Raw genomic sequence first — 72,089 nt, forward strand, 5'->3', positions numbered from 1 at the left:
CCCCAGGCCTTCATACAGGCAGTTTATTCACTGGGTCATCCCCCATTTAAAGTATTTTTTGCCTTGAGTTAATTTTCCCAGGTATTTTGTCACAGTGACAGAAAAGAAAAATGATAGAATACTAGCTGACAAGATCAGTTTAATGCTAGCTGTCCTTTACTTTTAATCCTAGCTGTTCTTCTCTAACACTTGTGTTGAGCCTGCCCAGGAAGCTCACATCACAAGATAGGTCTGAGAATTTGCAGCCATCTCACAAGGTGTTTAGAGATTAAGTAGAAACTCTAAGCTCCTAATATTTGTTAAACCAAGATACTTAGGAGATGGAAATGAAGATATGTGATACAGTCACAAATATAAATGGAATCAATCCAAGATCTCCATAGTAGTTTGGAAAATGTCAACGCATGGCTTTTGTCTCTCTCTCTCTCTCTCTCTCTCTCTCTCTCTCTCTCTCTCTCTCTCTCTCTCTCTTTGTTAAAATAATGCTGATTTTAAACTTCCATCCAATTCCTGCTCTTATGAACCTGAACCTTACTATTATTGTACTGAAATTCGTGGAAGAACAAAACTGAGTAGATAATGATAATGCAGGCATGGACCAGGATCGATGCTACAGTGCTTACTTGAGATTCCATGACATTTATTGTAATTTCTCTGGAAGCTATAAGTGTTGTTCTGCATATGAATAAAACAAAAGTTGTAATGAAGAAAACATTTTAGGAGACCATGTTAATGTCTCACAGATGAAATGGTGGGGGCTGAAGATCAGATCCAAAGAGAACTAGCATATATAAGCAAGGTTGTAGAGATGTCCTTTATTGTTATGACAAGAAAGAAAAAGGTAAAGATAGAATCTGAAAGCTATCTCAGCCAAGGAGAGAGAGAGAGACTTGGTGGTAGCCAGGAAACATTCTTGCTTCATGAGTGGCATCCTAGAGGCCAAAGACAGCAGGAGTCATAGGTAATTTCAGGAGACTATTGGCAGTTTGAACAAGCATGGGGATGGAAGAGCCTGCAAGGACAAGAAAAGAGAGACAGAAAGAGGTTATTTGCTTCACATTACTCAATTATTACTCTCACCCCCTTCAACCCTTCTTTAGATTCCTGTTGTACCCTAGCCTTTCCCCCTTTCTTGCTCTGATTATCCTCTACTCTTTTCTGTCCACAGGAACCCAGAAATAACGATACAACAAATATCCAGGAGTACTAACTGTATGTCTAGGGTTAGTCTTACTCAGCTAAGCATCCACATCTATGTTCCTTCTCTCTGATAGGCTTGTCTTAACCACAAAGTACATATTTCATCTTAATCCTGAAGAGGAAGGATTAGCTGAAGGAACAGCCAATGCTGTGAGATGCCATGGTAGGGGGAATTGCAGGGACTTTCTTGTACTTACCCTCTGGTACACTTACAGGCATAGCTGTGATCCAAACCTGGAAAGGGGAGAGGGATGAAGGGGAAGCTATGCTCCTACCTGCATGGTCATGAAGCCAGGCCACTGCCTTCCTTTCCAGAAGCTCCCATTCACATTTCAAGCCCTTGCCATTAGCATGCAGCCAGAGCACAGCCAGCACTGTGGCCCAGGCTGAGAGGTCCCCATCCTGCAAAACAGACAGAAACTTCTGTGATGCTCCAGGCAGGGAAGGAACCTAATCAAGAGGAAACAGAGAGGTTTTCTAGCTGCTTGCTTGTCATTCTCTAATCTTCTGCTACATGGAATTTCCTGGCCCATCCTTACCATACAGACTGACAGAGCCACAAGACTGTGTTCCATCACCACTTAGAAAAGGATTAAAGTTGTAAATCCAATGTAATCATTATCACATTCTATAAAACACTCAGTGCGTGGATGATTAGAATGTACTCAGAGAAGAAATTGTATATTTGATTTCTTTTAAGGTACCAGGCTTATTAATTTTTCTTTGTACTCTCACATACCAAAAAATTAAAAAGACAAAACCAAAGAACTGTCATAGGAAGAATCAACAGCACATTTCAAAGTTAGCCATCTAGTAACGATGGATGCTAGAGTTAGGCCTGCTGTTAGACACTACTCACATTTATAAGACCTAAGTCACAGCACAGAAAATTGCCACTTGTGAGTTTCCATTGGTTTCCACTGACTGTCTCTTGAAGGGAAAATAGAAAATTCCATGACTTTGGTCTCTCTCTCTCTCTCTCTCTCTCTCTCTCTCTCTCTCTCTCTCTCTCTCTCTCTCTCTCTCTCTCTCTCTCTCTCTCTCTTTCTCTCTCTCTCTCTCTCTGACTCTCTCTCCCTCTCTTTCTGACTCTGTGTGTGTGTGTGTGTGTGTGTGTGTGTGTATGTGTGTGTGCGAGTATGTTGGAAGGAAGGTACCTCATTCTTCATGACATTTTAGAATTGTAATCACTTGTCATTTATAGTCTGCATAGTCTCATCACAGGTCACTTTTCCCAGTTCCTTTAATCTGGCTCATAAGAGGGACACTTAAGACAAGGGAGTAAGAATTCAAAAGAATGTTGCTCAGGATCAAATTGAAAAATAACTCTAATTTTTAAAATGTGCCCACTTTGAAATTCTACCATGTCTGCTCTCCCAAGTCCAACTTGTGTTGCCTATAAACTCACTGGAGCATGCTTCTCATCCCAGTGGCCACCCCTCAAAGAAAACTGAGTCCTTTCCTTCTCCTTCCCCTGCCAGAAGTCATCAATCCTGGAGCACTATACATCAGCCTCTGTATCACAAATTTCAAGAGTTCTCCTCAGTGGCCTCCTCTCAAAGCTGTTTCTTCTTGTTTGGATGTGGTGAGGAAGGAGACTTTATCACAGAAGCCTTCTATGGTTCTTGTTCTCAACTGTAAGTCTGCAGTCATCAATACCACTGTAAAAGGATCTCCCTTGCCATTTATGGTCAGCTGGAGCATGGATCATAGATTTCCACATGGATTCTGTTGACAGCAAGGACCACTGACATTTACATGGCCTCTGACTTTAGCAGGTGCCGCAGACTTCAACTTAGTCTATACTGAAGTCTCCACAAACTTCAGTACAGACTGCAGACATCAAGACAGCTTCAGAGTAACATGGGCTACAGACACAAATATGGTCTGGGAGGCAAGCCTGCCCTTGGACATCAGCATGGCTTTAGGCGCCAGCTCAGACTGTGGATATCCACATGGCCTTCTGTGGTAAAATGGGCCATGGATTTCAACAGGGAATTCTGCTGCAACAGAACCATGGATCCCCAACGTGGTCTTAAACCCTTTGAGACAGGAAACAACTTCCTGAACAGAATACTTATCACTCAGGCGCTAAGACTGACAGCTAATAAATGGGACCTCATGAAACTGAAAAAACTTCTGTAAGGCAAGGGACATCTTCAAATGGACAAAACAACAGCCCTGCAGAATGAGAAAAGTTCTTCACCAAGCCCCACATCTGTCATAGGAGGGCTGATTTCCAAAATATATAAAGAACTCAATATATAAAGAAATCAACAAACCAAATCATCTTATTAAAAATGGGTACAGATCTAAACAAAGAATTCTCAACAGAAGAATCTCAAATGACTGAGAAACACTTAAAGAAATGCTCAACTCCCTTTGCCACCAGGGAAATGCAAATCAAAACAACTCTGAGATTCCATCTTATACTGGTCAGACTAGCTGAGATAAAAAAAACACACTCATGATAAAGAGGATGTGGAGCAAGGGGAACACTCCCCCATTGTTGGTGGGGCTATGAACTTGTATAGCCACTTTGGAGGTATTTCTTTCAAAAAATTAGGCAATTAATCTACCTCAAGACCCAGCTCTACAACTCTTGGGCATATACCCAAAGGATGCTACATAGCACAAGGATTGTGTTAGAGCAGCTTTATTCATAATAACCAAAAACTGGAAACAAACTAGATATCCCTCAACAAAAGAATGGATAAAGAAAATGTAGTATATTTACACAACGGAGTATTACTCAGGCTGTTAAAAACAATCACATCAAGAAATTTGCAGGCAAATGGATGGAACTAGAAAAAAAAGCATCCTGAGTGGGTTAACCCAGACCCAGAAAGACAAACATGGTATGTACTCACTCTTAAATAGATATTAGCTATAAAGTAAAAGATAACCATGCTATAAACCAATGACCCACAAAAGCTAAGTAACAAGGAGGGATCAAGGTGGACACTTGGATATCCATGGGAAGAAGAAATAGAATAGATTTCATGGCTGGACTTGCAGCAGGTGGGATGGGAACAGGAGGGACAGGAGGACTCAGGTTGGGGGTGGAGAGAGAGATTACAGGAAGGGAGCAATTGGTGTCAGGTCAAAACCTGGTACAAGGGAAACTCCCAGGAAACTACAAGGGAGACCCCAATCAAGACTCCTAGCAATAGGGGACATGTAGCCTGAACTGGCAAGACTTCCAATAGAGGCATTGGGACATTAACCTAGCCACATAACCTTCAACCTAAAATTTGTTCTGCCTACAATATGTGCTAGGGAAAAGGTCGCACAGAAATCATGGGAGTGGCCAACTAATGACTGCTCCAGCTTGAGACCTATGCCATGAGAGTGAGCCCTCCCCTGACATTGCCTGGAGTACCAGAACTCAGAGTGAGGATAACCCAGAGACCTATGATAAAACCAAACATGACTGGAAAAAAATGCCAGTGTAATGATGCCTAATGATAGCCTGCGATGTCCACAGATTGGTGCCTAGCCCAATTGTCATCAGAGATGCTTCATCCAGTAACTGATGGAAACAGTTGCAGAGACTCATAGACAAACATTAGACAGAGCTTGGGGAAACCTGCTGAAGAGGGGAAGAGAAGATTTGAGGAGACAAAGGGGTCAAACCAACAGAATCAACTAACCTGGAATCATAGGCACTCACAGAGACTGAATCAACAACCACTTTTTGTGCCACTACTAACAGTGGGATTTAGGACCACATTTCTCTTATTGAGTTGCCTTACCCAGCCTTAATATGAGAAGTGCCTAAGTCTTATTGCAACTTGGTATACCATGTTTTATTGTTATCCATGGGAGGCCTAGCATTCTCTGAATAAAAACTGAGGAGGAGTGGATAGAGAAGTCAGAGGGGAAATGGGGGAAGGGATCTGGATGGGAGTAGAGAAGAAAAACTGTGGTCAAGATGTAAAATAGTAATACTAAAAATAAAAATCATTAAAAATTTCAAATTTTGAACTTCTGATAACAATATGTGACATTTATTCTCTTTACTATATGTTTGTACTGAATTGAGTTCATGGCCTTCTGTGTGCTAGAGTTGAGTTCTCTAGGTGATCTACTTCTCTAACTAGTAGCAGATCTTTTTAAATATTAAAACAGACTTATCATTTTGACAAGCAATGTGAATATTTTTACTCGAAATATTTAAGTCAGTTTGTATTTTACAGAATAGATAAAGATATTTATTTAAAAATACATTTTATTTGCATTAACTACATTTCATTGGTTCAATAGCCAGGAATGACTAGAAAATGGGGTAAAAGTAATATAACTATAGATAGGTGAAGTTCATTTAATTTTGTTTCACATTCTGATAACTCAGAATTGTATTTGCTCTTCATTGTTTGGCTATCTGTCTTTTGTCGAAGAGATTTTTTTCAAACAGTATTAGAATATCCAGCAGGTTGTCTTAAAATCCTGAAGAAGGCACCCTCTAGCCAGCCTATTTGAGAACACAAATATAGGAATATTGGGACAGTTTTTGCAGTCTCTTAAGATGGTGCATCCTTGGGCTGAATCTAATTTTGCACTTACTGGTGCAGAGAGAGTTCAGCTTCTTAGTGTTTGATTTCCTCATCTCTACATAACTATATAAATAGAACCTGCCTTAATTAACTGAAATGATGGAAAAATAAGTATATTAATATTAAATGCTTGAAAATCTCTCTGGTACAGTGTGAAGATAAAAATGTTTATTTCGGTAACTATGTCTTTGGGAATATGATTAGCACAGAAGAGCATTTACTTTCCCTTTGTTATCCATGACTCTGACCATGACTTCCTATAGCTAGGCCACTAATTCCATGTTCTTTAGGGTCCATCTGAAGTAGAAATAATTTCATCTTATATATATTACAAGCTTATTTCGCCTTTGCATCACCTATATTTTCATCTCTTAGATATGTCTTGGTTGATTTCAACTCTAATTATGTTCCTGTCACCATGAAGTACACTCTTTTTTTGTTCTACTTTGCATCTCACCTTGGCAGGGTTTGCAACCATGATGTCTTCCAAATTAATTCCCAGGATCTTGGCCAGATCCTCATGTATCTCCCAGGAGCCATTTGCCTTTTGGAGGGAAACCAGCTGCACAAAAACTCTCTCTCCAAGACCTTTGTAGAAGAAAATGAAAGAGAGATGACATGGGGAATTATGGAGTCCCTTGTTTCACAGCCCACCTGAGACAGTCTCCTGAAATAGGAGGCTGTAGTGAGGGTTCTGCAGGATCTCCACTGATTTTCTAATCTGTGATGGGTGACCAATTGCTCTGGGTTCTGAACCCAACAGTAGCAGAGTCTGTTGTGGTCAAGCCCTGATGACAGTTGGACTGTGTAGACAGAGCTTGACAAGGGGACTCAAAGAACTAAAGGCCACTCAATTACAGTAGGTTAGGAGGTATGAAGTGCTGTATTGTAGATTGGTGAAGCTAGACACACTAATACAAAGTGATGTCAAACCTCACCTTCTGCCTGCTGCCTCAAGTAAGTCACCCCATAGGTAGTGAAAGGTCTAAGATAAAGAGCATGAAAGGTTATTTTATGGCTACCATATGTCAGACACACATTCTAAGGTACATTTCACCTTTGTGATTGTTTTCCGAGTTTGGTTTCTTGGTGGAAGAATGTGACTTTTTCATCTTTCTGATGGATGCTACATTTCCCCTTGAAGATTCGAATTCAAAAAATTCAACATCTGTGATGAACAAACATTGTTGAGAGAACTTTTACTAGAAGGAAACCCCCTTAGACTGTAGAGTATGTCTTCATAGACCTCTAATGATGCTCACCATCTTGTGAGGGGAAGCTTGGCTTGTGACCTGCAAAACATAAATGTACGATGGATACTGAAGCATCCTTCACGCACTGCAACCAGCAAAGATTAACAATTGTGAGGATTGAAGACATCAACTCTCACACCCATATCAGCTTCCCTCACTAACCACACTGTGCCATTATCCAGTGTGGGCCCCTTGAATGCAGACACTCACCCTCTGAACCCCCTTTCTACTTTCTATTGAGACTTCTAGAACCCCTGACATGGGTTGAGAAAGCACAGATGCCTCTCATCTTCAACACACAAGATTCTTCCAGATATGCCTTAATTAAAAAGATCTTTTTCTGTCTCACGAAGCTATTTTACATCTGTCTCATTCAAAAGAAACTCAACTGCACCCTAAGCATCCAGGTTCAGAAGGTTAGGTTAGCAATTGTCTAAGCCCAAGAATATTACCTTCTCTCTCACCTGGGTTATTTTCCATATGTCCTAACTACTATCAACTGTCAACTACTTAAGTCACCTCCTAATAGTACCCAAAGTGCCCAAAAGCCACATCACAGGCTCACAGTGCACTCCAAGCTCTTCCACAAATTTGAGAATTTGAGAGTTTTCACCATCCATATAAAGAAACCATGTAACATCTTAATGCAAAGGTCTTACCTTCTTCAGATCCAGTGACTATGGCTCTAACACATCTCCCCCATGCCCTCAAGTCATTAGTATCATCAAAAAGATTGTTTGATTTGGCACAAATCTCTTACCTTTAAAAATACAATACCCATATTTCTAATGTTTTAACTTTTTAGTTCTAGTGTTTTAGTTTCTTAAAAAAATGGCCTTTGCACAGAAATCACTGGGGCTTTGGGTAGTAGATCAGTGTTCACCATGGCTTATGAATGAGCTTTGGGAGCCCATTCCAAATAGAGCGATGCTCTCTCAGCCTGGACACATGGGGAAGGGCCTAGGTACTGCCCAGGATGAAATGACAGACTTTAGAGATCCCCCCTCCAAGGAGGGTCTCACCCTCCCTGGGGAATGATGTGGGGATTGGGTAGGGGGCTGAGGGCCTGGTGGAGGGTCAAGGGAGGATGGGTGGTAGAGGGAGCTGGGACTGGCATGTGAAGCATTCACATTTCTAATTTAAATAAAAACATATATTGAGAAAAAATGGCCTTTGACATGACTTGTAACTTCTAAGTCTCCAAATCTTCTATTTCATTCAACGCAAATTTCAGTCAAACAAATTAACACCCTTATCAGTACCTTCAATACCATAGCAATAATTTCTAACCATCAACATGGCAATATAATCAATTTATCACTACATCCACTTCATTCTTAAGTTAATGTTCCTGACCCATGACACAAATGATTCATAAAACTCAGGACTCTAATGGGTACTTACTGAAAAAAGGCACCAAATGCAACTGAACCCTCAGCCATCCCACAAAAATGATGCTGTTTTTATTTTCATTTTCCAAAATTCCTCTATGAATCTTTCAGCTATCCATCATTTCCTTAAATACAACTTTTTACCACAAACATTATCAGATGCATTCTAGTCATTTGTTACCTATGCAGCCATTGACTAGTCATCAAGAACAGAAGTCAGATTCAAATTAAGCGCTTTAATTATTCAGTGTTTATGGATGCTTCTGCATTGTAATATGCCCTGGTGTTCTTTTGTACTTCTGTAATAAATCTCTCTCCCAGTTGGACACAATCTACTTCTCTATACTGTTTAAGGCAAGCCATAAATCCCAGGTGTGGAAAGAAGAGAAAAATTAAGAATTGAAATTTACAAAATTCTGAAACTTCTCATTGTTTAAATGATATGTTTGGATATCTGAGACTCATTATACATAAATTTGAATTGGGATAAAACTTACGAGTTTTAATTTTATATGCACAAAGTGATGTAACTGGCCTTGGAACCTCCCTACGAGACAATTGCCCCTGTACTGGCTGGTTGAGCTCCTTGTTTATGGCAATGAAAGCTGTGAAGGAGCTGAGGACTCCAGACTGAATGCTGATGTTCACCACATCTTCTTTTGCTCTTTTTGAAGTCTCATGGGAACCCAAGTCCTTAGTCTGAATCAACGACTTTGCAGCCAACCGATGAATGGTGAAGCTAAAAGAAAATACTGCAAAAATTAAAGAAAATTAACTGCAAAACAAGTACCCAAGACTCTTAATAGTTAGTGATTACAGAAATAAGGGAATGCAGAGAAAAGGGCTTCAAATGAGGTAATGAGAAAGAGAAGAGCTTAGAGGATTAGAGGACATAGTTGAGGTCAATAACAGGAATGACTGAACCATCCATATGGCAGAGGAAGAGATGTAAAGGAGATGGGGAGGGAGATGTGGGGAAGAGTGGAGATGGAGAAGCAAAGCTGAATTCTTACCTGGCATTTGTCTTGGGTTGTAGGGAAAATGTCACCCTGTTTTCAAGACTCCTACCTTGGAGAGTATACTTGAGGCACACTTCTCCTGAGCTCTCCACTTGCTACAAATAAGATGGGAGCATGAGTGACAAATAGACTCACAACCAAATAAATGGTGAGCGCTGGGGAAGCTCCTCAGCTCAGTGAATTGTCACACTAAGAATCAGGTAGCACGACATAAAGGAGAGGATAGGAGGCTGCCCGCCTGGCAAGTGACATACCTTGCTGAAATCCCAAGGAAACGTCAGTTATAAAACTGTTCATATGGTGTCTTACTGAGTAAAGGAATGAACAATAATTGGTACTTACAGGCATAGTCCCAGTGAGCTGGGCATAGATGATTAATCTCTGACCCCTAAAGATGACAGTCTGCTCTGGAGAAAGCATGCTAGCTGACAAACCAGGAGGCAAATCCCAACTCAGAGAGATGTCATCTGCTGAACAGTTTAGAGCAAACTTCAGAGACCCAAGAGCCTTTTGGAAGACAGAAGAGCCAGAGTTATACATAAGAAATATAATGACAGCTATTCATTCAGCACTTAACAGGACCAAGGATGTAATGCATGTCATGCCTAACAACTATTGCTAAGTGAGAAATGCAAATGTGTGTTTACACTTCAGAGATATAAAAATATAGACTTGAATGAGGGAAATATTTAAGAAAAGAGACCTCTGCAGAAGTGAATTAGAAAAGAAATGGTAACAACATGGAAAAATAAGTTTAAAAATATAATCTGAAAATGTTGTGCATTTTGTATAATAAAAGAATATGAACTTATCATGACTTTGAGTCTAACACACACACACACGCACACACAACTTTTCTTTTGTATCTTTTGCATGGAGGATAGATTTCTATCAGATCTATTGAGAGTAGAGACTACAATCTCAAGACACAGCAGCCAAAGTGTTCAACTTCTTTCTCTCAGATATTCGAAATAAAAATCACTGACTATTTAACTATCTCCTTTCTGGATTAGATTGGAATGATTCTTAATAAGGTCTGAAGTAGACTCATTTCAATAAGTATATGGCTCATGAAAGTGTGTCCTTTGAAGCAGGATTCCTATTGTCCCTCATAGTCACTGTGGACTTGCAACTCTGGTCCCTTGGCCAGATCTTACCTTAGTCTGCATCCTGTTCTTGCCTGTGATAAACTCTGCAGTGCCCCCGGATACCCGAGCGATGCCTTTGATTAAACTGGTGGAGGCTCCTTCTCCAATACCAAATGAGAAACATCTGCAACAGCGAAATGATCAAGGTTAGAGATGGGCTCTCCATAGCAGAATTATCTGTTCCCATGGGCTGCTCAAAAACTCATGAATGAGTTTGTATCTTTTTTAGCAATGCTATAATTTAGAAATCATACTTTATCTATGTAGGAGATAATAAATGCTTAAGTAAGTAATGCAATTTAATGCCGTGGTTGTCTATGGAGAAAGGTCCTGTTTAATTTTGCTGATGAAGATCTAGGACATAGGGAATTTGCAAATTATTTTCCCACTGCAGTGCAGAGGAGCAACAGCTACCTAACAGCATTTTATCTCTGAAATCCCTCTAATAACCTATGAAAATATAACACATCTTTGCTTTTACATTTACTATCCTTGGGCTTTTTGGTAATGTGAGTCATCAGCATCAAATCCTATGTCATTGGGTCATAGAATTCATGTTTTCCATATGTAAGCATGAGGACCAAAGTTTATATTGTTGTTTAATCCCTCTCACTAACCTATAAGGTAGTCACTATCAGTTTTAGCATTTTCAAGTTGATTGATAAAACAGAAAGATTAGTGGAGTTTCCAAATATGTCATGCAGAATATCTAGAGGTGAAATACATGACTCTTAAGATATTCTGATATTGAAGAACTCAAATACAAGGATCAATACAAAACACCATGAGTTCTATTCATAGAAATACTAGACCAGGTTATTCAAGCCAGAGAGACCTAGAGGCCTACAAACAGTAACTTCAATAATTTGTGTAAAAGCAGAAAACTACCAAGCAAATGGGCTCCAATGACTGCAGAGATAATGTGAACCTAGGAACTAAGACCTGGAAATGGAGAGAAGAGAAATGAGTCTGGATATGCTGTTCACATACCATTTGAAGCATGTGGCATGTGTGGATGGCTGCCCACCTAAGCAGTTTCTGAGTACCAAGAAATTGTGGAGTTTTGAGGTTTGTCAGTGGTAGATATCCATACAAATACTTGAGAAAGCATTTCATGGTCTTTTCTTCCTTCCTTTACCTCTTTCTGCTTTATCAATGTGTATTCTGAGATTCTTGCAATATTTTCTGATGTAGTTAGCTACTTAATTTGTTTCAACCTTTAAGACACTAATACTAGACAATTTAGGAAAAACAGAATGAAGAGTTGTTTTTTGGAAGTACTTAAGCCTTGAAGAACTGATTTTAGAAAACAGAGATTGTTCTCTGTAACTTGAGAGTTATTTTTCTAGAGGAGCATTGTAGCCTTTGCATGACTTTAGTCACAAGACATTCCTGGCAAGCCTGGAAGTCTTGCAACATTGAATAATGCAAACAGTGCACAAAACAGACTAAAATTGCAAGGATGACTTGTTCCTTCAAGTAATATGTAGATTAGGTCTGAGTTTGGTATGAGGAACATCAGAGACTGTTCCTTCCTCCCTGCTGCCTCAGAGCCTGATTACATCCTGGAGTGGTTCTTTCTTCAATCATTCCAAGTTACTCAGTTTACCAATACTATGGGTTACTAAACAAAAACCCAGTGTCAGTAATGGGATAACTGCTTATGATGTGTTGGTCAACGGGGCTCAGAAAACAACATAGTGCCTTGTTATTGCTCATGGTTGCCTACCAACAAGATATGTTATGACCCTAATGCAGAAGCCACCACAAACCTTGGTTATACGACATAGAGAAATCAAGAGATGCTATAAAGTCTGCGTGGAGAAAAAAGGCATCAATGATCTTAACCAGCTATGAGTCCTAAAAACTGTAATACCATCTTCCAGGCACAATATATTCACTGATACAATGGTTATATGACTATTACAGGAATAACAACCTATTGATAGATTCTGAGAAAATGGGAGTCATGGCCTTCAGTTGTATACCCACTGGGAATCACACCAAGATCCAACAGGGAGCCCCAGTGGAATAATCTTTAAGATGGCCTTGATTGCACAAAATAGGTCACAATATAAAACAAAAAGTGAGAAGCTTGTGAAAGGAACAGAGAAAGGAAGACTGAAGGAGATGGGAAGGAGATAGTAAAGGGCAAAAGGAGGGAGTAAGCAGAATCCATTACATACATACATACATACATACATACATACGTACATACATACATACATATAAATTTGTCAAAGAACCAGTACATATAGAGAGCAAAATCCCTTGAATGAAAAATGTAAACAACCTGCATAGCTTGAATAGAAAAATGCTCTAACAGAGCACACACACAAAGTAGTAATCTCAAAAAGAAACTTCAGAGATTACAAATTGAAGTGACAATTATTCAAATCATGTGACTATAATCCCACCACTCTAGAGGCAGAGGCAGTCAAACCTGCAACCATGAACACCAGCCTGGTCTAATAAAGGAGTTCCAGACCAGTCAGTACTTCATAGGGGAGCTTATCTTAAGAAACAAAGCAAAGGTAACAATTCTAATAGTGAAAATGTAAACTACAGTATAAGAAAATAGTCATCAAGATATTCATATTCAAAACATAAAATCAAATACACATCAGTAAAAAAATCTGCTAGATAAAAGAATATCCGTGGTAAAGAGACTTGAAGGACTACCAAACAAGGCCATTCTAATGGCAATTAAATGATAAAGTGTGTATCAATAAAGATACAAAGAAAATAAAAATTAAGAACATGAGACTCTAATGATGCACCTATGCTCAAAACTGACAAAGGCTGAAGAACAGAAATGATTGATTTGGTTAAAAAATGAGGCAACTGGAAACTATTTATAAAGTTGATCTGAGTTAAATTAACAAACCTTGTGAAACTGCCATTCCACAGATATTGGACAACACTATCTACTTAAAGAATTCTCCCTTTGGATAAGTTCATGTGCCTGAGCTTTGCTTTCTGTAGAGCTGAGTTCAAGGACTTTATGTAAATGCTAACAATTAAGATACTAAAGCCCTTTGTAAATACATTGCAACATTTGCATTTCAGATAGATATAGATAGATAGATAGATAGATAGATAGATAGATAGATGATTGATAGATGATAGATAGATATTAATTAAATCTACAATTGATTGCTTGTGATATATAATATAGTCACTTCAAAGTCCAAAGAAAGATCATCATTATGAGCATGAATATAAACTAAAACAATCTACTTCATGGGAAAACATACAGTAAAGCAACTTGACCATAGCTACATGCATAGTAGGTCTACATATTAGCAAGATGGTGAGATAAAGCTTAAACATGATGGACACAGTATGACACCAATGCAAAAGAAATTCTCATAATCTATAAGAATTACACTTGAGCCAGGTTTAAACTAGTGAATGGTGGAATGAAAGTGAGAGAACTGTCTAGCTCTAGACCTGTGTTGAATGTTCAGAGCACACACTGTGGCAGCTTATCTGCCCAGATAGCAATGATTTGAGTAACTTTCTGTCTTAAATTGTCAACACCTCTAAAATGAAAAGATAAGTCAATATGTTCTTCAGAGCATCAGTAAAATAAGGAATAAGTTTGTGGTATCAAAGTTAAGTAGAAAACTATGTCTAAATTTTACAGAAAATAAGTGGTTGGCTAATTAACTGAAAAATCTTTAAGTCACTGGTCCCTATGGAAGCATGGACACCCTTGATATCAAGTGGAAAAGTCATATGCAGTGCTATTTGGGGTCCACTCAGCACAATAGAAACCATAATACCTCATACCTGTGCTTCTTGCTGTTTAACCGAACTTCATTAATGACTGTAAAGGTGTCATTAACCTCTCCATCTGTGAAGACAAAGAGCTGGAAAGGAAAGAATGCATTCATTGAGCCTCTGTTGAGTTCATTCAAAGACAACAGCATTGGTCCTTGTGGACTACAATTGTTCGTAGGTTCTCATATGGGTCGGGACCCTTGTGCTCCATTTTTACTTGTTCCATGGTGGCAAAGAGACTCTTCAGACCCCTGGGAAGTTTCACACCTTTCCCATGCTGCTTTCATATGAAATTTTTGTGGTATCACAAAAACGGACTAACTGCCTCCCCCATGGAATAGAGGAAGACCACTGCCTCTGGACATTTTACTCTTCACTGAGCGGTAGGTACCTCAGCTTTCTACGTAGTTTACACAATTCTATAAGGAAGAACAGGGGATTGTTTTACTAGAGAATTTCACTCTTCATCCCTGTTAACTTGATTTGAATGCTCACTTGCAAAGGATGACCAGGAATGGATTGTGCCTTGTAAATCTTCCTCAGTGGTTTCAAGATTTCAGTGCCCCCTAGGTTTGCTTCCAGATCCTTCACTCTTTTCACTGCCTCATCCATTGTTTCCTGGGTGTACTTCACACTCTCCCTTGGGGAAACAATTACATCTAGTCACATGACAGTAGCACACACTGTCACTCTGATAATCCTATCACAAAATTTTTTCCCAACACTCCCAATGATCATGTCAACTTTGCAATAACCATTTTACCAGCAAGGACCTCCTTTAAAGTACATTCTCTCACAATTCATGGTCTTCCCAGAAACTTACGGAAAGAATTTTTCATAGGAAGATCCAAATCCATAGATGTTGAAATAACAACCCATAGGCAAACTCTTCAGCAACAGCAGCAGAGTTTCCTGAGGGTAAAACAACCATGAGACAGAATGAAAGAGGTTTCTACCAAACATAGAGACCTTAGTCTGGTTCCTAAGAATAAGGAAAGTCACCATCTTATGCCACCTTGTATTTCAAGGCTAAGATCAGAGAGGCCATGCTTTATAGATTTACAGGTCAGATAGAGAACAGACCTGCAGCTATAAATGGGCCATATCTGTGCATTTCCCAATCATCCTCACATTGCACTGCTGAACACTGAAGAATCTGGCTTTACCTTGGCAGCCTCTATACGTAGCTGAGAATTCTTCTGGTTATTCATGGGGGAGTCCATACTTCCAGAGCGGTCCATGAGAAAAACAAATTCTCCACAAGCCTTTGAGGCCTTCACTTCTGGGATATCTGGATAGAAGTTCACCATTGCAGAAGGAGCTCCCATCAAACTATCTGTACAGAAAGGGGAAGAGCTCTGTAAGGTACAAGGAAACCTGGTGTCCTGGAGTTCTCAAGACCCAATTATCATTTCAAAAGAAAAATGAATTGCTCAAATACACAACCTCTTGTTTTCCCTTTTTGTTTTGTGTGCACAGGAGTAAAATGTGAGTTGTAGGCATAAAAGAGAAAGAAGCAAAAAAGAGGAGAGAGAAAAAAACAGGGTAGGAGATAACAGACAATAACACAGGAGTGTCGTGTTCACTTTGGCAGCATATATACATCAGTGTCAGTGTGTGTAAATTCTAGGCATCTAAACAATTGAACATGAGATAAAGACACAACTAAGATTACTAACAGAAAAATCTCTCCAAATATTGTTAATGGGAAAATGATCACATGGGTCATTGATTACATCTTCAATTGGAACATCAGCGGAAAATGATGCTCAGATGGATAATGCTTAAAATGACATATTTCAAGTGCAGGCCACTCCAGAACATTGCCTTAGAAAACTGGGTGAAAATATTATAAATATGAACCAGATCACAATCTTTAGATATACAGCTTATGTAATAGTAGCATCGTTTTTAATGTATGAGGTAGATTTCTTCCACCCTGAGAGACAGATGGTTATCATGACATTAGCACTCTTCAGAGAAGCCAGAAGACGATGAGATTGGTGGGAATGTACATCCACACAGTTTAGAACAAGGCCCTGTAGGTAATGTTCAGTACTCCATGTATGGGGTCTACTATTTCTTTCAAACCAATTCAAGTGATTTCACTTTCATAAATCAGAGCTTCCTTGTTCATAAATGAGTACCTCTACTTCTTAGCCTCAGTTTCCCCTCCTCACTTATCAAGGTAGTAATTCCTATGATAAGGTTTTTGTAAGGTTAGGTGATCCAATATTCTTATGGAATTCAGGGTAGGGCTTAACTCACACTGAGCTGTTGATTATAATTTTATACATTTTTCTTTAAATGTTCTAAGATTAACATATCGTTTAGTTCATGCATTTCAGTGCATCATGATCATATTAAAGGATTTCAGTGAGCCAAGCTGCCTCTTCAGCTCCCCTTGTGCTTCTGAAGGATATTGAACAGGAAGTCATCTGGCAAAATATGTGTCCTAGGAAGCAGGAACTATGAATCACAGATGGAAGGAATTACCAAGACTGAGGTATGACCAACTGTGTCTCCTGACAGCCTGCAAATCTGATCACAGAAAGATAAGGAAATTGAGACCAAGGAGATGTCACAGAAAGGGAGAAGCTGAGACCCCTGCTATACTGAGATCCAGCATGATGAAATTCTATATCATAGGTTAAAATATTCCTGACTGAAGACCAAGTCTGAGTTTGAATAGTTCATGACACCCAAAAAGAAATTCAAGAAATCAACCACAAATACAGAACATAGAGAAACAGGGAGATGAGGAAGTTACCAGAAACCTGGGGAAGCTGGGATTTCCCTTAGTGACCTCAGAGGGGAGTTGCTAGACAGTGAGGAGAGAAGAAAAAGCCCCTACGTGGGGCTCAGTATGAAGTCACCTTTGTCAAATATTGATAATGTTATATTGTAGGGAGTTAGGTATGGAAGCCCAGTTTCATGGTAAAGTCCTCATAGTGCTTACAGTTCCAGCAGCAAAGCCCAAGCCCAGATGTCACACTGTGAATATGATTGGCCCAGAAGGAGCTTCCTTATATACAACCTGGAAATGAATAGTTATAGTGCCGTTCTTGGGTTGGGTGATGATCCCTGCAACCAAATGCAGAATGGACCAGAAAAGCCAACTAAAGCAAAACACTCATATGAGCTGTGCAGCTTTAAAAAAGTTAAGTGTACATATAAGGAAATGTTTTAAATGACAATCACTAGATGAGGATAAGAAACACAACTCAACGGAAAGCAAGGTATAGTTTAAGAAAAAGTCAAGTGGGCTACAAACAAAGTGTGTGCTGGATTCTTGTGATTGTTTCAAAGATCAATTTCTACAGGACACAGAAAACCTAAAACTAATTCTGTATTAAACTTTGCCACTATTATTCATAAGACAATAAAGTAAGAACTGGCAGCAAGGTTTCATCCAGTTGAGATGAATTAACCAATAAAACATATTTTCTTAAAGTGAAATTATTATTCATGTAGAAAAATACTATTTGCATATTGTCTAGATTAAAATACAGTTGTTTTCCTAATGCAAGTACTATTTTATAGTGCTATTAGGAATTATAACTACTTATCCTTTCCCATTATTTGGAGACTGTCTATGAAATCTCCAATTTGTTAATGTACTTATTATAATAATGACATCATAACTCACCATGTAACTGATGACATAAATAATGGCTGCATTACATTTTTTCATCATTTACTAGTATTGGATATCAGTATAGTAGCAGTCAATATCATCTGCATATTACTTAGACATTTAGATTTACTTAAGAAGAAATGTTATAAGTATTAGAATTGTAAAAATGAAAATTTACTATTTGCAGCCCAAATACTTTCAGAACAGTTGAAACAAACTGATTTGTTTCAACACATCTGAAAGTGTAAACTCACCACACCATGTAAAGGATGAGATTTTATCAGATTTGGACATCACTGATGCTATGAAAGGAGAAGTAGTCACTGGATTACATTTATTTGCTATTTTTGTAAGACCAATCACATGTTAATAACAGGCTGCATATTTTCTTATGAATTATTTGGTCATACTTTCCCTCTAATTATCTACCAATCTATATAAATTAGCCTATAGGACATAATCATCAGTTTATCTATTAAGCCTTGCCATTCTTCCATGTGGAAGTAAAAAGTCAATGGTTATACACTGATCCTGGATAGAGAATTGAAAATCAGGGTGGGTTGGGAGTTACATCTTAAAAAGGGACCATAGTGGGAGATAAGAAGTACCTGGCTTCATGTCCTGCATCCCCATCTCCACAGCTACACTGGGGCTGTGCACTTCACTGTAGTAAATCAGGAGTTCCACATCTCGGTCAAACTTGTTTCCTTCAGCCAAGGAAACCTGAAGAGGAGACCAGCAGAGTAGCCAGGTTAGAACTGCCACTGATTGCTCCTGAGATAAGGTCAGAGTTCAGGGTCACAGGCTTCTTCCATCAAGCCACAATCAGAAGTACAGAAAAGATTGTCTGAACAAAGGGGTCTACACTTTACCCAAAGAAGAGGAGGTAAATTGTGTTCCTCTCCAAGAATGGACAGAAAAAGCAAGCGAGACATGGGAAGGTTCAATGAGAACCATGTCAATGATGAAGACAGAGGGAACTGACAATAGTGTTGTCTTACTATTCACCTGAGCAGAAGTCTTGTCATTAGCAAGGTACTGGATAGGACTCAAGGAGCAGTTGGATTGGACCCTCTCAATGCCATGCTGGGAAGTGATGGTGGCAACCATGTTGAGTGTGTAGGGCAGGTCCTCCAAAGGTACTATGGGAGCCTTTATATTCAAATAACTGTTCTCTGACTGTGCTATTAAAATGTAAATTAATTATGTTTTCCATGACAACAATATCCAGCACAAACAAAATTTGGTGTATGTCCCCAGCCATCCTGCCACCGGTTTTCAGAGGTAGAAATTACTTACCAGAGAGCTGATATCTTGGATTCAAGATTGCTGGGAGCACATAGCGCAGGGCACCATCTGTTTCCAGAGGCAGTTCCTGAACATACCTCAGGGTGACTCCCACTTTAGCCCCAGGTGGGAGGTTCCCAATATTGCAAGAAAAGACATCCCTGGAGTAGTCATTCTCTTCCAATAAGTAAGCTTGGTGGCCCTGGGAGAGGGCATCTTCATAGTTGTTATGGGCCTAGATCAAGGGCATGAAGGGTTAAAATGAAATCACATGAAGTCAAGAAAATACAGACTGTTTAGAGGGTGTGTCATAGATCCTATGAACTTCACAATTATTCTGGTAGCTTTTACTTGATTCCTTCTGCCTTATTGATCTTAGGAAATTGTAAGTAGAAGTGAATGAAAGAAGGAGCAGTCAACATCAGCACTCATGAATTGTTAATAAAGATAAAAGTAGAATGCAGTTTAAAGTGAAAAGAGATAATGTACTCTTCATCCAGACCTGTGTCTTCTCCTGCAATTCTGCCACAATTTTTTTCCCATCCACCAAGGCTTCAAAGCTGTAGACAGCAGAGTCTTCATCCATGGGGAACACAAAGATTGCCTCTATTGGAACTTCTTCCTCATTCTCATAATTTAAGGTTGCAGACACACCAGCCACAAAGTCATCAATGGTCAAGGTTATTGAGATGCTCTTCAGTGGCACTGGGGAAAATACCAGTGTTTAGACAATCAACAGTCATTAGAAGAAGTGGCATCATAGATGAGGGGTTACTAAGAGTAGTAAGTCAGGCTTACCTGGCTCCTCGTCACCAGTGATTAGACCACAGTGATACTTCATGGTGACTGTACATTTCTGTGGAAATGACACATCATTAACAGGTTCATGATAGGGTTACACCATAAATGCCAGCCGCTAATGTGCTTCTCTCTTGCAGATCGCACGGCAATGCAGAGAGTTAATAATTGACTGTGATCTGCTTAGCTTTAAAAGACCACCTATATCATCTGCCCCACAACACGTATCACTTTGCTATAAATGCTTAGAGATCAGAGAAGTGACTGGAAATCTCTAAGAGCAAGAGGTCATGGAGAAATACTGTAAGTCATTGTCTTCTGTCCATGACAGGGTCATTGTGGTTATGAACTCAAAGCAGGTGATATCTAAAGGACCTAAAATGGTTCAACTGGCATAACACATCATGCTTGTTCAGTTCCCCAAGGATGAGTCCCCTAGAAGCTAGGCCTTCTCTTTCAAACCTACTGGCAAGAAAACCCTCTTGAAAGAACATCTTTTGTTCCCTGAGCATCAGGGATGCTGATGGCTTTGGAGGGCTGTTGCTAGGTCCTTCAGGCTGATCCTAATGACCATGTAAAACTCTCAGACTGGGTTATTGCTCAGTGTAAAAGAACTCGTCAGCTTTTACAAAATCCTGAATTCCGTATATAAGCCCTAGGTTAGGCTGAAGGCTGAGGTCTGCAGACACCTCCATCTGATATCTCTCTCTGGGAACCATCCCTCTGATACCAGTGGTGTTTCCTATAGATGTCCTATACAGTTCAGAAATACAAATCTACCAAAAATGGGCTGTTTCCTACACCTGTTGTTTTGAGCTATTGGAAAAGTCTGACAGCATTAGAATGACTCAGATCCAGGCAGCAGCCCCAGACATAGCAGCTAAGCAAAGAGGAGGATGACAAGCACTGGGAAGGGCTTTCCCTGGGGGCAGGTAGAGGAGCCTGGAGCAGGAGTTAAATTTCTACTCACAGCTGCAGGAAGCTTAGAGCAGGAGACTCACCCAGCAGCAGCTCAGCTGTATGTGGCAGTGGAGATTACACGCTGGCAGTGACCACTGCAGGAGGCTGAGAGGAGAACTAGGACAAGGCTCCTCCACAATGAAACACGGATTTCCTGATCCCAACCTCAGAACACATTTATCTCAATGAGGGTTTCACTCTCTCCTGACCCTTCTGTGGCAAGTATTCCTTCTGTCTCACAGGGTGGGAAGCTCTCAAAGGCCCTTGAGGTAGGGACTGGCTCCTGAGGTGACCAAAGTTACAGCCCAGAACCACCCTGATGCTGCTAAATAACACTTTTCCCCAGGTTAGGGAGCTGCCTGTGTGGTGGTCCTGAACATGTGTAACAGTCAACTCAAGGGCAGGCAGGAAGCAGGGTGAGTCAGCTGTTCACACCCTGGTGGCTACTGCTCCAGGGAGAGGGAGAACCTGTGCTTCCAGTCCAGAAAAGCGATTGCAGTGTGGAATGAAGAAAATTAGTTACTTAATCTGTAAACTCTCTAAGACCTTCATTGCCAGATGTTTAGCACTGCAATGGATCGGGGTGTGTGGAGAATGAAAGCTCCATTTCCTTAGGACAAATTTACCTAAAACTGAGAAGAAAAACAAAACAACAAAAGCTTACTTTGTGAGATAATGGAAGAGTGAGAAGAAGGGGGCTGGAGGGAGGAGAGAGAGATAGATAGATAGATAGATAGATAGATAGATAGATAGATAGATAGAGAGAGAGAGAGAGAGAGAGAGAGAGAGAGAGAAGACCTGAAATTAAGATTATTTATGTGCTGTCTGTCACCCTACAGAAATCTTATACATCAGTCACACAGCAGGGTGAGTTCCCACTGCTATCAACCCCATATTCCTGGGATTCCAGCAAAAAGGCACCTAACAGTTTTTTGTGGTGTTGGCTAGCATAAGAGGCTCTTACCTTTTAGATGCAGCAGCTAGGATTTTCCCCAGAGATCAACTTCCTCGAGTCCCCTTTGCTTATAGCAGCTGTAAAAGAAAGTGAAGGCAGTTATAGTCAAACTTTCAGGAAGACCCGCCCCCTTCTAGGGATCAGCTATCAAATTACAATTGTATGAGGAAGGGATAGGCTGAAAATACTCAATGAATTATTGAATTTCTACTTCTGTCTTGATGGAAGAATGAAAGTTTTATTTAATATTTCCCCCTGCATGGTCTACCCAGAGAAATAATTCAAGATATTCAAAGGTGGGGGGATTGGTTTTTCAAGGTCGAATGCTGCAACTTTACTATCTAAAACCAATATAAAATGCTGTTCAGCTTCTTTACAAGCTTGCACAATAAAAGCATCCTCTGTGCTACAACTGACTAACAGGAAAATTCTGACCATTATATTATGTAATTGGTTTTGGTCTATAGGCTATACCTGGAGACAGGGCATACATTTCTGCTAACAAATATTTTTCTCCTAAATTGTCTGTCCTTGTGTCTATAAAATCATGATAAGTTTATAATTATGGCCTGTATTGTTTTAAGTGGATATGAAGCTCACATATGCATATGCAAATGCATAGTAAAACTCAATGTGAACACAGATTCTCTTTTATAAGCAGTGAAATTTTTTTCATATATCAAGCTGGATGCAAAAGAGAATGGATCTGTGAAGGAATCATTTCCTGTGTTGTTCCCCCTCCACATTGTAACCGATCCCTGTTGTCTGCAATATCTGGGTAGCAATCTTATCTTTTGTCGTTCCCCATCCACTCTGTAACTCATCTTTGTTGTCTGCGGTATCTGGGTAGCAATCTTATCTTGTGTTGTTCCCCATCCACTCTGTAACTCATCTTTCTAGTCTGTGGTATCTAGGTAGCAAAGTCAGATGCTGCCAAGGCTAGCAGAACTCATTCTCTGGTCTGGTGGAGTCAAAGCCTAGGACTTGAAGTTGGCTGCAGAGCAGATGAGAAGGTTTGCTTTAAAGTCAGTGAATCAAATAGCAGCACATCTAGGATGCTAGCTCTATGTAGGATAATTATATAAGAAAGGAACACACAAAAGTATGTAGACTTTTACAGGTACTAAGACATCAATTAATTTTATTTATGTGTTCATTTGTACTGCTTTCATTTATGTTATTCATTGTAAAAGCAAAGTTGAGTCTTATAAAATATTTGGCAAATTAAATAATCAAGGCTTTTATTGAAAAACACGTAATTTACTCTTTGTCAATGTATTTGGCAGTGAAACTGTTAGAATAGAAAAGAACAGTAGGACAATGCTCTGGACACCCCCCCCCACCCTGTCTCTCTTTGCTTTGTTTTTTTGAGACAAGATTGCTTAGTAGTCTGTCCCAGAACTGACTCTGTAGACCAGGCAGGCCTCAAACTCACATATATCTGCTCTGGGTTTCTTTCTTTTTTTATATTGTATTTTTATATTAAATTTAAAAGGAGGAGTGGTGAACAAAGGGGTCAAGACCATGCTGGGGAAATCAACAGAAACAGCTGAGCTGAGCAAGTGGGAGCTCAAGGACCCTGGTCTGACAGCTGGGGAACAAGCATAGGACTGAACCAGGCCTCCTGCATGTGGGTATCAGCTAGGAGGCCTGGACAGTCTATGGGGCCTCTGACAGTGGAACCAGTATTTATCCCTAGTTCACGAACAAACTTCAGAAGCCCATTCCCCATGGAGGGAGAGTCTTTTTGCCTAAATACACAGGGGAGGGCCTGAGTCCTGCCCCAAGTAACTTGAAAGACTTTGATGAACCCTCAGGGAAGGTCTCACCCTGCCTGGTGTGTAGATGGAAGGATGAGATAGGGGAGTCAGTGTGGGGGCATGGGAGGATAGGAGGGAGAGGGAACTGAGATTGATATGTAAAATAAGATTGTTTCTAATTTAAATAAAATGTATTAAAAACAGAAAATAAAAATAAAATTATATACCAATCCCAATTCCCTATCCCTTCCATCCTCCTATTCCTCCCACTATCCCCCATTCATCTCTCAGAGAGGGTGAGATCTCCCATGGGGAATCACCAAAGTCTATCACTGGGGACACTGGAGGTGGGGCCACTATCTATCCTTTATGCATGAACTAGATTTTTAGAAACCACTCTGAGTTTCTTAACCATGGACATATCCAAAAAAAAAACTGTCAGCAACTTCTTGTACAGCCACAGATGGTATACATTACATTAACCACCTTACTACAGCTCTTGATGAAATCAATAGAGATAGTAACACAAGGGCAATGAATTCAGTCCTGGAATAGAATGACTTGTTGTCCTATACTAGTTTTCCTCTTTTATATAAATGGAAGGAGTACATTATAATACTAAGCATGATTGGATGCAGTTTATTATAAACTAATAAATCAGTACCTTATTTATTCACTGTCAACATCAACAATCATGCACTGTGTGTATTTGCATGTGCAACGTGGTACATGACGCCTAGAGCAGTGGGCTCTTTACATCATAATTATACCATGTAAATACAGGGAACATGGAGCTATGAAACTATGGTGGCTATGGCTTCTCAAGGAAACAGAGCTTTTCAGTTCCATAATAGTCTTAAGAGACCTCATCATCAATGCTTTCTGCTTGCTATTGGTGAAAACCATCTTTATGAGATGCATGATCTTACATTGTAAAGAGATTATTGATTATTTCAGAAGAAGTATTACCTTGTGATTTAGCACTCTTAGGCATATTCTTAAACATTGCCTAATATTATTATCTAAGTAATCCTTCAATTCTGTTTTCCCCTCCTCTCTACAAGTCTGTTTTTTTAAATTCCTGTCTGCTATTTTAGTTGAAAAATTGTACAACATATTCTGAATGAGGTTACCCATCTCCCAGATCCTCTCCATTCATCAAACTCCATTCCTTATTTCTCTCTTTTTTTAGAAAATATTTTAAATATAAAAAAGCAAGCAAACAAACCAGCATCTTAAAAAGGGGTTAAAAAAAGTATAAGAAACATATATACAGATAGACACTGACACACACACACACACACACACACACACACACACACACACACACACAACAACAACAAAAACCCATGACAACAAAAATTGGAAGCAATGGTATACAAGCAAAAGGCCAGTAAGATTAAAAAATAGCCCAAACAAAATAACATGAAGCAAAAAAATCCACAAAAAGACTGCTGAGTTGGTTAAGTGTTGGTCACCCACTGTGGGGCATGGAGCATACTATTTCTTATATTTTTGGTTGTGAGCCTAGCCTTTAACGGCTGAGCCATCGCTCCAGCCCGGAGCATACTATTTCTTAAGTGTGGTTTTTATACCCAAAGAGACTCCATTGAAGAAAACTGAATTTCCTTTGCAAGTGTTTGTCAATTGGAGATAACTTTTTCTTTAGGAATCAGCGGTCTTCTCCACTTTTCCCTTTCAGTCCTGGGACGTTGTCCAACATGAACCTATGCAAGCCCTCCCAGTGAAAAACTGCCACAGTCTCTATGAATACATACTTGAGTTAGTCCTATTGTGTCTGGAAAATCCTGTTCCCTTGGTATTCTCCATCTCCTCTGCCTCATTTTCCATATTCAGTTGAAGGGAGAGACACACTGTCTACTGAAATACATCAGTAGTCAATACTTCAATGAGTAGAGATGTATGGTAGATGACAAGCCCAACCTTGTGCAGACCCAAGGTAGGCATCAAAAGCTGCTTTAAGGTCATGATTTCATTGGCTGTTGTCTGCCCAGATAACAGCATTTTATAGTGCTACTCCATATGTATGGCTCATAGTATTATTGCTTAGAAGGGGTGATAGAAATGCACTTTTTAGGGTTAAGTAATCCACTGTCACATATTCTCATCACCTTAAGCAACCATTTTTTTCTGATTTCACTACCACTCATTGTAAACAGAGTTTTCTCTAATTAAAGCTGAAATTCACATGTGTCTGTGATATAAGAATAAATCTTTATGAGACAGGTTGGCAGCATGATCATTTAGCTTAACAACAGTAACTTTGTCTCTAGACCCTAAGATCCTCTCAGGCACGAGTTTTGTAATTATTTCACATTACCAGGCCTCTTGGGGAGTGGGCCTCAAAACCAACGAAAGAGGGTTGATTATCTCTAACTGGGGCCAAGTGGGTACATTTTGCCTGTCAGTCAATGCTTGACCTTCATGTGATTTGTTATTTACATTAACAGTTATTGCTCAAAAATACTATTAAAAATAAGAATTTTAATGGATTCAAATGCATATATACCATATAATTGACTATAGGAATAACACTGTAAAGCAGAATTTAGTATATATCCATTTTCCATGCTTTAACTTTAATTCATAATCTCCCATTTTACCCTCTGTGCCATGACTAATGACCATGCTGCACTTTGATTTGCTGTTTGCTCCTCACCCTCATCCTGTTCTTCATTATTTCTCTTTTTTATGTGAGCAGAGATAGGCTACTAAATATTCACAGAACCACAACTGCCCAGGGGTATGTGGGCTGCTGTGCTTGCAAAGCTCAGCTTTAACAATTTTATGAATCACACAGGAAGAGATGCAGCTGAGTGTAACATGAGATTCTTGGCCTGACTTATCCCACCACCCTTTAGCCCCAAATGAATACACAAAGACATATTAATTATGAAACTGTTGACCCATATCTATGGCTTCTTATTGACTAGCTCTTTCTTAATTATTAACCCATTTCTATCAATCTATGTATTTCTACATGGTCTTGGCTTACCAGAGAAGGGTCTGGACCTGCTACTCAATTTGGCTGCTGTTAAGCATCTCTGCAGAGAAGAGAGCGATTTCCTGTTTGTCTGTGTTTATAACCTGATTCTGCCCAGCTATGTCACTTCCTGTCTGTCCGTCCAGACCTCTTTGATTAGCTAGTGACAACTTCCTGTTCTAACAATCAGGCAATCAGTGTTTAATTTATTAATCAATAAGAAAAACAAATATACAGAAAGATATCCCCTAATCAGAAGAGTGAAAGGATAAGGACATTATATTTTGAACTGCCTGTTAGCACCACTGCCCATAGTTATCTCATTTAATAGCACTTGGCCAACAGCAGGTTTCCAACTAGAGAAAAAAATAGTGCCTTGATTTCAGTTGCCTGAGCAACTTTCAAGCAGTTTATGAATGTTGAAGGACCATCATGAACTCTAGTCGCTATACATTATAAGAACTTGCTAAAAGTCAGAGGAAACTGATCTCAGCCAATTTTCTCTAACATATCATAACATGGATAATAATCGTTTTCTCATTTAAAGTATGTCTTCTTCTGGACATACTTCATTGTTAGAGCAAGTTCACTATGGAAATATAGTGTATCTCTGTCTGTAGGTCTCTCTTCTGAGGGAACACATGCTATAAGTAGTACTCATTTGTGATATTAATCATATAGATACTAGGGCTAAATTACTTCTACATAAATCTTCATTTTTTGAACCATGATTTTATGAGTGATAAATCTTAAATTTTTGTAGATCATTGGTTCATAGATATTTCTTTTTGAGAAATCTATATGTTTTGAACATGAAAACTACTATGCTAATCCTTCTTAGTCTTGAATATTATGCAGATTTTTACTCATTGTTACAGTCTTATGTTTCTGTTAAAAACTTTTGACACAATTCATGACTAGCATTGCTACAGCTGTGACCCTGAAGACCTGTATATTCCATTGTCTAGATGGTCTTGCTGTTTGCTGCCTCCTAGTTTGAAGACTGATGATTCTATATCATTAATTCCGACAGCAGCATTTTTACTTATCAGTATTAAACATTTTATTATTAGTACACATTTACAGTAAATAACACCTTCTTTAATCACTCTCATCATATACATATTCGTTGTTACATTTCACCAATTTCAGGTTTACTTCTTGTAATTTGTCACCCAAGTTACTCACAGAATGCTTTATTTCAAGAGAAGAAGAAATACAGAATATCCTGGATTTCTAAACCTATGATTTACCAAGTTCACATACCTTTCAGGTATTATTTTCTATTTTCAAATACAAAGCAAAACTGTATCATGTGCGTGCAACTACAAAAGGCCTAGTGAAGGCTTTGCTTTTCAAGATAACCCATAACTATCCTTTTATTTAGTAAAATAGTAAAATATAAATGAAAAATTTCCAATTAGCTCAGGAGATCTTGTCCCTTTCACCGTCTCTGGGGGACCACGTATGTCTCTCTTAGAGTCCTCTTTGTTTCCTAGCATCTCTGACAGTATGGATTGTAGTGGTCCTCCTTTGCTCCATGTCTAAAATCCATATATGAGTGGGTACATATCATTTTTGTCTTTTTTGTGACTGGGTTACGTTTCTTCTAATGGGAGGAGGGAGTTAGAAGAAAGATAAAGGTAGAAGAGGAAGGGAGAGGAGGAAGTGAGAGAGCAGGAATATTGATTCAGGGTGAAGAATAGAAGAGAGCAAGAAAAGAGATACCATAATAGAGGGAGCCATTATAGGTTTAAAGACAAATCTGGCACTATGGAAATATTTAGAGATCTATAAGGATGACCCCAACTAACAATCTAAGCAATAGTGGAGAGGCTACCTTAAATGCCCTTCTCCAATAACGAGATTAATGACTACCTTATATGCAATCCTAGAACCTTCATCCAATAGTTAATGGAAGCAGAAGCAGACTCCCACAGCTAAATGCTGAGCTGAACTCTGGATTCCAGTTGCAGAGAGGGAGGAGTGGTGAGGAAAGGGGTCAAGACCAGGCTGGAGAAACCCATCCAGACCTCCTGAATGAAGATGTCAGTTTGGAGGTCTGGTTAATCTATTGGGCCTCTAGTAGTGGATCAGTATTTCCTGGTACACAAATGGACTTTGGGAGCCCATTCCACATAGAGATACTTTCTCAGTCTAAACACAGGGATGGCCTAGGCCCTGCTCCAAATGATATTACAGACTTTGAAGATCCCCGTTGGAAGGCCTCACCCTCCATGGGGAGTAGAAAGGGGATGGGATAGGGGGTCAGTGGGGGGCAGGGGAAGAGGGGAGGAAGAGTGAACTGGGATTGACATGTAAAACAATCTTGCATCTAATTTAAATGAAGGAAAACAAAAGTTAAAAATAGTTTCAGATTTAGTTTGAGTTTGTAATTCCCATGGCAATTCTGAGTCATCACTCTATTTTTACTAACCGGCATGATTTTCTTCTACTCCAAAGAAAATCGTCTAACTACAAAGAACATGAACAAAACTGAGTGAAATTTAATTAAAATTTGCAGTCCCAAATGTACAAATCCTAAATGATTTTATTTATAGAAGTACTTATAACAGTTAAATTCAAGGAAGCAAAGAAAACATCAATGGTGCCAGGCGGTGGTGGCGCAGGCCTTTAATCCCAGCACTCGGGAGGCAGAGGCAGGCAGATCTCTGTGAGTTCGAGGCCAGGCTGGACCGACAACCTCCAAAACAATGCAGAGAAACCCTGTCTCGTAAAAAACAAAACAAAAAACAAAAACAAAAAAAAAACCATCAATGGTTACCAAATTGGGGGAAAGTGAGAGAGACAAATTCAATGGGTACAAATCTTTAGCAATGTTGGATTAGTAAACTAGGGAAATATTCTGAATATTATGGTGCATATAAGGAAAGATGTCATAATGTTCACTAAAAACATAAAACAAATGATCTCATGTTAAGCATTCTGTTAAAAAACAAAGTGACAGAAGAAAAACTTGAGAGGTGATATATGTACTAACTACCTTGATCATGATGGTATTTTCATAAGTGTTTATGTATTTCCAAACTGCTCAAATCATATTTGATAAAATATGTGGAACTCACCATAAATCTATTATATTTTATAAAAGCATTTACAACTAAAAACTTCATTATCTAATCATTAGGCAAAGCTAAGACAGCTGGGGGAGGAAAGGTTGCTTGGAATTCTCAGTCAAGGTAAAAGGCTTGCAAACACAAAGGTGGTTAAAACAGGAAGCAGTAGGATTTCAGAGTATTTGTCAGAATCAGACTTCAGGAAATGACATTAGTCACCCAGATAGGTCAGGACTTCATCAGTGCTGAAAAAAAATCTCAGTGACTGAGCAAGAGACAATAGAGCTCCAGTGATGAGAATCAGTGTTTCTTGATATAGCCTGTGATATATAAGACAAATAGAGGAAACAGTCACCTGGCCAATGAAGAAAGTCAAAAATACTGAAGGATATGTATGTTAGTTTGTTTGATGAGTATAAGACATTTTAGGTAATATATAAAGATCATATATTATTTGGCTAAGTCTTTGAAGGCTAGCTCATCGAAGATTAAAAGTTTGCCTATGGTGTGGGACTTTTGCCATAGTGGAAACCAATGGGAAGAGCCCACATGCTAGAGATGAAAGACAACAGAATTCATCCTGAGTTTGGGAACACATGGATAATAACTAGCATCATAACCACATCATTCCACTGACCTCATAGTCATTGTGCTTCAAAGATCCCACACCACATTATTTTTGTGTTAAAGATTTGGTTTCCAACACATGAAATTCTTGAGATGTATTCCATCCATAGCAACATGGAAGATCAGTTTCTTTAATTGGAGTCAAAACAGGATGTGCATTTAAGAAAATAAGAAAGGTTTTATATAAAATAAATAGTAAGTTCTGAAGCCAGAAACTTCTGCTTCATTGTACCAATATCTAAATTATATCAACAAACATACTTTAAGCTTTTCTAGTAAGGTATATAACTGGCCAAGGATTGGGAATGGTTGCCTTCAGAAGAACATGTCCAACTGGAGAGTCAGGAAAAGATAGATGTCAATCAGGAAGTCTCTAGAGACCTAATTTGAGTGTTTTTTCAATTTGGGGATGATGTCTTTTACAGAACAGTTTTTTTAAACTATAAGAGTTATAATAATTTCCTGAGAATTTTATTCAATAAAAATATACTTTGATTATATTCAGCTACCAAATTCTGTCCAAATCAACTTCATACCTACCCTTATACCTCTTCAAAATCAGTATCATCTTTAGAATTTTTTGTATGACCCACTGAGTTGAATTTGTGTTGACAGTAAACTCATGGGTGTGTGGTCATACACTGCAACTTGATCTACTTGCTAATGTCTATAGTCATAAAGAAAACTAACTCTGCCTTCCTTAGAAGCTCTCAACTGTCAGTAGCACCTCAGACAGGAGACAGGCCTCCTGATCCCCTCCCCCATCCTTCTGGAATGTTGACTTACATGATGTCCTGCAGGCCCTGTGTAGGCATTCACAGCTGCCGAGTTTCTGAGCACAGAGGTCTTTTCATGTCTAGAAGCACATTTTCCCTGCTCTTTAATGATGTCTACCTCTTAGAATCTTTTTGCAACCTCTTCTGTATTGGTTCCTGGGATTGGAGAAAGGGTTTGTGATATAGAAGTTCCATTCATGCCTGAGCACTTCACAGACACATATTCTCTACACGTAAACAGTTTTGAGGTTCTGTGTCAACCACAATCTGTCACACAATGAAATGTCTCTAATGAGTACTGAGAACTGCAATTAGTCTATAGGTACAGAGTTAGGAATTTATAGGGTAGTTTGTTATTTTGGTTTTTTAGCAAAACAATAGTAGAGTGCTTAATGCTGAAGCCTGTGAGGTTCCCAACCACATGTTTTAGGCCAGATTTTCAGTACCAAGAATATGTTTTCTACTGTGGAACAGGCCTTAAATCCAACCATAAAGTCATATGAGACCTCTAAAATAATAAATCTTATGGGGGAAAATCGAACAGTAGCTCCAAGCCAATGAGGTAATGAGAAGTGTAGAGTGCTTGTATGAATGTATAATCATACAAGCTGAAAATATGAATGCAGTTTAGGTGTCAGTTGTATGAAAATGATAGAGTGCCTATGTGGAGAGACTACCTTAAATGCTCCTCTCTGATAATGAGTTCTACTACTTCTTTATATGCCATCCTAGAACCTTCAACCAATGACTGATGGAATTAGAGGCAGGACACCCACAGCTAAACACTGGACTAAACTACTGGAACCCAGTGACAGAGAGAGTGGACTGATGAGCAAAGGCGTCAAGACAGGGCCATAGGTTCCGCCAAGATCCCAGGCTCCATGTGACCTTTGGTGGCAACATGGGCAATGGACTTCAACACAGACCTTAGCTATGGTAGGAGCACAGACCTAGAAATGATCCTCGTCAGCACCCCCCATGTCTGGTTGCCACCATGGCCATGGGTGACAACAAAGGTCACCCAGATCATCATGGTCCCACCAACAGTGTGTCCCCTGGACACCAACATACCCCCAGGTGGTCATTCAGACCACTGCAATCACTGTGGCTCTTAATGGCAACAGGAGCCACACACATCAACACACACACACACACACACACACACACACACACACACACACAGAAAAACTGGCTGCAATAGGGACATGGACCCAGGCATGGCCCCCAGCTGTAGCTCTGACCCATTTTTCACCATGGCACCAGGTAGTGTGTGCCACTCATATCTACATGGCCGTTGGACAACAAGATGGTCCCAGGTGAATGATCAGACCCTAGGCAACCACATGGCCTTGGGTTGTAAATGGAGTCACAGACATCAACTCCTGACCCTGGCTACTGTAGGACCAGGTACTCAGACATGGCCCCTGACAGGAGCCTTGCCTGGACAATACCATGGCTCTGGGTGGCAATCAGGCCTCAACATCATCCTACTCATCACCTCCTTCATTTCTTCTTTTCTGCCTCTTTCCACAGCACATTAACCATTCTGCTTCCCTTCCACTCCCATGGGTCCACCACTTATTTACTCAGCGCAGTGGGATTCACCTTGCAGAAACATATGGGACCATGGATGTCTTCCCACCGTGAGGGACCCAGCTGGCTAGTCTCTGCCTAAGCAGAACTGTATTGGGGGTGAGGAGGATGGATTTCTTCCCATCAACTGGGCCATGAGGATACTCACTGGCCTGTGACTGGCTAGTCCCTACTTGAGCAGAATTTCAGAGACACACATTCAATCATGCATTAATTGTTTATTTCTATGTTCATAGTCTTTATAGTTTGTGAATATTTATACATCATTCATAGAGACGTTTTCTACTCACATTTACTATAGTGCAGTTTACTTCACAAATCACATTGCCTATCCTTAAGTCTCTAATTTAAGAAACCTAGTTACCATCCTCCACTGTGCATCATTTCCTGTGTGCATTGATAGCCTCTGGTTATAATGCATGCATAATTTCATTCTGTACCATTATGGAAAACAACTCCACTGGTAATTTATCATGTAGTGTAAAATAATTACAAAGTTCATTGTATAAATTCTTTATTATCCATTTATTTTCAGGTTTACTTACACCAGCATCTTTTCCAAATCTTTCACTGAAATCTTTTCATAAACCTTGAAACCAAAAATAGACATGAAAGGAACAAATTTCAATAAAAATTATAAATCATTATTTCCCCAAGCCTTAAATAAGCAGAAACACATTTACATGGCTTCAATTATTTCAAAAATTGTTTTCTGTTTGAAAGTCATTGTCATATATGCTTTATACAGACATGTCCACTAGTGTTTAGTTTCCAGCATTAACCAAAATATTACTACTATTTCACAGCAGAGAGGATTACACACCAGGGAGATAGTAAGATTGCTACATAGGGAATAGAATAGGAAATTGTAATTGCTCTTAACCCCCATCACCTACACAGTTTGTCTTAATGATAGAAAGTCCTGAGAGAGTTTCTTTGTGTGTGTGTCATATAATATATATATATATACAATATCTATATTTACCTATTTGACACCTATTATGTGTCAAAACTATTTTAACTTTAGTCCAATAAGTGGTTTGGGAAGATAGGACAGGAATCATGGTACTTGATTCATAATGTGTGAATTACTTAGAACTTGAAGTCTGTGCCCTTATCCCATAAATAAAAGAGAGTAGGGAGATTTTATTTTGAACTATCATCACCTACTACAGAACTATTTCATGTGAACGTTGCTGGCTCTAAAACAGAACTGGGACCGAAGTTTCCAAGTAAGGAAAAGGTGAGCACCTGAATTTAGAGTTTCCTAGTAGCATTACACATCAGAACACGACAGTTTTTCTGAAATCCAGTCTCTAGACACTTTAGGAAATAGATAAAATAGCCATTCATATTTTGATGAGACACATCAGAAGGCAGGAAAAACAATACATTTAAACTTAACATTTTCCAGGTATGAATAATGGTTAAAATGGTTTTGATGTTAACACAAAGCGTATCTAATTGGTTTTACTATTTTCTTGGAGTCAATATAGTAAAGCAAACACCCCTTATACTACTGGTTAAATAGACACTAGATATAACTAACTTTAACATAAATATTCAATTTGCCTCAATAGGTTTAACATAAAATATTCTATCCAAAACATACCTCAAAATTATCACAAGGCACAAAGGCACTCTGTATCTTACATTCCTATCTTTTCCATCATTTAGACACCTTGTTTGCATCAATTAAACAATTAATTTTTATATGATTTGATGACTTTTATAGAACCATATATGCTGAACATGAAAACCATAATTTTAACACTTGACTTTGAATATCAAGCAACCAAGCTGTCTACATCCCTTTCCCATTCTAGACTGTAGTAGTCTGAGGAGCAGGAGGCCTGTTGTCAGTTTTGAATGTTTTTTACTATAAGTTAACATTCACATCCAAACAGTATCTTCTTGAAGCAGCACCATCTGAAAGTATTCATTATTATTTTATATAATTTTAATAATATTTTTCACGTGATTATCATCTAACTTCTTTTTTATTTTTAAATTTAAATTTAAATTAGAAACAGGTTTGCTTCACATGTCAATCCCAGGTCCTTCTCCCTTTCCCTCCCCTCCTCCCACACCCTCCTACCAGCCTCCCCCCATACACCCTCCTTTCCCCAGGGAGGGTGAGGCCCACCATGGAGGTATCCATAGTCTGTCATTTCATCCAGGGCAGGGCATAGACCCTCCCCGAACAGTCCAGGGGGAGAGTGCATCTCTCATTGTGGAATGGACACCCAAAGTCCATTTGTATGCCAGGCATATGTACTGATCTACTACCCACATAGATTGCCTAGGCCTACTCATTGACACCCACATTCAGTGGGTCTGGATCTGTCCCATGCTGGATTCCCAGCCATCAGTCTGGGGGGATTCAAGAGCTACCCCTTGTTCAGGTCAACTGTTTCTGGGGGTTAAACCAGCCAAGTCTTACCCCTTTGCTTATCAGTCCTCCTTCTCTGTCACTGGGTTCATTGAGTTCAGCTCAGTGTTTAGCTGTGGGAGTCTGCCTCTGCTTACATCAGTCATTGGATGAAGGTTCTGTTTCCCAGACTCTCTGGCCATGGGATTGTAGACTGGCACTCCCCTGATCTATGTCTAAAATCCATATATGAGAGAGTACATACCATGTTGGTCTTCTTGTGACTGGGTTACATCACTCAGGATGTTTCCTTCCAGTGCCATCCATTTGCCTGCAAATTTCAGGTTTTCATTTTTTTTTCTGCTGAATAGTACTCCAATGTGTAAATGTACCACATTTTCTCTATCCACTCTTCAATTGAGGGACATCTAGGTTGCTTCCAAGTTCTGGCTATTACAAATAATGCTGCTATGAACATAGTGGAACAGATGTCCTTGTTGTAAGAATGTGCATCTTTTGGATATATGCCTAAGAGTGGAATTGCTGGGTCTTGTGGAAGGCTGATTCCCATTTTTCTGAGGAATCTCCACACTGATTTCCAAAATAGCTATACGAGTTGACACTCCCACCAGCAGTGGAGGAGTCTTCCTCATTCTCCACATCCTTTCCAGCATAAACTGTCATTGGTGTTTTTGATTTTAGCCATTCTGACAGGAGTAAGATGGTATCTCAGAATTGTTTTGATTTGCATTTCTCTGATGACTAGGGATGTTGAGCACTTTCTCAAGTGCCTCTCAACCATTTTAGACTCCTCTATTGAAAATCCTATATTTAGTTCTGTTTCCCACTTTTTAATTGCATCCTTTGGTGTTTTGGAGACTTGCTTCTTGAGGTCTTGTAAATTTTGGAGATCAGCCCTCATCAGATGTGTGATTAGTGACTATCTTTCCCCATTCTGTGGGCTGCCTTTTTGTCTTGTTTACCGTGTCCTTTGCCTTACAGAAGCTTCTCAGTTTCAGGAGGTCCCATATATTAATTGTTGACCCCAGTGTCTGTGCTAATGGTACAAAGTTCAAGAAGCAGTCTCCTGTACCAATTCGTTCAAGGGTACCACCCACTTTCTCTTCTAAGTGTTTCAGTGAGGCTGGATTTATGTTGAGGTCTTTGATCCATTTGGACTTAAGTTTTGTGCATGGAGATAGACATGGAACTATCTGTATTCTTCTACATGCCAGCATCCAGTTATGCCAGCACTATTTGTTGAAAATGCTTTCTTTTTTCCATTGTATATCTTTAGCTTCTTTGTCGAAGATCAGATGTTCATACATGTATGGGTTAATATCCGGTGTTTAATTCGATTCCATTGGTCTACCTGTCTATTTTTGTGCTAATACTAAGCTGTTTTCAGGACTATAGCTCTATAATAGAGCTTGAAGTCAGGGATGGTGATGCCTCCAGATACTGCTTAGTTGAACAGGATTGTTTTGGCTATCCTGGGTCTTTTGTTTTTCCATAAAGAGTTGATTATTGTTCTTTTCAAGGTCTATGAAGAATTGCGCTGGTATTTTAATGGGGATTGCATTGAATCTGTAGATTGCTTTTGGCAGGATTTCCATTTTCACTCAGTTGATCCTACCTATCCAAGATTATGGGAGATCTTTCATTTTTCTGGTGTCTTCTTTAATTTCTTTCTTTAAAGACTCAAAGTTCTTGTGATACAGGTCTGTCACTTGTTTGGTTAGCATTACCTCATGGTATTTTATGTTGTTTGTGGCTATTGTAAAGGGTCATGTTTCTCTGATATCTTGCTCAGCCCTTTTATAGTCTGTATATAGTAGGGCTACTGATTTTCTTGAGTTTATCTTATATCCTGCTAATTTGCTGAAAGTATTTATCAGCTGAAGGAGTTCCCTGGTAGTTCTCTGGATCACTTATGTAAGCTATCATATCATCTGCAAATAGTTTGACCTCTTCCTTTCCAAATTGTATCCTCTTGATCTCCTTTTTTTGTCATATTGCTCTGACTAGAACTTCAAATACAATATTGAAAAGGTATAAAGAGAGTGACAGCCTTGTCTTCTTCCTGATTTTAGCGGAATTGCATTGATTTTCTGTTCATTTAGTTTGAGGTTGGCTCTTGGTTTGCTGTATATCTCTTTTATTATGTTTAGGTATGTTCCTGTTATCCCAGAGCTCTCCAAGACCTTTATCATGAAGGGGTGTTGGGTTTTGTCAAAGGCCTTTTCAGCTTTTAGTGAGATGATCATGTGATTTTTGTTTCTCAGTTTGCTTATATGGTGGATTACATTGATGGATTTTCGTATGTTGAACCATCCCTGCATCCCTGGGATAAAACCTACTTAATTGTGGTGAATGATTGTTTTGATGTGTTCTTGGATCCGATTTGCCAGTATTTTATTGAGGATTTTTGTGTCAGTGTTCATGAGGGATGTTGGTCTAAGGTTCTCTTGCTTAGTTGTGTCATTGTGTGGCTTGGGTATCAAGGTTATTGAAACCTCATAGAAGGACTCTTTTGCTTTTATTACGTGGAATACTTTGAGAAGAATTGGTATAAGCTGTTACTGAATTTCTGGTAGAATTCTGCACTGAGGCCATCTGGACCTGGGCTTTTTTTGGTTGGGAGACTTTTGATGACTACTTCTATTACCATAGGGGTTACAGGTCTATTTAAATTGCTTACCTGTTCTTGATTCAATTTTGGCAAGTGATAGCTATCCAGAAAGTTGTCTATTTCCTTTAAATTGTCGAATTTTGTGGAGTACAGGTTTTCAAAGTATGACCTAACGATTCTCTGGATTTCCTCAGTGTCTGTTGTTATGTCCCCCTTTTCATTTCTGATTTTGTTAATTTGCATGTTCACACTCTGCTGTTTGGTTAAGTTTGGATAAAGGTTTGTCTATTTTGTTGGTTTTCTGAAAGAACCAACTCTTTGTTGCATTGATTCTTTGTATTGTTTTCCTAATTTTTACTTTATTCATTTTAGGCTTCAGTTTGATTATTTCCTGGCATCTACTCCTCCTGGGTGAGTTTGCGTGTTTGTTTTCTAGAGCTTTCAGCTGTGCTGTTAATTCTCTAGTGTAACTATTCTCCAGTTTCTTCATGTGGGCACTTAGTGCTATGAACTTACCTCATAGCACTGCTTTCAAAGTGTCCCATAGATTTGGGTATGTTGTGTCTTCATTCTCATTGAATTCTAGAAAGTCTTTAATTTTTTATTTCTTCTTTGACCCAGGAATTGTGTAATTGAGCATTATTCAATTTCCATGAGTTTGTAGGGTTTCTGCAATTTGTGTTGTTGTTCAATTCTAATTTTAATGCATGATGGTCTGATAAGAAGCGTGGAGTTATTCAAAGTTTTTGTACCTGTTGAGGTTTGATATGTTACCAAGCATGCAGTTGATTCTTGAGAAGGTTCCATGTGGTGCTGAGAAGAAGGTATATTCTTTTTTATTTGGATGGAATGTTCTATATATGTCTGTTAATCCCAATGGGGTCATAACTTCTACTATTTCCTTTGCTTCTTTTTAAGTTTCTGTCTAGTATTTCTGTCTAGTGGTGAAAGTAGGGTGTTGAAATATCCCACTGTAAGTGTGCGTTGCTTAATATGTGATTTGAGTTTTAATAATGTTTATTTTACAAATGTGGATGCCTTTGTATTTGGTGCATAGATGCTCAGAATTGAAACTTCATCTTGGTGGATTTCTCCTGTGTGTGATGAGTATGTAAAGACCTCCTTCATCTCTTTTGATTGATTTTATTTTAAAGTCTAATTTTTTAGATATTAGGATTGCTAACCCCACTTGTTTCTAGGGTCCATTTGATCAGAAAATCTTTTCCCAATGTTTAACTATCAGGTAATGTCTGTCTTTGAGGCTGAGGTGTGTTTCTTGTATGCAGCAGAAGGACATGTATTGTCTTTGAATCTATTCTGTTAGCCTCTGTCTTTTTATGGGCGAGTTAAGACTATTAACACCAAAGGATATTAATGATCATTGATTGCTCATTCTTCTTTGATTTGGAATCGTTGTTGTTGTTGGAATTATATGTGGAATCCCACCCTTTTTTTCTTTTGGCTCTTGGTAAGGTGGGATTATCTAATGCCTATGTTTTTCTTGTTGTAGTTAACTTCCTTTGGTTGAAGTTTTCCTTCCAGAACTTTCTGTAGGGCTGGGTTAGTGGATATATATTGTTTGAATCTAATTCTGACATGGAATATGTTGTTTGCTCCATCTATAGTGATTGAAAGCTTTGATGGATATAGTAGCATGGGCTGGCATCCGTGCTCTCTTAGTGTTGGTAGAATATCTATCCAGGACCTTCTGGCTTTCAGAGTTTCCACGGAGAAGTCAAGTGTAATTCTGATAGGTTTGCCTTTTTATGTTACTTGACATTTTCCTTAGCTGCTCTTATTATTCTTTCTTTATTCTGTATATTTTGGGTCTTGATTATTATGTGGAGAGGGGACTTTTTGTGATCCACTCTATTTGGTGTTCTGTAAGCTTCTTGTATTTTCATTTGAGTGTCTTCCTTTAGGTGGGGAACATTTTCTTCTATGATTTTGTTGAATATATTTTCTGCCCCATTGAGGTGGTTTTCTTCACCTTCTTCTATACCTATTATTCTTAGGTTTGGTCTTTTCATGGTGTCCCATATTTCCTGGATATTTTGTGTTAGGGATTTGTTGGCCTTATGATTTTCTTTGTTCAATGAATCAATTTCTCCTAGGGTATCTTCAACACCTGAGATTCTCTCTTCTATATCTTGTATTCTGTTGGTTATGCTTGCATCTGTAGTACCTGATCATTTGCCCAACTTTTCTATTTCCAGCCTTCCTTCAGATTATGTTTTTTTTATTGTCTATATTTCAGTTTTCAACCCCTGCAATCTTTGAATTGTTTCTTGCAATTTTTTTTTGTCTTTTCACCCATTTGTTGCATTTTTTTTGGTTTATTTTTTCCTCCATTTCTTACATTTTTTGGTTTGATTTTTCTTCCATTTTTTGCATTTTTGGGTTGTTTTTTCTTCTATTTCTTGCATTTTTTAGTTTGTTTTTTCTTACTTTTCAATTTCTTGCATTTTTTTGGTTTGCTTTTTCTTCCATTTCTTGCATTTTTTGGTTTGTTTTTTCTTCCATTTCTTTGAGGAACTTTCCCATATCCTCTTTAAGGGCCTTTGTCATTTTCATGATGTTGTTTTTAAGGTCATTCTCTTCTGCTTCATTTGCATTGGAATGTTGGAGTCTTGCTGTTGTAGAGTCTCTAGAATCTAGTGGTGTCATATTTGTTTTTCAGTTGTTGAGTGTTTTTGTATTTTCTCCTTCCCATCCCTTCTTCTAGTGGGTTCAGAAATAGCCTCTTCCTTGCCTTGTTGTTATGGAACCAGAGTTCCCTTTAGGTGGGTGCAAGCAAGTCCAATACTCCAGTAGTTCTTGTCTTCCTGGTCCTAGTCCTGGGCCCGTGGGTGAAGAAGAAGACTAGGTATCTGGCGTGTGTGGCTCCCACTCAAGGGGTGACTCGGTGGCAATCTCCAGGTACTGGAACACAGGCCCAGAAACAGACCCCGATTGCCTGGCCCCGTGGGTGGAGAAGAAGACCAGGAAACTGGGGTACATAGGCTCCCACTGGGAGGGAAGTCTCCTTGGCAGTCCCTAGGGAGTCCCCAGGCACTGGAAGGCAGGCCTGGATACAGGTCCCTGTTTACCTGGTCCCATTGGTGGAAAAGAAGTCCAGCAATCTGGGATGAATAGGTTCCTGCCAGGAGGGGAGGCTCAGTTGTGCTCCCCAGGCACTGGTCCCATTGGTGGAAAAGAAGACCAGGAATCTGGGGTTCATAGGCTCCTGCAGGGAGGGGAGGCTCGATAGCCATTCCCAGGCACTGTTCCCTTGGTTACATCATCATCTAACGTCTTGATAAAATGCTTTGTACAAAACAAGTTTCCATCTCTAGGTCAAATTTTAGATGTTCCCTGGGTCAATACAGCTGTGATACATTTTCCTGTTTGCAGACACAAAGCATAACTATATTCACTGATTCCAGCTCCTATCTAAGAAATATTACTAATGCTAATTTGAAAAAATGTAGTTGTGTTTTCCATCAATATTTATATAGCTTTACCTGCTATATTTAGCTGCAGTAGCCCATTTTGAATTAATTTGATTGAATGGTATGTGAAAGAGTTACATATTAATAACAAGTACCTATCTAATTATCCCAGCACCATGTAATAAAAAAGTATTTCCATTTGATATTTCATAAACAGTTATATCCATTGCTTATAGGTATATATTTGTTTCTGGAATGTCAAACTCATCCTAATGACTGGCACATCTATACTTAGTACTACACTAAGCAAAATATTACAATAATATAGTGAGATACAAGATGGGGGAGGTTTAGAGCTACATTCTCCTGTTTTAAGTTAATTATGATTTTCTTTAGTCACATAATTTTCATGGGAGTATAATGATCCCTGTACAAATAAAGTAAATTAAAAAAACAGCAAAGTTGATGGGGATATCATTGACTTTAAAGATTGATTTGGAAAGTATATCACAAAGTTATTTTCATTGACTAATGAGTGTGGATATCTTTCTTTTTCTGTATGTCTTCATGTTCATTTCCACACAGCTTTGCTATTCCAAGTGCAATATTTTGCATTTCTTTCTTTAATATATGTAATATATGTAAATTATAATTTTTATTGAATTACTAATGAGTTTAGTGATTGCTCCCTTTTGATTTTCTATTCTGCTATTTGCTGAACATTTAAATGTTTTTTCAAATTTCTTCATATATTGAATAGGATTTCTGTACAAAACACTAAGTTATTAACCAGAAGAGACAGTCTCATTTCTTCCTTTATAATTAGAGGTGCTTTATATTCAGTGTCTTGTTTAACTTACTCTAACTGGAATCTATGCTAAATATCAAATAAATATTTTAAAATTGCTTTCACTTATTAACTTGTAGTGACAGTTTTTCTGGGTATTGTTTGAGAGTTTTCCTGCATGGTGCTGATAGTTTAATATAAAACAATATTTACAGACTGGAGTGATGACTCAGTGGTTAAGAACACTGACCTTCCACAGGGCCCGTATTTATTTCCAGCACCTATATGGCAGCTCACAACTGTAATTCCAGTTCCAGGGGAACTGAAACTCATGGCAAAACACCATTTAATGTAAAATTAGACTAAATAAATAAATAAATAAATGAAACAATATTTACAAGATAGACATGAGAAGTTGTTAGAGAAATCCATAGAAATTGTTATATCTGTTCTTTGGGTGTTCATGGAATACAAAGAGACAGGAATATGCAAGATATTTATTTGTATATTTCATGTTAAAATCTTTAAATGGTTAACATGCATGATGAGCTGTTAGATAAAGGAGACACCGAAACAAAAAGACTTGAGTTCAGTGTCAAAAATCAAGTGCAGAGTGATAAACAACCTTTTACTTACTTCCTATAAAGAACTGCCAGGAGGAAATGTCTGAAGGCAATCACTCCAGAGTGACTGAGTTCATCCTCACTGGGTTAACAGATCAAACAGAGCTGCAGCTGCCTCTGTTCCTCCTCTTCCTTGGAATCTACCTGATCACAGTGCTGGGGAACCTGGGAATGATCATCCTGATTCTGCTCAGCTCCCACCTGCACACCCCCATGTACTTCTTCCTCAGCAGTCTGTCCTTCATTGACCTCTGTTACTCCACTGTCATCACCCCCAAAATGCTGGTGAACTTTGTGATGGACAAGAATGTCATCTCCTACCAGGAATGTATGACTCAGCTCTATTTCTTCATTGCTTTTGTTATATCTGAGTGCCACATGCTGTCTGCAATGGCATATGACCGCTATGTTGCCATTTGCAATCCCTTGCTCTATAATGTCACTATGTCTTACCAAGTCTGTTCCTGGATGGTAGGTGGGGTTTATGTTATAGGCGTCATAGAGGCCACGGTTCACACTGTTTGCATGCTGCAAGTGCGTTTCTGCAAGGCTAATGTAGTAAACCATTACTTCTGTGATCTTCTTCCATTGCTGCAACTTTCCTGTTCCAGTACATTTGTCAATGAGGTAGTACTTCTCTGCCTCAGTACTTTCAATTTCTGTGTGCCAACCCTGACCATCTTGAGCTCTTACAGTTTTATTATTGCCAGGATCATCCGCATGAAATCCACTGAGAACCGATTCAAAGCCTTCAGCACCTGCAGCTCCCACATCTCTGCTGTTGCTGTCTTTTTTGGTTCTCTGGGATTCATGTACTTTCAGCCATCATCAGTCAGTTCCCATGAACAAGGGAAAGTGTCCTCTGTGTTTTATACTACTGTTGTACCAATGCTGAACCCGTTAATCTACAGCTTGAGGAATAAGGATGTCAAACTTGCTTTAAATAAGTTGCTTCAAAACAAGACATTTCATATGTAATATAATATTTTGCATTATCAAAAATTTCTTATACATATGGTTTTGATAAGAAAAAACCTTGAGACAACAATGCATGTCAAATCTTGCAATTGGGATTAGTACATGGTTATTTATAAACAATTATCAGGAAGGCCTGCATCCAAAATTTTTGGATATGTGAAGGGAGCAATTCTAGGATGACCTGGAGCCTATCAATATATCATTAACTGTCACACCTGTAGGTATTTTTCAAAACACTTACAAAATCTTCTTATAGTTCATTATGTTTTATATTTGTGGAAATGGCTCTTTTGGTGTGAAATTTACTTATCTTACTTAAGAGAATAAATACATACAGTAGAGAGACTTCTATTATTTGATTTTTGTGTATCTGACTTTTCTCAATTAAGTGGATCACCAACTATATTTGAAAGAGTGATCTCTAAAATAAGTGGACCTAGCTAAAATGAATAGACCCAAATTATCACTTCTAAATCTTCCTAAGCATGTAGAACTGTATTGTGGAATAGAAAATATATTAGAAATAATGTTGTACCTACCTGCAGAGAAATAACACTGAAAAGATTGAATAATACTCTGCATATTTTCATATACTCTTTTTTTGTTGTTTTTTTGGCACAGGGTTTCTCTGTATTGTTTTGTAGGCTGTCCTGGAACTCGCTGTGTAGACCAGGCTAGCCTCAAATTCACAGAGATCCACCTGCCTCTGCCTCCTGAGTGCTGGGATTAAAGGCGTGTGCCACCAGTGCCAGGCTTCATATACTCTTGACATAGTTATTGATCTAGTTTAGGGGCTTTGCCAACATCTTTATTTTTCTGAAATTTTATACTACTTTTTTCCTAATTGAAATAACTACTGCACATTCCTAAGAATATGTTATAGAATCTCATTTTCAGAATTGACAATCCCTGCCCAGTGCATTGTTGTGCTATTTTTCATACAGAAAAGAGTAAAATTGGAAGCTTGTCTGCCTAATGACACATAGTATTCATACCCAGAAACTAACTACTCTTTCTGGGTTCCTGACATGCTTGGAAGAGACTTATAACCAATAAATTTTATTTCCAATCCTCATCCAATTAAGCTCCAAACAAGAATGTTTAGTATCTGTCAAATAGCATCATCCACATCAGAGAGTCACAGTAGCTCCTGGTGGCATCCATCTTTCCGTCTTCTCCTGGCGAGAGACCTAGCCAGCAGCAGTGTGACTTTCCTGGTCTATGCCTAGAACATATTACCCTCAGGATGTACACCCATCACATTTGTTTGTTTATGTTACATGACCTATGTATCACTTACTACATACCAGTGCAAAATAATACATACAATTAAAAATTTTCAATAAGTAAAGGAAACATAAGTGGGATATAAATTTCCATGTTGAAAAGTGTGAGCGATCAAATCCCATTTCTCTTAGCACCATTCCATCTAAGTATGTGTCAGAACATAATGAACTCTATTCTCTAGAAATTATAAGAGCATACTCACAGTTGCTGTAATTGATCACTAATATTTTACAGTGAAACCTCAGAATACAGGAAATCATCTTTTTCCTATTTCAAGCCATACTTTGTTTAGGCTTCCTAATTAGTACTCTTATTTTGATGATAATGCAAAAATGAATTTCATTAACTGTGTCCATCTCCTCTCTTATAGCATAGAAAGAATGCATACTTGATTTATATTGTAGTCATGTAGGTATTATGTATAAATGACCCCATATAAATATTCAACTTTCATAGATGATTTTTGTGTATAAATTTCTGTTGTAGAATACTCCCTCAAAGTAGCACAATTCAGGAGATGTTGTTTATCTTGTTTTCCTACTGTCATTGTCATTTTAGATATTCTGTTTTGATTAATCATTTAAACTTACTTTCAAGCTTTGGTGATTTTTATATATCAACCTATTTTTAAGACGAAATAATTCTATGTGCTGAATATTAAACACATTTGTTTGTACTTATCCTAACAGACTCTTAGAAGTCTTCCTTGACCCTCCTCAGTTAGCGCCATACCAGCTGTACTCTTATGGACCTGAAAATCATAACACGTATCCTGTGGTCTACCCTGTCATCTCCTTCTAGATTATACCATCCTGAGGAGCAGGTACACTACAACATATATAAATCTCTCCTGAATACCCGCAAGCCAATTCTGGTTGCCACTAAAAAATATTTTTATTGCTAACTCACATCCACATCCAAATAAAGCCTTAAAGCAATATCTGTTTTTACTTTCTATAAAATTTTATAATAATTTCTTTATAACTATCAAGGTATTGATGATTTTTTGTCAAGACAAGATGAAATGGAATGTCTCACATGGATATTTATAATTATACAGCTAATTTTAGATGTTACCTAGGTTCCTAGAACTGAGAGATATTTTCTATGTTTTAGGTACAAAGAAACTACATAATGTGCATAAGGTGATTGTAGAGATCTTATAAGCTAATACAGAGCTATCAAAATATTTCTGTATATTAACCTAGTAAAATAATGAAACAAAATCTACATAAGTTTGAGAAATCCTATCATTGTTATGAGTCATTAATAAATTATTTTGAAAGAATACAATTTTGGTTTCTTCTTCAAAGTAAATGTTGTTTGAAACAACCTGGATGTCACTGTGCAAGGTAAAAATGTAAATCGATGAACAGAGAAATGATGCTTACTTGCATAGAGAAACTAAAATAGGCAAACTCATTCAAGTATGTTTATCATATGATGAGAGGTATAGAGACAGGAAGTAGATTTCCACTGGACAGAATTATGTCACAGTGTTGAATGATTAACATATAATGATACTTTGTATAGTATAAGTTTTGTAGTTAAAATGAGCTAATATTTACTCAAAACTTAAAGATATAACTCTCATATCAAACATTCAGAATACATAAATTAAGGCAAGTAAACATGAAACATGAAGTGACATGGAAAAGCTTTGGTATATAATGGAGATATAAATTATTTTATTGTTATCATGATATGATGATTTGAATATGCATGAACTGATCATATTGTAGATAACAAACATTTGCCACCCACTTCATAGTATTTCTACTTTAATAACCATATTAAGAAATCAACATATAAAACTTCATTCCATGAAATTTTGGCAATTTGGTGATGAGCATCCATCTCAAAGAGGTGTCAGTGGTTAAGATGCAAGAGAGGATTTTTGAAATTCCCTACCATGCAAAAGGCATACAAACACACAGGCAGTTAACAGAAAACAGGAAGTCTCTGCCTTCCAAGAATGTGATTTAGAAGAAGAAGTTGGTGAACTAACCTTGGTCAGAACAACATACACAAAAGACTGCACAAAAGAGAATGGAGTTTCTGTGGTGGGATTGGAGTTTCCTGAGTCATATAAGACACAGTATAGAAAGAAAGCCCCATCATCTGATCATTGTAAACATTCAAAACAAAATTCCTACCTGTATATTGCAAATGTGAATTAAATGATGTATTTTAATATTCACATTTACATGTGATCAAGAGAGCAGTTCCCAGTCTGTCACACCAGACAGACACTATGCTGTCTTCCATCTGTATGAGCCTGTTGCTGACATTTCCTACACAATGTGTTATGTAATGTGTGACCTTCTCTTATTCCCTTCTCCTGGCATGCTTCAAGCCATTTGAATATGTGATGTATCTCAGAATTTCAGGGCTCTTTACTGTGGAAAATATGCTCTATACTATGGATGAGGTAACTTTCCATGTTTAAGCATCACTGGGTGGACAGTTGGATGACTTTCAACTTTCGAATAAAGCACTTCTACAGTAGCCACTCATGCATAATAAATTATCTTGTATGTGCACATTTTCAGATTGGAGGGGTCATTTTGTAGGGCTAGAATTCCTGGAACATATATTAAGTTGAACACTTAATTTAAACACTGGAAAATTGCCATTACACTCAAATACTGATGAAATTATTGGTGGAAAAGGATGTTAGCTCTTTCCCTGAACCCATGACTGTTCTCTTCCTTCCTAATATTTGTTACAATATTATGTGTTGACTACAATGGCATATGACCACTATGTCGATATCTGCAACCGCTTGATGATATCACCAGTCTTACAAAGTCTGTTTCTGAATGGTAAGTGTAGCACATGCCATGGGCTTCACTGAGGCTACAATTGGTACACTATAAATACTTAGAGTGCTTTTATGCAAGGTAAAAGCAATGAACCATAACTTCTGTGACCTTCTTCAGTGGTGATATTTTGCTTATGCTGTAACAAATAAAGTTTGCCTGAAGATCAGAGAAGCAGAGCGGCCATACACTCAAGTTCTTAACTCTACCAATGCTTATACCAAAGGGGGCAATCCTGTCCCTATCAATTCTTAGACTACATCTCAGACTGAAACCTTAGAGTGCCCCATCTCTGTGAATCCTCAAAATGCCCTGTGCTCCTTTTTGCTCCTGCCTTATATTCCCCTTTCTGCCCAGTCATACCACACATGTCTCCTCCTCCCTAGTGATCAGTTAAAGGCATGTGATTCCAAATGCTGAGATCACCTTTGTGTGAGCTGTTTCTCTTTTAGACAGAGTCAATCAGTGTAGCCCAGGGTTGTATTGAATGCACAGAGATCCATTCACCTCTGTATCCTGAGTGTTGAGATTAAAGGTATGTGTGCCACCACTGCCTGGAATCTATGACTAACTAGTGACTTATCGCTTCACTCTGATCTTTAGGCAAGCTTTATTTGTTAGATCAGAAATAAAACATCACATCTTCCATTGTTGCAGCTTGCCTGTTCCAGTAATTTTGTCAATATATTAACACTCCTGTGCCACAGTATTGTAATTTGTGTTCCAACCCAGAACACCCTGGCCCCTTGTATGTTCATCATTGTCAGAATACACTGAGGACAGGTTCAAATCCTTCATCAGCTGCACTTTGCACTCTTCTGCTGTTACAATCTTCTTTGTTTCCCTGGCTTCAGCCTTCATTAGTTTGTTCCAAAAAGAAGGCAAAGTATCATCTTATTTTATTTATTGTATCCATGCTGGACTCCCTGATCTACAGCCTGAGGAACAAGGATGTCAAATTTACTCTAAATAAACTCATTCATAAACAGAAATTGCATGTTAAAGAATATTTGCATTAGAAAAGCTATATCGTATCTAGAGTTTTGATAAGAACACAGTCCAGAGGCAGCAATGATGTTACCACTAGTGGATGATTATTTGATTTTGAAAGCAATGGTGCAAGAAGTTATTGGATCCAAGGGCCCAGATACATTGAGGAAGGAATTCTGGGACACCACTGTGTTCATCCACCAAGAGTTAACTGTGATACTTCTGGATGGTTTAAACACCTTCAAAGCCTTGTTTATGTATCTGGAACATGGCTGTTTTCAGGTGAGGTTTATTCATCTTCCTTATGGAGTATTTTTGGTTGGCATGATTTGGTCATCTCACTAATTTGTGTGCTTAGCCTTTTAAAATTAGGTCTATTGGCAACTATTTCTGAAAGTGATACCTAAAATAAATTAGTATTTAGTAAAAATCAGTGATATGTTATATCACCTATCCTCAAAATTGTAATGACAGAGAACAGTTTATTCCAATATTTGAACATTGGAATATTCTTGATTTTATATGCACAAATGGTTTCTTCCTATCATATCCCTTTCATAACCGACAAAATTCTACAAATTAAGCTATACTTGTATGGTTGTTTATTAGATAGACAAACAGACAGACAGACAGACAGATAGAAATAGAGATATCATACGCATGCATATGCTATCAAATATCATTAAAGATAAATATAGAAATACTAGTAATTAAAAGGAGCCAAACATTTTCTCATGAAGCACTGTGATAAGCTTGGATAATAAACTCATTCAGAGTTTGTCTTTTATTATTCTGATACAAAATTTCCACCCTTGTCTTAATGACACACTAGCAAAATATGTCATTATCACAGCATCCTAAAAGGCAGACAGTGAGAAAAAAAATGACTAGGGATAATATGTACAAAGCACCTTCCTGTTGTGATCTATTTCCTCCATCTGTACCCCACTGCCTAAAGTCTCCAGAACCTTGCAAAATAAACAGAGGCTTTGGATAATTTTTTTTATTTTAAATAGCTTGTTTTACATGTCAATCCCAGTTCCCTCTCCCTCCCCTCCTCCCGCCCCTCCGACCATCCCCCCCATCCTCCCACCCTAATGCCAATTCCTTCCACATAGGGGATATCTAGAGTCTATCATTTCATTCAGGGTAAGGTCCAGGCACTTCCCTAAGAGTCCAGGCAGAGAGAGCAAACCTCTTTGTGTTATGGACACAGGATGTCTGTTTGTATTCCAGGGATAAACACTGATCCACTGCTCAGGACTCCATAGGTAGCCCAGGCCTCCTCACTGACTCTCACATTCAGGGGCTCTGGATCGGTCCCATTCTGGCCTCCCAGCTGTCGATCTGGGGTCCAAGAGCTCTCCCCCTGTTCAGATCAGCTGTCTCTGCTGGTTTTGCCAGCCCATTCTTTGCCAATTTGCTCTTTGCTCCTCTCTCTCTGTCGCTGGGTTCCTTGGGTTCTGTTCAGTATTTAACTGTGGGTATTTGCCTCTGCTTACACCAGTCACTGGATGAAGTCTCCAGGATGGTTATAGACATCAAGTTCACTATCAGGAATAGGCATTCAAGGTGGTCTCTACACTATTGTTTGGCTAACCAATTGGTGTCATCCATTTAGATCACTAGAGGTCACAATGGTGCCTGATCTGTCTTCTAACCTATGATTCCCTCTTCCCCCTATCCTACACCCCCAGTCGACCTTCCTGTTCCTCCATGTCCTACTCTCTCTTCCACTTCTCCCCCTCTCTATTTGCCAGATCCCCCCCCCTCCCACCCCTCGCCGGGTTACCCATCTGTTCAGAGGATCTTGCCTCATTTCTCTTCTCTTGGGTACCATGTATATCTTTTAGGTTCTTTCCTGTTTCCCAGACTCTCTGTCAGTGCAAGTGCAGACTGGCACTCTCCTGATCCATGTCTAAAATCCATATATGAGTGAGTACATACCACGTTTGTCTTTTTGTGACTGGGTTACCTCACTCAGGATGGTTTCTTCCAGTGCTATCCATTTACTTGCGAATTTCAAGATTCCATTGTTTTTTTCTGCTGAGTAATACTCCATTTTGTAAATGTGCAACATTTTCTCTATCCACTGTTCAGTTGAGGGGCATCTAGGTTGCTTCCAGGTTCTGGCTATTACAAATACTGCTGCTATGAACATAGTGGAGCAGATGCCCTTGTTGTATGAATTTGCCTCTTTTGGATATATGCCTAAGAGTGGAATTGTTGGGTCTTGTAGTAGATTGATTCCCATTTTCCTGAGGAATCTCCATACTGATTTCCAAAGTGGCTGCCCGAGTTGGCTCTCCCACCAGCAGTGGAGGAGTGTTCCCTTCTCTCCACATCTTCTCCAGCATAAATTGTCTTCGGTGTTTTTGATTTTAGCCATTCTGACAGGAGAAGATGGTATCTCAGAGTTGTTTTGATTTGCATTTCCCTGATGGCTAAGGATGTTGAGCACTTTATTAAGTGCTCTTGGCCATTTTAGCCTTCTCTATTTAGAATTCTCTGTTTAGTTCTGTACCCCACCTTTTGATTGGATCCTTTGGTGTTTTGGAGACTTGCTTCTTGAGTTTTTGTGAATTTTGGAGATTAGCCCTCTGTCAGATGTGGGGTCAGTGTATATCTTTTCCCATTCTGTGGACTGTCTTTCTGTCTTGTTGACTGTGTCCTTTGCCTTACAGAAGCTTTTTAGTTTCATGAGGTCCCATTTGTTAATGGTCGATCTCAGTGTCTGTGCCACTGGTGTTATGTTCAGGAAGTGGTCTCCTGTACCAACTCATTGAAGAGTATCTCCCACTTTCTCTTCTAAAAGTTTCAGTGTGGCCAGATTTATGTTGAGGTCTTTGATGCATTTGGACTTAAGTTTTGTACAAGGCGATAAACATGGATCTATCTGCAGTCTTCTGTATACCAGTACCCAGTTATGCCAGCACCATTTGTTGAAGATGCTTTCTTTTTTCCATTGTATAGTTTTAGCTACTTTGTCAAAAATCAAGTGTTCATAGGTTTGTGGATTAAAATCAGGGTTTTTCAATTCGATTCCATTGGTCTACCTGCCTATTTTTGTGCCAATACCAAGCTGTTTTCAAGACTATAGCTCTATAACAGAGCTTGAAATCAGGTATGGTGACGCCTCCTGAAGTTCCTTTATTGTTTAGGGTTGTTTTGGCTATCCTGGGCCTTTTGTTTTTCCATATAAAGTTGATTAATGTTCTTTCCAGGTCTGTGAAGAATTGTGCCGGAATTTTGTACATTGAATCTGTAGACTGCTTTTGGCAAGATTCACATTTTTATTATGTTGAACCTACCAATCCAAGAGCCTGGGAGATCTTTCCATTTTCTGGTATCCTCTTTGATTTCTTTCTTTAAAGATCAAAGTTCTTGATATACAGGTCCTTCACTTCCTTGGTTAACATTATCCCCAGATATTTGATGCTGTTTATGGCTATTGTAAAGGGTGAGGTTTCTCTGATTTCTTTCTCAGTGACTTCATCGTCTGTATATAATAGGGCCACTGATTTTTTTGAGTTTACCTTGTATCCTGCCACTTTGCTGAAGGTGTTTATCAGCTCTATGAGTTCCCTTGCAGAGTTTTTCGGGTCACTTATGTAAACTATCATATCATCTGCAAATAGTGAAAGCTTGACTTCTTCTTTTCCTATTTGTATCCACTTTATCTCCTTTTGTTGTCTTATTGCTGTAGCTAGGACTTCAAGTACAATATTGAAGAGATATGGAGAGAGTGGACAGCCTTGTCTTGTTCCTGATTTTAGAGGAACTGCTTTGAGTTTCTCTCCATTTAGTTTGATGTTAGCTGTTGGTTTACTGTATATTGCTTTTATTATATTCAGGTATGTTCCTGTTATCCCTGATCTCTCTAGGACGTTTATCATGAAGGGGTGCTGGATTTTGTCAAAGGCTTTTTCAGCATCTAGTGAGATGATCATGTGGTTTTTCTTTCGCAGATTGTTAATATGGTGGATTACATTGATAGATTTTCTAATGTTGAACCATCCCTGCATTCCTGGGATGAAGCCTACTTGATCATGGTGGATGATTTTTCTGATGTGTTCTTGAATCCGGTTTGTGAGTATTTTCTTGAGCATTTTTGCATCGATGTTCATGAGGGAAAATGGTCAATAGTTTTCTTTCTTAGTTGTGTCTTTGTGTGGCTTGGGTATCAAGGTAATTGTAACCTCGTAAAAAGAGTTTGGCAGTGAGCCTCCTGCTTCTATTGTGTGGAATACTTTGAGGAGTACTGGAGTTAACTCTTTTTTGAATTTCTGGTAGAATTCTGCAATGAAGCCATCTGGGCCTGGGCTTTTTGTGTTTGGGAGACTTTTGATGACTGCCTCTATTTCATTAAGGGTTATAGATCTGTTTAGATTGTTTATCTGCTTTTGATTTAGTTTTGGCAAGTGATATCTATCCAGGAAATTGTCCATTTCCTTTAAATTTTCAAATTTTGTGGAGTACAGATTTTCAAAGTATGCCCTGATGATTCTCTGGATTTCCTCAGAGTCCGTTGTTATGTCCCCTTTTTTCATTTCTGATTTTGTTAATTAGCATGCTCTCTCTCCATCTTTTGGTTAGTTTGGACAGAGGTTTGTCTATTTTGTTGACTTCCTCAAAGAACCAACTCTTTGTTTCATTGATTCTTCTCAATGTTCTCCTGGTTTCTACTTGATTGATTTCAGCCCTCAATTTGATTATTTCCTGGCGTCTGCTACTCCTGGGTGCGTTTGCTTCTTTTTGTTCTAGAACATTCAGCCGTGCTATTAATTCTCTAATATGGCTGTTCTCCAGTTTCTTCATGTGGGCACCTAGTGCTATGAACTGTCTTCTTAGCAGTGCTTTCAAAGTGTCCCATAGGTTTGCGTATGTTGTGTCTTCATTCTCATTGAATTCCAGGAAGACTTTAATTTCTTTTTTTATTTCTTCCTTTTCCCAGGGATGGTGTAATTGTGCATTGTCCAATTTCCATGAGTTTGTAGGGTTTCTATGAATTGTGTTATTGTTGAATTCTAATTTTAATGCATGGGTGTCTGAGAGAATACAGGGGGTTATTCCAATTTTTTTGTATCTGTGGAGATTTGCTATGTTTCCTATTATGTGGTCAATTTTAGAGAAGGTTCCATGTGGCGCCAAGAAGAAGGTATATCCCTTTGTGTTTGGGTGGAATGTTCTATAGATGTCTGTTAAACCCAGTTGGGTCATAACTTCTATTAGTTCCTTTGTTTCTTTGTTAAGTTTCTGTCTGGAGGTCCTGTCTAGCGGTGAGAGCAGAGTGTTCAATTCTCCCACTATTACTGTGTGCAATTTTACGTGCAATTTGAGCTTTAGTAATGTTTCTTTCACAAATGTAGGTGCCTTTGTATTTGGGGCGTAGATGTTTAAAATTGAGACTTCATCTTGATGGACTTTTCCTTTGATGAATATGAAATGTCCTTCTTCATCTCTTTTGATTGATTTTAATTTGAAGTCTAGTTTGTTAGATATTAGGATTGCTACACCCGCTTGTTTCTTGGGTCCGTTTGATTGGAAAATCTTTTCCCACCCCTTTACCTTGAGATACCGTCTGTCTTTGATGTTGAGATGTATTTCTTGTATGCAGCAGAAGGATGGGTTCTGTCTTAGTATCCATTCTGCTAGTCTGTGTCTTTTTATAGGCAAGTTGAGGCCGTTGACATAGAGGGATATCAATGACCATTGATTGATGATTCTTGTTTGTGCTTGATTTATTGGTAGTGAAGTTACTTTGTGTAGTTTCTCCTCCCTTTTTCTTTTGGTGTTATTTAAATTGGGATTATATGTTGCCTGTGTCTCTGTGAGTGTAGTTATCTTCCTTGGATCTAAGTTTTCCTTGTAGCACTTTCTGTAGAGATGGATTCATGGACAAATCTGGCGTTGTCATGGAATATTTTGTTTTCTCCATCTATGGTAATTGAAAGCTTTGCTGGATATAGTAGTCTGGGCTGGCATCCTTGTTCCCTTAGCATTTGTAGGACATCTGTCCAGGATCTTCTGGCTTTCATTGTTTCCATTGAGAAGTCAGGTATAATTCGGATAGGTCTGCCTTTATATGTTACTTGGCCTTTTTCTTTAGCTGTTCTTAATGTTTTCTCTTTATTCTGTAGGTTTGATGTTTGGATTATTATATGGTGAGGTGACTTCTTTTTCTGGTCCCGCCTATTTGGTATTCCATAAGATTCTTGTATTTTCATAGGCATATCCTTCTTTAGTTAGGGAAGTTTTCTTCTATGATTTTGTTGAATATGTTTTCTGTACCTTTGAGTTGTATTTCTTCGCCTTCTTCTATGCCTATTATTCTCAGGTTTGGCTTCTTCACGGTATCCCATATCTCCTGGATATTTTGTGTTAGGGATTTATTGGTTTTGAGGTTTTCTTTGGTTGACGACTGGATATCCTCTAATGAGTCTTCAACACCTGAGATTTTCTCTTCTATCTCTTGTATTCTATTGGTGATACTTGCATCTATAATTCATGATCATTTACCCAGCTTTTCCATTTCCAGCATCCCATCATTCTGTGTTTTCTTTATTGTTTCTATTTCAGCTTTCAATCCTTCAACTGTTTCAGTTGTTTCCTTCATTTGTTTCGTTGTTTTTTCTTGATACTCTTTAGATTCTTTGAGAGGTTTGTTTATTTCTTGAATTTTTCCTCCATTTCATGGATTTTTTGTTTGTTTTTTCCTCTATTTCTTTAAGGGATATCCTTGTTTCTTCTTTGAGGGTCTCTATCACCTTCATAAAATGATTTTTAAGGTCTGTCTCCTCTGCTTCATCTATGTAGTGCTTTTCAGGTCTTGCTGGCATTGGCTCCCTAGATTCTGTTGGAGTTATGTTGGTCTTTTGACTGCTGAGTGAGCTCTTATTCTTTCTTCTTCCCATTTCTTCTTCCAGTGTGTGCTGGTGGGGTCTTTCTGTCTCCATTGCTCTCCTTCCTTCCTGAAGCTGACTGGTATCGCTGGAGTTTGTGGCCTGAAAGGGCTGATGTCTTTCCTAGCTAGCTTGGATCGCTGGCTTTGGATAATTTTAAGGACGCTATCTGGAGAAGACCTTTCAGATTAAAATCATAATACAAAATAAAATTTTACCTGCATTGATTGCTTCTTTTACATATATTAGGAAGAAATATGGATGTCACTCAGTAATATGAATCTAAAACAGCAAGGTCTATAAAAAAACAATGGGTGTTCTGTGAACAAGAAAGTAATCTCAACCTCCTCTTCTCAGAAACAATCATGTTCAGGGCCTAGAAAGAGGAAGTGATTTTCAAATACTGTTGAGCTGCAAAAATACAGATATCAATACATAGATTGCTGTAAGTATTTCAATTCACAGATCACTGAGTCTTAATTCTTTTGGTAGACAGATTGCAGAAATGTATATTTTTACAACAATATTTTAAGAAAAGGTCTTGATCTGTTACCATGAATCCTTTAAAGTAATTCTGCAGACCAGACTGTTTCCATGTGCACAATTCCCATTATTCATTCTTCCAATGGTACAGATTAGAGGCATGTGTCACCATGACCAATCACACATTTCTTTAGTTCATCATCATTTTCAGTAAAACATTGAAATTTCAGAGGGAGCATGAGATATCTTAGTGGATAAGAGGGATTGCTCCACAAGCATATAGATCTGAGTTCATCTCACAATTAAAAAAAGATGAGTGTGGCAGTGCACCTGCAATTGTGGTGCAGGGAGAGGGAGGGACACAAGGTCTACAAGGGCTTGGAATTATAAAATTCCAAGCTCCAGATTCAGTGAAAGACCCCACTTAATGAAGTTAAGGAAGATAACAATAGAGGTCACAAGGTGTTCTATGGCCTCTGCATGAGCATGTATTGGTGTGTACACATGCCCACACACATGTACACATATCCATACAACACATGTATTCATATTGAGTCAAAGAGCTAGATGTGTTAAATGACTACAAGAAAACAGCATTTGAAGGACATTTGTACATATGAAATCATAGAGATTGTGACAGCATCTACAAGACTTATACAAGCTAAAGTCATAGAAAACCCCAGCACTGGTGGAGGGTGCACAGAATCTCACTCCTACCTGAAGAGCTACTATAATTGATAGCTGCTGGAGAGATCTTTTTTTTAATGTCAACCATGGTTCTATGGATGGTCCAGAAACAAGAGTGAGTAATCAAGTGGCACAAATTACAAACAATGAGTTTTAAAACTGAATGTGGCCTCAAAGTTGAATGAGTAAGGGATAGGGAAGTGGATTGAGAGGGAACAGATGAGGGGAATTAGTATTACATAAATATAATGTATGAAATTATCAAGGAATTAACAAAATGTCTTTAAAAACTCAAGCAGTCAAAATGACTTTATTGTTTATCATTGCTATTTGCATCCTGTGCTTTATTTAGATTTTCTTTTTTAATTGAGCTATACATTTCCCCCTGTCTACTTCCCTCCTCCCCTCTCCCCTGCCACCAGCCCCTGCCCACCATGCTCTCAATTTACTCAGGAGATCTTGCCTTTTTCCCTTTCACTTAGTTTTTTCTCAGTCATCTTTGTTCTTTGAGAACTCCATCCTAGTTATCTAATTGACATTAGTTTCTATGGAATCTTTTTTGTTTTGTTTTGTTTTGTTGTTTTACGAGACAGGGTTTCTCTCTATTGTTTTGGAGGCTGTTGGTCCAGCCTGGCCTTGAACTCACAGAGATCCGCCTGCCTCTGCCTCCCGAGTGCTGGGATTAAAGGCATGCACCACCACTGCCCGGCTAATTTTTTTTTAATTTTTAAAATTTTTTTGGTAGTTTCTATGGAATCTTGAGCTCCTGTCTATTATTTAGTTTTCAGTTATAGAACAGTTGTTATAGAATTTTCAACCTATATCCTTATAAAAACAACCCTGTCCTCTATTCTATAAACTAGTTATTATGTAGCTTATTTTATCTTTAATCCTACAATTGATACTCATTTTTAGCCCTTTCACTGCGGTTATATTTTAAAATGTCGCCAAACTATAAGAAAATATATAAGTAACAACTTTTTTAAATGTTTTTCTAAGATTTTATTTTACTTTGATTTATGTTTCTGTTTCTGTGTGTATGTGTATTAATGTATGGGCACCCAGGCAAGCCAGAAGAAGGCATGGGATTTTCTGGTGCTAGAATGACAGGAAGATGTGAGATACCCGACGTGGGTGCTATGAAATTATCTCAGATCCTCTGCAAGAGTAGTTGTGGTCTTAACTGCTGAGTCATTGATGAAGCCCCTAGTTAGCAACATTAAATAACCATAACAAATCATTATCTATTTCTCAAAACCTTAATAAAACTGAAAGAAACCAGACTAGATTCATGTTCTCCAGTATTTCAAAAACATTTTAGAACTGGAAACTGTTGCAAAATCATCCTACAATCATATCTCTAGGCCTTGGGTTCTAGTCCCTAATTTAATTGTTGTGACAACTTCAACAAAAAAGAAAGAATTGTACTCATGGGAACTAATGAGAGTGCTGTAGAAAGGATACTAAAAGAGACTTTAATTGTTTTTGTCTCACAGTAACTCATCCCTTGTGGAAAGAAACCTTGAGAGAATTTCCTTTTACATATAATTTTCATGAAACCTCACTACAAAACACTATGTGACAATAACATCATTCAGGTAAGTACCTTGGGAAGGTATGAGGGACATCAGGACGATGGATTTGTATTAGCATGTAAACTACCCAAAATTGGACATTTGCCTTCTGAAAACTTAAAATCAGGAAAGTTATGGTTCTACTTTGTATTAGCAGCGTCAGCAAAATGAAAAGGGATTTCACAAAGAGACCTCGGCCTACATTTCACGTTTCACAGTGAGGCATTTTTCCAAGTTAAAATTTAAATATATACATTTTATTTCTTCTCACACAATTCTAGCTGAGAATTTTAGAGGCCCACCATGAACCCCAACCATAGATGTTGTCAGAATTTCTTTGTGCTAGCTAACAGTGACCATTCATATTTCCCAATAGCCCATCACCATTTGTATGAGTTTCGATGTTAACAAAATTGCATTTAAAGTAACACACTATAAATGTAATAATTATTTGTAACTGGTTATGCAAATGGTAAGTACAAGTTACATATATATGAACAGTTTTAGTGGATAATTTCAATTTACAAAGCACTGTTATTAAATATACATACAAATCAGTATGGTTCATTCAGTGCTGTTTAACTTGTGTGTCTATTGTTTTTGTCATGTCAGATCAACTGCTTCTTTAAATAAACCATTTGAAATGTTTAAATGATTGATTTCCTCATCTCTCTATTCTTACAAAACAGAACTTTAACTTAAAAACCTATTATAATAATACTTGCTAGCACTGAATTGTACAGACTTATTTTACTTCTGTTAATCCTTCTAGACTTTGTTTCCATTTAAAAGGCATCCACTGGGCCAGTCTGCAGCAGTCACATCCCTGTGAACCTGCTATCATGAAGTCCTGATGGTCTGCCTCCCTGCCCCCTAATGTATTAGAGAATTTTGTGGAGTAAATGTCACCAACATATTTCTATCCTGAATTCTCAGAACAGCATTTCTGTTTAACACCATTAACTTGTTTCAGTGTGAGTTCATATTCACATCCAAGTAATATCTTCTTAAAACATTAACTTTAATTAGGTACATAAATCTCATAATAATTTTGTGAAAGATATAAGCTAAGTTGGTGATAAAGTTCATCTTCAAGACATAAATTCTTACAGAATAATAACTCACATTTTCTAACCCTAGGACACAATTTCACATATTTCCTGGGTTCATATATCTAGGAAATACTGTTTTCTATTTTCATTGGCAAGTATAGCTGTACAATGTGCATAAGTTGGCTAAGGAGATTTAGTAACTTCGTAATTATGATAATGCAAAATTATTTAATCACTTTGCTGGATTAATACAGCAAAACAATAGTGAAACAAAGATTCTGGATATGCCTTAGCAATCGCATGCTGGTTGAGTGATCATTGCCTTCTTGTAAAATAACACATATTTATTTTCCAAAGGAAATATTATTTGAAATGACATGGATCAACTTGGAGGACACCATGCAAAGTGAAATTATCCAGTGAAAAGAGAAGAAATTCAGAGTTATTTTACATATATACAGTAAGTATAAAAGTCAAATCCAAAGGAATGAACATAAGAAGTGACACCTGGAGTGAGAAGTGGGACACACAGGGAGGACTTGTGCAATTAGAACTAATTCTTGCCGGGCGATGGTGGCGCACGCCTTTAATTCCAGCACTCAGGAGGCAGAGGCAGGCGGATCTCTGTGAGTTCGAGGCCAGGCTAGACTGACAGCCTCCAAAACAATACAGAGAAACCCTGTCTCATAAAACCAAAAAAAAAAAAAGAACTAATTCTTACCAGTTTTACATGAATAAAGTGTGGTGCTCTGTATAGTATACTGCTGGTGGTAAACATTATAGTAAGGAAATACAATTAGGACTAAAGGCATATTTCATTTCAAAAAGCATTCTATGCACATTTAAAGAAAACAAGCAGCCAGACAGTTATGATGCATGTCTGAATACCAGCATTCAAGAAGCAGAGGCAGGTGTATTTCTGTGAGTTTGTTGAGACCAATCTGGTCTTCAGAGCAAATTCCATGACAGCCAGGGCTTTTACACTAAAAATCTTATCTTGAAAAATAAACCAAAAAAGAAATAAAGAAAGAGAGAGAAAAAGCATGCAAGACATGGCCAAAAATCTTTTGGTAGAGGATGCAACATGATGACTTAGATTGTGATGACACTATTCTAAGATTTAGATATGCATGAGCTGATCAAATTATGTACATTAAATAGTCATTATTCACTGTATGCCATTTCTATTCAATAGCACTATTAAGATACATACACATAAAACTTCATTAAACCATTTAAACATTTTTCTGATGATCTATTTGTCTCTAAAACGGATCATACAAGGTTAGACTAATCAGTTGATTCAGAGAGGTTGCTTCTCTGCCAAGTTTAAAGGCATGCAACTAGACAGTAGGCCTAGCAGCGCAGAATACAAAGCTGCATGACAGGATTAAGAGATTTTGTCAGAAACAGATTTGGGTTAACTCGGTTAACTGTAATGAGTCAGGACCCTGACTGCTATCAAAGCCACCAAGTCTTTCAAAAGATAATGCAGATTCCACTGTGATGACTAGTGTTTCCTAAGCCAGTCTGGAGAGGCAAGAGTGGCAGAAAAGCACTCATCTAGCCAGTGAAACACTCAATTGTACAGTGATATGTGTCTTAGTCTATTTACACTGATTAATGCAGTACCACATTCTGAAATAGGCAATAGATAATGATCAGATATTTATTTCTCCCCAGTGCCTGGATGCTTGGAAGTCCAGTGTCCAAGGGCACTCATGTTGTGGTGGAGAAGGAAGGACAAATTATATACACACTCTAGCATTAGAGTCCAAGCTCATTCTTCCATTAGGCACTTATACATATCACAACTAACTTACTTTAATCTTATACCAGATGATTTTGTAAAATGGTCTCCTTTGAAGGTTCCATTTATTCACTCTGTTAATTTGGAGATTAAATTATTAGCACAGCCTTGGGAACCACATTCATTCCATACCTGTGTGTGTATGTAAACACTTTAATAGAGGTTAAACCCACTTGATTATTATAATTAGGAAATGTTTGTGAATGAAGGCTGCAACACATCAATTAGAACATTAAACTTTTATGTAACCATAGCACTGACTTCTAGAAATTCTTCTGTGATCAACTACGGAGATAAAGGAGAGTAGATGTGAGACAACTTATTGAGAACTTTATTTTTTACAAACTCTTCAACTATTCATGTTGTTGGCCCCACTTAATAGTTCATTTTGGTTTTGTTTTGTTCTTGTTCTTTTCCTCCTAGAAGAAAAATTTAAGTTATGTGTCTTGTGTCTTGAACTCATATCAGTTAATGGTCACAAAGGCTTGGAGTTGAGAATACTGTGTAGTGGGTAGATGCATTTGCTACATAAGCCTGAAGAACTGAGTAAGGATCCCCAGAATCCATGAAGAAAAGTCAGAAATAGTAATAACTGTAATCACAGCACCTCTTTGGAAAATAGGAGTCCAAGAAAGAAGAAGCTACACAGGCCAATCAGACCAGCTAGGCTTGCATAGTTGAGCCAAAGAGAACCTGTCCTGCAAATATGGAAAGGCAAGGAACCATGCCTGAAGGTTGTTTTCTGAGCTCTACATTACATTAATGCCCACACATATCTGTGCATACACAGAGAGAGAGAGAGAGAGAGAGAGAGGGAGGGAGGGAGGGAGGGAGGGAGGGAGGGAGGGAGGGAGGGAGGGAGGCAGGGAGGCAGGGAGGCAGGCAGGCAGGCAGACAGACAGACAGACAGACAGACAGACCGAGAAACAAGAGTATTTTTCTTCTTATATATTAGAGAAAACAAAGCACTCAGTGATTGCACTAGCACATGTGTCGTAAAAGCACTTTTAGTTACTTATGGGAGAATGAAATGTCATACACAATGCAGAGAAAACCCCAATGGATATATTTGACATGAGACAAAGACTTCATGGAAATAGCTTCCAGGAGAGCAACTACTAATCAGCAGGTTGTGGTACACAGCATATATCATTGTCAATTTTCTGTGTGACTATTATAATGCATATGTTATATACATATTAAATACACATTTTCATATTTATTATGTATATATATATGTATATATATAGTTCAATATGTTTAGTATATTCATGGAGCTATACAGACATCACCATGTTCCATGGTAGAATATTTCACCATCATCTTCACAACTCATTACCACAAGCACCACTTTGTTACAGCACTTTGCAGACAACTCTTTCTGTCCATATGGATGCACTTTTCTTGACACTGTAAATTGGATCCTATAATATGTGGCCACCCAAGCCTGTTCATTTCAATTAGCATGCTTCAGATCACAATATGACAACTCTCATGACTTCAGGCATCTTTAATGAGTGCTCCATTTTATGGTGTGCACCATCCCTGTTCATTCACCATTGAATGGACACTTGGGTGGCTTCCAATCATTGGCTATCATAAGCACTTTTCCATCTACTCAAATAATATTTATATTGGAATATTTTTCGTTCTTGGGAATATTATCCAGCACTGAAATTGTTAGGTACATGTTAAACCAACAGCTTTTTATTTTAAACACAATGCAGTTGTCTCAATATAATACATAATTTTTAAATTCCAGAAGAAAAATGTGAGAATGATAATTTCTTCACTCCCTTAACAATACTTACTGTTTTTTATTGTAACTTTTCCAGTTGGTGTGAAATGTTTATCTTCTATGGTTTTTATTTGAGGTTCCTTAACAACCAGTGGTAACACAGAGATTTTTCATGCGATTATTGGCCATGTGTGCATCCACAATAGAAGAATGATTATTCATGTCTTCCAATCACATAATTTTTGTTGTTTTAATAGTTATGTTGTATAAGTTCTTTATGTAAAATATCTATAATTTTTTTCATATCAGTTCCTTTAACTTTTTTCTCATTCTGTGTGTCATCTTTTCAAGTTACATGCTGTACCTTTTAAAACACATTTTAATTTTTAATAATGCTAAGCTTGCTAATTTTGTAAGATTGTCTTTGTTTGGGGCATCTACCATGAGAACTATTATCAATTCCGAGATTACAAGGATTTAGTCTTGGGGGTTTATTATTGTCATTGTTGTTGATATAGCTTTGGCATTCATGTTTATTTCCAGGAACCATTTTAAATTAATTGTATTTATTAAAATGATATACCTAATTATTCCATTACCGTAGCATGAAAAAATGTCTTTCCCTACTGAAATGTCATGAAATCTTTACATTGAATTATTTCTTCATAGATGTCTTTTTTGGGGACATTGATTTCATTTCATAGTGCAAGTATGCTTAAGTCAATACTATGCGATCTTGATACTGTAACACTTAAACAATTTCCAAATTAAAAAAAGTAACACCTCCCACTTAACTCCTGTCTTTATGTTTTATTCTGATTTCCAGGACCCCATACATTTTCTAGGTATTCTTTGAACTATGTATCTACAATAATAGAGTTCTGATTTCACAGCTTTTTAGTGAATTTGTATGGCATTTTAGAATTTTTCCATTTTTAGAATGCTAAATCTTTGAATTCCAGTTACATAGCCCTTTAATTCCCTTAGATTCCTTGTGGTTCTCAGTGTAATGTGTTATATTTTCCCTTACTCATTGCCAAAAATAAGACCTCAATTCAATACTGCATAAATTGCAAAGAATTATTATTTTACCTTCAAGTTAAGTTACCTTGGGAGGATTCCAGTAGTATTGGTTGGGGTCTCTTGTGGATGGTATACATATTTTAATATAAAATCTCCATATACAGATTAGATGAGCATATTATAAATATGGAATATAGAATACTTATGAAACAAAATCAAAGTAAGCATACCAATTGGGACAAAGTACAAGCATACCGTTCTGGGAAAGAATACAGATGAATGCAGATGCCTTAGGTCTGCATGTTATTTGTTTGCATGTTCCGTATTTTAGGGGATCAAAATTTTTTGTCATATAGCATACACAAGTTATTGTGAGAGAACTAGAAATACCTTTCTGAAATTCTGAAATTCTTTATACACTTCTATTTATGGAAAGACAATAAATATCTAACTTTTGCTTCACCTCTTTTTTTCTTGCTTATTGTTTGTTTGTTTGTTTTGTTTTGTTTTTTCAAGGGAGAGTTTCTCTGTGACATTGGAGGCTGTCCTGGAACTGGCTCTTGTAGAACAGGCTGGTTTCAAACTCACAGAGATCTGCCTACCTCTGCCTCCCGGGTACTGGGATTAAAGGCATGCAACACCACTGCCCAGCTTTTTCTTTAGTTCTTAAATAGAGCTCCAGGAAGAAATGGCAGAAGGCAATCAGTCTACAGTGACTGAGTTCATCCTTGCTGGGTTAACAAACAAACCAGAGCTGCAGCTGCCCCTGTTCCTCCTCTTCCTTGGAATCTACCTGCTCACAGTGCTGGGGAACCTGGGAATGATCATCCTGATCCTGCTCAGCTCCCACCTGCACACCCCCATGTACTTCTTCCTCAGCAGTCTGTCCTTCATTGACCTCTGTTACTCTACTATCATCACTCCTAAAATGCTGGTGAACTTTGTGGAAGAGACGAATGTCATCTCCTACCAGGAATGTATGACACAGCTCTATTTCTTCATTGCTTTTGTTATATCTGAGTGCCACATGTTGGCTGCAATGGCATATGACCGCTATGTTGCCATTTGTAATCCCTTGCTCTATAATGTCACTATGTCTTACCAAGTCTGTTCCTGGATGGTAGGTGGGGTGTATGGCATGGGCTTCATTGGGGCAGCAGTTCATACTTTCTGCATGCTTAGAGTGGCTTTCTGTAAGGCTAATATAATAAACCATTACTTCTGTGATCTTTTCCCATTGATGGAGATTGCCTGCTCCAGTACTTTTGTCAATGAAGTAGTACTTCTATGCCTCAGTGCTTTCAATATCTTTATTCCAACCCTGACCATCCTGGGTTCTTATGCTTTCATCATTGCTAGCATCCTCCGTATCAAATCCACTGAGGGCAGATTCAAAGTCTTCAGCACCTGTAGCTCCCACTTCTCTGCTGTTGCTGTCTTCTTTGGTTCCCTGGCATTCATGTACCTGCAGCCCTTCTCAGTCAGTTCCAAAGACAAAGGGAAAGTGTCCTCTGTGTTTTATACTACTGTTGTGCCCATGCTGAATCCCATGATCTACAGCCTGAGGAACAGGGATGTCAAACTTGCTCTAAATAAGTTATTTCAAAAAAAGAAATTCCATGTGTAAAAAAATAGTCACCATAGCAAAACATACCATATCTAGAAGTTTTGTTTAGGAAAGAGTCCTGAGACAACAATGTGTGTCCATTCATAAGTGTACTGGTGATTCAGGGAGTAATGTATTTACAGTTTCTTACACATAGAAAAGACACTTCTTGAATGTTCCAATGTTTACCTACCAAGAGTAACCTGTAAAACCTATAAATATAATTTTAAATCCATCAAAGAATTTTATGGTTAATTTTGCTTTATATGCATAGAATGTGTTCCTTTAGCTAAGATTACTGTCTTATTTGTTGAATAAGTATATTTGGTCATATCTTTTTATATTCTCAATGTGTTGACTATCTGGAAGTTTTCAGTGAAGCGTACTGCCCTACCACTGAAAGTATGATCTCTGAAATAAACAATTTTAACAAAAATATAAGATTTGATATTTAAGGCTTATTAATGGTGTAGATCTATATTAGAGAATATAGGGAAATAAAGATATATTATTTTTCTTGTAGAGAATTAAATGATACGATTGTGTGATGGACTCACATTACAATTATAGTTGCATAAATTGACATGTATTTGTCCAGGTTCCTCAAAACAAGTTTGGTACTATGTTAACTAAATAGCAAACACAAAACAACCTCAATGGTATTTTGGGAGGTCTTTTGCCTAATATTGCTTTATTAAGCATTTTTTCTTTACTGGTGTTTTTGCTTGTATTTATGGTTTTCTATTTTGTGCTTTTATGGGGGGGTGTTTATATATGTGTGTCTGCACACGTTTCTCCTGCTCTGTTTTTCTTTGTTTTTGCTCATTTGTTTGTTTTTTCTGGTTTATTTATTTATTTTTTATTTGATTGTTTGTTTCCTAAACATGGACAGAAAAGAGGTGTGGGTTTGAAAGCATGGGGACCTGGGGAGGATTTGGGGGAGGTGATGAGAAAGATAAACACTGTTCAAAGTATATGGCATGAAAAAATATTTTTCAGTTCAGGGAACCCTGACCCCTGCCTTGTGCTTGAGGTAAATGGGGGCTCTGCTCTGGACCCCAACCCCCAACATCCCATCTTTCCATATCCCTGGGCTTGCGACTAGAGAGGAATTGCCCAGCCCAAAAGTATCACCCTGAGCCAGACCCCAGCCTTCAGTTCCCCCTGGCCCCTGCCCTGTGCTTGAGTCTTCAGCCCCTCCAATCTCCAGCTGTGCTTGAGAGTGTCTCAGACCCACCTGCACCTATCATGAGACCTACCAGAGCACTAGACCTGCTTGAACGCACTGGAAGAGATCCATAGACCCAAACACACCAGGAGAGGAAGAGACCCCACGAGATCCCACTGAAAGCAGGGGTGGGAAGATGGCAATATAGAAACATACCCAACGACAGAAAAACCAGTATGGCACCACCAGAGTCTAGAGACTCTACACCAGCAAGACCTGAACATCCCAACACAGATGAAACAGAAAAGAGTGACCTTCAAAACAACCTCATGAAAATGATAGAGGTCCTCAAAAACCATAGGAGAAAATCCCTTAAAGAAATAGAAGAAAAGAACAAACCAAAAATGCAAGAAATCAACAAATCTTTAAAGAAAGCCAAGAAAAAGCAACCAAACAGATGAAGGAAACAATTCAAACAGTTCAAGACCTGAAAAATGAAATGGAGACAATACAAAAAACACACACTGAGGTAATGCTGGAAATAGTAAAGCTGAATAAACAATCAGGAACTACAGATGCAAGCATAACTAACAGAATACAAGAGATGGAAGACAGAATCTCATGCGCTGAAGATAAACTAGAGGAAATAGCTCTTCATTGACAAAAAAGTCTTAAATGCAACAAATCCTTAACACAGAATATCCAGGAAATATGGGACACTGTGAAAAGACCAAACCTAAGAATAGCAGGTATAGAAGAAGGCAAAGAAGCCCAGATCAATGGTGCAGAAAACATATTCAACAAAAGTATAGAAGAAAACTTTTCCAACCTGAAGAAGGAGATGTGTCTGAGAGTACAAGAAGCTTACTGAAGACAAAATAGACTGAACCAAAAAAATCCCCTTACCACATAATAATAAAACACCAACCATACATAATGAAGAAAGAATATTAAGAGCTGCAAAGGAAAAAGGCCAAGTAACATATAAAGGCAAACCTATCAGAATTACTCCTGTCTTCTCCATGGAAACTATGAAAACCAGAAGGTTCTGGATAGACGTTCTACAAACAGTAAGCGACCACAGAGTCCAGCCCAGACTACTATTCCCAACAAAACTTTCACTCACTATAGATGGAGAAAACAAGAAATTCCATTACAGGACCAGATATATGCAATATGTATTCACAAATCCATCCCTACAGAGAGTTCTAGAAGGAAAATTCCAACCCAAGGAAGTTAACTCCACTCAAAATAACAATGGCAACAGATAATCTTACTTTTCCAGAAGTCAGAAATAGGAGAAAAACTCACACACAAAACCACCACCAAAAACAGATCCAAAGCAAACAAGAACCAGCAATCAATTGTCATTAATATCCCTGAATATCAATGGTCTTAACTCACCTATGAAAAAACACAGGCTAACATAATGGATACGAAGACAGAATCCATCCTTCTGCTGCATACAAGAAACACCTCAGTTTCAAAGACAGATATTACCTCAAGGTTAAGGGTTTAATATCTAACAAAATAGACTTCAAACTAATATTAATCAAAAGTGATGAAGGTCATTTCATATTCATCATAGGAAAAATCTAATCCCAAAGGAACATATATGCCCCACATAATAAAAGAAATATATCTAGGACTCAAATCACACGTTAAACCCCACACACTTATAGTGGGAGACTTCAACACCCCACTCTCACACTGGACAGTTCCACCAGACAGAAACTAAACGAAGAAACAATGGAATTAACAGAAGTTATGAACCAATTGGTTTTAACAGTTGTCTATAGAACATTCCAACCAAACAAAAAACAATATACCTTTTTCTCAGCACCACATGGAAACTTCTCTAAAATCTACCACACACTTGGCAATAAAGCAAACCTCAACAGATACATAAAAAATTGAAATAACCCCCTGTATCTTGTCAGTCCACCACGGCTAAAAATTAGAATTCAACGTCAACACAAATTGAACTTGATGTCTATAACCATCCTGGAGCCTTCATCCAGTAACTGATGGAAGCAGAGGCAAACACCCACAATTAAACACTGAACTGAACCCAAGAAACCCAGTGACAGAGAGAGAGGAGCGAAGAGCAAATTGGCAAAGAATGGGCTGGCAAAACCAGCAGAGACAGCTGATCTGAACAGGGGAGAGCTCTTGGACCCCAGACCAACAGCTGGGAGGCCAGCATGGGAACGATCCAGACCCCCTGAATGTGAGAGTAAATGAGGAGACCTGGGCTACCTATGGGGTCCTTAGCAGTGGGTCAGTGTTTATCCCTCGAATACTAACAGACATCCTGTGTCCATAACACAAAGAGGGTTGCTCTCTCTGGGGACTCTTAGGGAAGTGCCTGGACCCTACCCTGAGTGAAATGATAGACTCTACATATCCCCTAGGCAGAAGGAATTGGCAATAAGATAGGAGGATGGGGGGATGGTGGGGGATGCAGGAGGAGGGGAGGGAGAGGGAACTGGGATTGACATATAAAACAAGCTATTTAAAATTAAAATTAAAATAAAATAAAATTAAATTAAATTAAATTAATAAAAAGAAAAAAACTAATGTCTATATTCCTCCAATACACCCTTAGGAATTTTTTTATCTCTATAAGTATTCTAAATAAAGAGCACCTGTCTGAAGTTGCAAAGTTAACATCCACAAATAAGAAAAAAAATAAGACACTTTTCTTTCTGGAGGTGGGCTACTGCACTCAGAATTTTATCTGAGAATTTCATAATTTTTCTTCACAGCTGAATAATGGTTCATTGTGTAAATCTACATCACTTTCATTATCAATTCATCTGTTGATGGACATATAAGCTGCTTTCAATTTCTGATTATTGGGACTAGAACAAAAATAAACACTGCATGCAATTCAGTTGCCTAAGAGTGATATAGCCAGATCATGTGGTCGATCTACTTCTGGCTTTGTGGAGAGCCTCTCTATTGATTGCCACAGTGGTACAACAGATTGTACTTCCATCATCAGTGAATAATTGTTAGCTTACGCCCCATGCATGCCAGCATTTATTGTCATTTTTTTTCTTTTCACCTAGCCATTGTGACTGAGGCAAGATGAAATCTCAATGAGTTTTAGTTTGTATTTCTTTGATGTCTTGAACCTTTTAAAAATATTTCTCTCAGTGTCTATCCCTGATATACAAACAGTCTTCGTGTGCCTATAGCACAAAGAGGGATGCTCTCTCAGCCTGGACTCTTAGGGGAGTGCCTGGACCCTACCCAGAGTAAAATGACAGACTCTGATATCCCCTATGTGGAAAGATTTGGCAATAGGGTGGGAGGGTGGGGGGGAAAGGGGAGTGCGGGAGGAGGGGAGGGAGAGGGAACTGGGATTGACATGTAAAACAAGCTATTTAAAATAAAAAAAATTGAAAAAATATTTCTCTCAAGTAGGAGGTAAGCTGGGATGAATTGGTACAGGAGAATTCTTCTTGAACATAATAACACCAGTATTATTATGTGCGACTCTGAGATCAACAATTAATAAATGGGACCTCCTGAAACTGAGAAGCTTCTGTAAGACAAATGACAGTCACCATGACAAAACGGCAGCCAACAGAATGGAAAAATATTTATTCCACTATTTGAACATTAGAATATCCTTCAATTTCTATGCACAAATGAGTTCTTCCTATCATATCCCTTTTGTCACCCATCAAATTCTACAAATTAAGCTGTAGTTGTGTGGTTGTTTATTAGATAGATAGATAGATAGATAGATAGATAGATAGATATCATAAACATATATATGTTATCAAATATCATCCCAGAATAAATATCAAAACATTAATAATTAAAAGGAGCCAAATATTCTGTCATGAAGCATTGTGGTCAACTTTGATAACAAACTCATTCAAGTTTGTCTTTTATGATTCTGGTCTTGTCTTAATGATACAGTAGCAAAATGTGTCACTATCACAGCATTCTAAAAGGCAGACAGTGAGACAAGAAATGACCACGGATAATATTTCCAAAGGACCTTCCTGTTGTGAATTATTTCCTCCAGCTGTACCCCATCTCCCAAGTCTTAAGAAACTTGCAAAATAAGCAGAGACAGGACACATTTTTGGACATATGGAAACTTGAGAGTTATAGTGTATGTAAGATTGTTGTTCATTGACAAATGGATTGTAAATATGCTATAAATAATTAAATTATTCAATTATAAGCCAATAAAGAAACATTATGAATAAAAAATACCTATATCTGTAGAGACACAGGAAATACATAAGTGTGGTCTAGGACTTTTTCTTCTTCTCTACCTTTGTTCCTTCTTTCTTTTTTCTTTCCTTCTTTCCTTCCTTTCTTCCTTTCATTCAAAGATTTTCTGGCATTCAGTTTTTATTTCAGAATAATTTTATACTTATGGAAATATTGACAACATTATTAAGACATCTCTTATGTACATGGTACCCTACCTTTATTCCTGCTGCCATCTAAATAGCACACCCATCAAATCTAAGTCAATTCATCTCTCAACATCAGATAAGTCAATGCATCTCTCAGCATCAGAGAAGTCAATGCATCTCCCAGCATCAGAGAAGTCAGTGTATCTGCAGTAGATATTGTTGCATATTGAGACTGACAGTAGCTGGGGTGCAGAAAGTACATGGTTGCAGAGTGCTCAACCCTAAAGAGAACAACCATAGCAAATGTCCCTCAGAACACTCAGGTATCACATCAGAAGAGAAAACGGTAAGAGTGAAAGAGCCAGATGTGGTAAATGACTACAAGAAAATAGCATTTGAAGGACATTTGTAGATATGAGATCATAGAGATTGTGACAGCATCTACAAGACCTATACAAGCTAAAGTCATAGAAAATCCCAGAACTGTTGGACAATGCACAGAATCCACTCCTACCTGAAGAACTATTATAATTGATAGCCTCAGGAGAGGGACAGCTTTTATTTTTAAATGTCAACCATGCTTCTGTGGATGGTCCACAACCAAGAGAGTATTTGAGTTTCACAAATTGCAATCAGTGAGTATTAAAAACTGAATAAGGCCTCAGAGTTAAATGAGTAAGGGATGGCAAAGTGGATTGAGAGGAAATAGGTGAGGGGAATTAATATTATACAAATATAATGTATGAAATTATCAAAGAATTAACAAAACTTCTTTAAAAACCCAGGCAACAAAAATGAATTTATAGCTTATTGTTGTTATTTGTATCCTGTGCTTTATTTAGATTTTCTTTTTTAATTGAGCTATATATTTTCCCCTGTTCCCCTCCCTCCTCCCCTCTCCCCTGCCACC

At 38.2% G+C, this 72,089-nt stretch overlaps 3 protein-coding genes across 3 annotated transcripts; 2 read left to right on the forward strand and 1 right to left on the reverse strand.

The window, feature by feature from the left end:
- Positions 1-800: 800 nt before the first annotated feature.
- On the reverse strand, positions 801-22,085 carry LOC101823893 (von Willebrand factor A domain-containing protein 5A-like). The gene is made up of 19 exons (XM_040730203.1): positions 22,000-22,085; positions 20,076-20,133; positions 19,780-19,982; positions 19,290-19,512; positions 18,999-19,174; positions 18,599-18,713; positions 15,520-15,689; positions 15,177-15,265; positions 14,849-14,993; positions 14,363-14,442; positions 10,577-10,691; positions 9,762-9,926; positions 9,414-9,514; positions 8,898-9,139; positions 7,019-7,048; positions 6,814-6,924; positions 6,214-6,344; positions 1,476-1,602; positions 801-1,012 (listed from the first exon to the last, which is right to left on the reverse strand). Exons 2-19 carry the CDS (start codon positions 20,116-20,118, stop codon positions 933-935), a joined length of 2,346 nt encoding a protein of 781 aa, XP_040586137.1. The 5' UTR covers positions 20,119-20,133; positions 22,000-22,085; the 3' UTR covers positions 801-932.
- Positions 22,086-42,710: 20,625 nt separating this feature from the next.
- Positions 42,711-43,649, forward strand: LOC101840356 (olfactory receptor 150-like). Its single transcript, XM_005069380.1, has one exon. The coding sequence runs from the start codon at positions 42,711-42,713 to the stop codon at positions 43,647-43,649; it is 939 nt and encodes a 312-aa protein (XP_005069437.1).
- A 21,050-nt stretch (positions 43,650-64,699) lies between these two features.
- On the forward strand, positions 64,700-65,644 carry LOC121133466 (olfactory receptor 150). Its single transcript, XM_040730035.1, has one exon. The coding sequence runs from the start codon at positions 64,706-64,708 to the stop codon at positions 65,642-65,644; it is 939 nt and encodes a 312-aa protein (XP_040585969.1). The 5' UTR covers positions 64,700-64,705.
- Positions 65,645-72,089: the final 6,445 nt, after the last annotated feature.

This window comes from Mesocricetus auratus, unplaced genomic scaffold, assembly GCF_017639785.1.
Source record: "Mesocricetus auratus isolate SY011 unplaced genomic scaffold, BCM_Maur_2.0 Super-Scaffold_100022, whole genome shotgun sequence".
Classification (NCBI taxonomy): Eukaryota; Metazoa; Chordata; class Mammalia; order Rodentia; family Cricetidae; genus Mesocricetus; species Mesocricetus auratus.

Coding starts and splice junctions, on each gene's coding strand:
- LOC101823893 (XM_040730203.1), bottom strand. CDS start 20,118: ATGAAGTATCACTGTGGTCTAATCACTGGTGACGAGGAGCCAG. Junction 10,692..14,362: donor TTAAACAGCAAGAAGCACAG/GTATGAGGTATT, acceptor TCGCTGTTGCAG/ATGTTTCTCATTTGGTATTG. Junction 1,603..6,213: donor TGGTTGCAAACCCTGCCAAG/GTGAGATGCAAA, acceptor TCTGTTTTGCAG/GATGGGGACCTCTCAGCCTG.
- LOC101840356 (XM_005069380.1), top strand. CDS start 42,711: ATGTCTGAAGGCAATCACTCCAGAGTGACTGAGTTCATCCTCACTGGG.
- LOC121133466 (XM_040730035.1), top strand. CDS start 64,706: ATGGCAGAAGGCAATCAGTCTACAGTGACTGAGTTCATCCTTGCTGGG.